The sequence below is a fragment of the Phaseolus vulgaris genome, chromosome 11 (genome assembly GCF_051622355.1).
Source record: "Phaseolus vulgaris cultivar YP4 chromosome 11, ASM5162235v1, whole genome shotgun sequence".
In the NCBI taxonomy this organism is placed as follows: domain Eukaryota; kingdom Viridiplantae; phylum Streptophyta; class Magnoliopsida; order Fabales; family Fabaceae; genus Phaseolus; species Phaseolus vulgaris.
In genome coordinates, this window is record NC_143508.1 from 44584222 (window position 1) to 44642283 (window position 58062).

The 58062-nt window shown below is 31.9% G+C and overlaps 2 protein-coding genes across 2 annotated transcripts; one reads left to right on the top strand and one right to left on the bottom strand.

The window, feature by feature from the left end:
- The first annotated feature begins 36786 nt into the window (after positions 1-36786).
- On the top strand, positions 36787-39572 carry LOC137807844 (transcription factor TCP3). Its single transcript, XM_068608707.2, has 2 exons — positions 36787-39083; positions 39176-39572. The coding sequence occupies exon 1, from the start codon at positions 37900-37902 to the stop codon at positions 39043-39045; it is 1146 nt and encodes a 381-aa protein (XP_068464808.1). The 5' UTR covers positions 36787-37899; the 3' UTR covers positions 39046-39083; positions 39176-39572.
- A 1955-nt stretch (positions 39573-41527) lies between these two features.
- Positions 41528-46381, bottom strand: LOC137807925 (protein IQ-DOMAIN 10). Its single transcript, XM_068608821.1, has 6 exons — positions 46346-46381; positions 44782-44867; positions 43776-43952; positions 43128-43397; positions 42392-42505; positions 41528-41942 (listed from the first exon to the last, which is right to left on the bottom strand). Exons 2-6 carry the CDS (start codon positions 44854-44856, stop codon positions 41682-41684), a joined length of 897 nt encoding a protein of 298 aa, XP_068464922.1. The 5' UTR covers positions 44857-44867; positions 46346-46381; the 3' UTR covers positions 41528-41681.
- Positions 46382-58062: the final 11681 nt, after the last annotated feature.

The following is a 58062-nucleotide window of genomic DNA, read 5'->3' on the forward strand; positions in this document are numbered from 1 at the left end:
GAAGGAAGAAATTAAGTGATAGTTTTTCTCAGGCCATTCAAGTCTTGGATAATCACTTTTTCTTTAACTAATTAATTTGCAGGTTGGAATACAGAGTCATCCTAAATTGAGGTTAAAATTTTGGTAGGGAAATTAGGTTTTAGTTATATTGGATTGAAATATGTTTGTATGTAATTAAAAATTAATGAATCATATTGAACTTGATATTGAGTCTTGAATGGTAAACTTGATTTGAAATGTTTTGAATATAAAATTGATGCAATAGGTGATTTTAATTGTGTATTATAAACTTGTGGAACAAAAAAAATGGTTATTTTTAGTCTTGAAATTGGTTTAAAAAAATTATGTAGAACTACTAGTCCTGAATAATTCACTTAGCAATAAGCATAATTTATTTATTTATTTTGCATGTACCTTCCTCAATATTTCTATGAATATTGATAAACTAAAAATTGATTTTATATTTTCATGTATTGTTTCTTTTATGGTGAGAGGTGAATTGAAAGTTGTATGATGTATGTAATGGGGCATGTATGACAACAATTTTATATCATAAATTTGACTAAATTAATGTATGTTGTCGGGATGGGATTGATGAAGTCACATACCTATGGAGGGCATGTTTACCTTGGTTACAATTGTAAGTATTAAGCAAAGGAACATACACTATAACTTATCTATTGGTCCACTAATGGTCTAAATCATGCAAATTACGACATCATGTGCTGAGAAGATGAGGGAGGGTTTCTAGCACGCTCGAGACACAATCGTAGGTGTATGGATATCAATGGCAATAAACATACCTAGAGCATTGATTTTGTGATCCACTTGTAGATCAAAGTCTTGAATTGATTCCAGTAAGACAACTTTAATACGAATCTTTCATAAGGCATCAATTGTTATTCCTTCTTGATTTTCCATTTGATACTTAGATTCATCTATCAATCTACAATTAATGGAATTATAATTTGATTTAAATTGTGGAACAAGTTTTGGCATTTTCCTTATTTCTTGAAAGTCTTGTTTGTCTATTGAAGTTGAATATCATGTTATGGATTTAACCACTCCTTAAATAGTTTGGTTGCATTGGTTTCTTTCTACCATGATTATTATTATTTTTTTAATCAACTCTCATATATTCTGATAGCTAAAGTGTTATTTTTCTCATAACTTTCTTCATGAGTGCCCAAAGCAAAGCATGTGCATATTAAAATTGTTTGAAATTTCATTTATCTCCATCTTCAACGTGGAGTCATACATTGTTTTTCATTTCTTTAACTATGCAAATTGTTGATTTATTTCCAAAACCTCACTTTATCAAGCATTTTAATTTTTTGACTAACAAATTATCCATACTATTTTAAACTAAAGCATCATGAGTTTAAGATTTTTTTTTAAATAATATTATATAATATATTTTAATTGACCCACAAGTTGTATAAATTTTTTAACATACAATCTAGAGTGAGGAAAAATTTAGGATGTTGGGATTCCTCATCATCATTTTGTCATCCTTGCTTCAATAGAGAGAGTGGCACATTCACAAACTTTCAGTTGTTGTAGTGAGAAAGTTTAGTTTGTTCATGGAAGTTCTATACAGCTGAAAGCATTAAAGATAGAAATATCACACACCAACTTGCTTGTTGGGAATATATGAGAGCATGTTGTGGTTCTTTAAATCATCAACCATTTGCTTCACTAGAAGTTTCTTGGTCTTAGGTTCCTTTGCTTTAGCTTTCTCTTGATACTAACATATACTTATTCCCCAAGTGACCAAATGTTACATCACTATTCTTTTTGGTTCCTTTTTCCACTCAACTAACATCATTCTTGGTGACTTTATATGTGTATTCGTGTTCAAGTGGATGCACGTTGTATCTTAATAAAATAATTATAATCCTCTTTTTATTTCTATTTTTATGTTACAATGAATATATGGACGTAAATTAATTCAAGATTAGATGAAAGATAGGGATGAATTAAAAAATAAGACATGAATATTGATATTTTTATTAAAAACGTGTGATAAACAAAACCGAACAAGTGTACATGTAAATATTTATTTGTGTACGAAGACAGAAAATGAAGTGGTCCATTTTCTGCATGGATAAGATCATCAACTTGAATAAGGTAGATTGCTGGGATTCAATCAGCAATGGAACCTAAAGTGTTTGTTTCTTTTTTCCCATTTGCAATTAATGTGAGGTTACATTAAGTTTATGTGTTTAATTGAAGTGGTCCTTTGTGTCTATGTGCACCACTGTACTTTCCGACCCTGAATAAGCATAGAGATCTTAATATTCATTAACAATGGATATTAACCAGATGCATTTGATAATTACTCTAAAACACTTATAACTGTAGTGATTATTAGTGTATATAATGACTTTCTGAGTTCTATAAATATAATTACAGGGAGTATTTTTCATTAATTCAATACTTATACTTATTATTATGCTTTTATCGATTTTAGTTGGAAAGTCTTGTGCAAGTGAACTTCTACTCGAAATTGGTGAAAAGTTCGACAATCCTTTAGGACGAAGTCGGTCATTACTAACAATTTGGATCGGACGACTCTACGCCAAACCCGGTAAGAACATTAAGAACAAAATCGTGATAAAGTCCATTGAGATAACATCAACAAGGTCAATCACCGTATCTGAGACATTATTCGCTTAGGAGCTCAGAGTTCCATCACGGTTTTATCCTTAAAAGACGCCTTAGTAGGTTAAGGAAGAAAGTTGTATCTAAAGTGTCGTTGGTCTCGACTCCTAAGAAACGTGAGATTATTGGACGTACTGAAATAAGTCCCAAGTTAAGAGCTTAGGGAATCACCAAATTCAATTATCAAGTTTCAACCACAAATTTAAATGATAGAACTGGGAGAAGATTAACTAATTAAATTGTTCATTATAAATATATTAATATAGCTTCAAATTTGAATGAAAAAACTATAATGAAGATGATTTATGCTTAATTTCTAATATTTGTTATATTATTAATTATACTATATGTATCGCTATATACATATTCTTTCTATCAAAATATAGTGTGGAAAAATCGGAAGCATTATGTTGCATCTTCTCTCTATGATAAATGGCATTTGTTAATGTTTGAAACAGACATGCATTGATTCAAAAGGATCCTTAATCACCCAATGCTATATTCGTTGTTAATAATGCTACAACTCGGTCCATCAAATACTTCTTTAGACACACTAGGTTATATCCATTGAATTTTTTTGACATTAATAAATATAAAAGTATTTAAATTAATCTTTGAACTGACTATAAACCTTCTGCCATTTTGTTTAGTAAGTTAGAATTGAATACATTAGAACCTTCAGAGTTCTTTTCATATGCTTTAATGTTTTATATTTAATATATATATATATATATATATATATATCACTACAAGAAAATCATTGAATAGAAACTAATTTTAAAAACAAAAAATAATTAGTTGTTATATTGACTAAATTAAAGACCATTTTAGAGACTAAAAAAAATTTTGGTTTCTAAATTAGTTTTTATTATTGATAAATAGTTTCTAAATTAGTATCTAATTAGCTACCAAAGTTTTTCTACCAAATTTAGAATCTAAATAATTGATAGTTAAAACCTTAGTTACCAATTTAAATTTTTTTTATCAATAGATAATTTTTTAGTCTCTAAAATGGTTTCTAATTTAGTCACCATAACAACTAATTATTTTTTATCTTTAAAATTGGTTTTATTTAGTGATTTTTTTAGTGTATATATATATATAATCTATCTTGAACATTGCAAACAACATTCAATTTATAATTTTTTATAAATATAAAATAAAAAGATTCTAACAATGTTTGAAAAGTCTTTCTAGAGAACTAATTGATCATAAAATAAATTAGGAGTACGAGTAACAAGAAATCATATAAAATCTAAGTAGTTTACATAACAAATATGTTTGTATTGCTTTTATATTTACACTAAGAATAAGGAAATGCAATCTTCCATACACTCATTAAAGAGCATAGAATATCAGTGATATTTTTGTTCAATATGTTTTATATCACATTATTAAGTACATTAAGATTTTAATCTAAATGTTACAAATTTTTTTTTCTGAACGTATATATAAAGATGAAGATGCTGGAAGATCAAATATGATACCAACATACATATTTGAAATATATTTTTTAGTGTTAAGCATTTTGTAATCAAGTTTTTTTTATGGGAGTGTGATAAACATTTGTATTCTTCATTTTTTTTTGAAGTTACCCATCTTTAAAATTACAGAATTGGCATGGAATGTGTCGTTTACAGTCATATTATAATTTGATCCATATTGCTTGTCCATGATCTTGAAAAAGTTTAGAAATGAATGAAATACTTAATATTCCTTGTCTGATGTGGTGCATCAAATGGAGCACACGTAATCGCACGTAATCGCAATGGAGAAAGGGAGGTTCTGATGAACCCTAATTGCAAATGAAAAAGAGATAATGACTTAAGCATAAAAGAGAGAAAAGGATAGCAAAGAAAATACAAAAGAAATTCTTATTTACTTGTATATTAGAGAGTAAATTACATGGTTTATATATAATAAAAAGACTAAGACCAAGTTGAAACAGAAAAGGAAAGTTCGGCCAAACAAACAAAGCCCAATAACTAAAAACAAGAAAAATTTAATATGTTAACAACAACTTTGATTTTGTTTGTTCTGAGGTTGAGCAAGAGGATGCTGATGAAAGACCGAGGGTAGTACAGTCGTTGTATTTACCGTTTTTATGGACAAAAAAAAACTGCTATAGCAAAAATGTATTTTTGATTGTTGAGCCTTCTTATGTTTTTGGTATCCATATAAAAATTATATACATTTTCCATTTCCCATTTCAATTTATTTAATGTTTGTTATGAAGGAGTTTTGGCAAATGTCATAAAGTGTAATCTATTGTGCGGGAGGATCTCATTGCTAAATTTAATCGTCCTGACCTTTGTAAGTTTGAAGAATGTTAAGTACATTGTATAATTTTTTTTCCTAAAACTGATTTTCACTCATGGTTGCTTTGGGTCTACAAAACATTTGTGGCATGAGAGAGAGGAGTCACAGATAGCATTCTACGGTGCATTGTTTTTCTAAGAATAAGGTTCTTCAACTTAACAACAACTGAATTTTCTAAGATTTCTCAACCTTATAAAGAATTTCGTTCAAATACAAATCTCATCACGGGATTTTGATTTTGTAACTTAACAGTTTGGTCATTTGAAAGACTAATTAAGACAAGTTTAATTTTAGTATAAGTAGTAAAAACGTTCAAATTGTGGCAAACATGATCTGTGGCACCAGAATCAATAATCCAAGATTCTTTTATAGCAGATAGTGAAGAAAGAAACTTACCTGTTGAAGAATGCTCAGTATTGGGGATTTCATTCGCAGAGAAGGTGCTGACTTGATTAATTTGAGTGTGAGGGGCAGGATACTCAAGGTTTTGTTGACGCAAAATGTTGATAAGGAATTGGCATTGTTGTGATGTAAGTTCAATCCCTTTTACATCATGTTCTTTAGGAAAAAGCTCAGAAAAAAGTGTCAGTAGTAATCATATTATTGGCTTGGAATGTGCAATTGGTGAATTTGTAGTCAGGAGGGAACCCATGCTTTTTATAACAGGTCTCGACACTGTGGCCAAGACGATTATAAAAGGTGCAAACTTTTCTAATAGAAGAAAACTTTGAGGTTTTAACATTACCAGAAGGAAAACCCACTTTGCGAAAACAAACAACCTTAGTATGACCGTATTTACCACATAAATTGCATGTAATACTGTGACTAGGATTTTCATTAAACATTGCCTAAGAGATTTTGAAAACCAATCAAGATTTAGAAAGAGAACAGAAAAGATAACTAAGGACAACAAAAGGGGAAATAAAGATCAGAGAGAAGTGTAGCAGAGCTCTTCATTCGAAGAACACTAATACCATATTACAGTAAATGAAGATGAATATTCCTTGTTTGATGTGGTGCATCAAATGGAGTGCACGTAATCACACGTAATTGCAATGGAGAAAGGAAGGTTCTGATGAACCCTAATTGCAAATGAAAAAGAGACAATGACTTAAGCATAAAAGAGAGAAAAACAGAGAAAAGAAAATACAAAAGAAATTCTAAACTAAATATGTTAACAACAACCTTGATTTTGTTTGTTCTCAGGTTGAGCAAGAGGATGCTAATGAAAGACCGAGGGTAGTATAGTAGTTGTATTTACCGTTTTTATGGACAGAAAAAAACTGCTATAGCAAAAACGCAATTTTAAATATTGAGTCTTCTAATGTTTTTTGTATCCATATAAAAATTATATACACTTTCCATTTCCCTTTTAAATTTATTTAATGTTTGTTCCGAAGGAGTTTTGGCAAATGCCATAAAGTGTAGTCTAGTGTGAGGGAGCATCTAATTCCTGCATTTAATCGACCTGACCTTTGTAAGTTTAAAGAAAGTTAAGCACATTGTATAATTTTTTTTCCTAAAATTGATTTTCAGTTGCGGTTGCTTTGGGTCGACAAAACCGTTTGTGGCATGAGGGAGAGGAGGCACAAAGAGCATTCTACGGTGCATTGTTTTTCTAAGATTAAGGTTCTTCACCTTATAAACAATTGAATTTTCTAAGATTTCTCCACCTTTTAAAACAAAAAAAACTAAATATGTTAACAACAACCTTGATTTTGTTTGTTCTCAGGTTGAGCAAGAGGATGTCGATGAAAGATCCAGGGTAGTACAATAGTTGTATTTACCGTTTTTATGGACAGAAAAAAACTGCTATAGCAAAAACACAATTTTGATTGTTGAGTCTTCTAATGTTTTTGGTATCCATATAAAACTTATATACACTTTCCATTTTCCTTTTCAATTTATTTAATGTTTTTTCTGAAGGAGTTTTGGCAAATGCCATAAAGTGTAGTCTAGTGTGAGGGAGCATCTCATCCCTACATTTAATCAACCTGACCTTTGTAAGTTTGAAGAAAGTTAAGCACATTGTATAATTGTTTTTCCTGAAATTGATTTTCACTTGCGGTTGCTTTGGGTCGACAAAACGTTTTCATCAAGTAAAGGAGGAGATTTCAAATGTGGATAAGAGATGGTTCTCGAAAAAAAATTTGCTGAAAAATGGTGAGCAAGCTACTAATTTTATTTTCTGAAAATGTTGTTAAGAATGTGAAAATGAGTAATCCATAAAGATTCACTCATAACATGTCAACTTTAAGAAAAAAAGAAGGAAATTTCCTTTTGTCTAAGAATTGCACGAATTCATTCTACATTTTTGAGAGAAATAGAAGAAGTGTGAAGAAAGAATGATGGAATGGAACAATGGGATAGATCAAGATTCTTTACCAAAAGTAAACGAGAACGATATTTCCAGCCAGAATCAAGAACAAATTTGCCTGAATGAAGGATATAATTACCACTTGTTGAATATGAAGAGTTTAAAGCATAAATTTAGAGAAGGTAATGGGAGAAATTGGTCACACCATTTCACTACTTTTATGAGGATATAGTTAGGTAATTTTATGCAAATGTCTACCCTATTAGATTCAATGAAACAACTAAGTATTCTTAGGTAAGAGGAGTGCACGCCTGCTATGATGTTCCAGCTATAAGAAGACACATTCATATTAATCTGTCAACTAAAGAATCAAGAAGGGAGCTTAATCGAGAAAGGAAGGATATACATTTGACTATAACAGTAGAGAGTCTTTGTAAGAGGAAGGACTGGCCATCCAAGAAAGATATATAGATCAAGCATGAGTACATTAGCACACATTTGGGCAAGCTTGATGTTTGCCAAAATCTCTCCTATGACTCATGTTTCATATATGGCATTGGATAAGGCTCAATTACTTTATTACATCATTCAAGGAATCACAATGGATGTACTTGAACTAATTTTAGATGAAATTCAATAATATGTGATATCACATATCACTGCTACAGTAACTGCAACACCTCTAGGTTTTCCAGTTTCATTTCTGAATTATTTAAAGAGTATGGAGTGCAAGTACCAAGTTACCATGTCTGCATAATTAGACCTCCCATGAATAGGTCCTATATCCTGACTCACTACACCAACCCAAATGATCAACATCATGTGCCATTGAGAAGGATAGACTCAACAATGAGATCAAAATCTACAACTAAATAGAACACACTAGAAACTATCAAACCTCAATGAAGACTACACGTTACATTGGCACACATACAACAAAAGTAGTTAAAATTATATGTGTCAAGGGCGTGGAGAGATGTGGTCCTGTCTAAATACTCAAATTATGTCAATAACAGAAACATGATGGAATTGGATCCTGAATTGGAGAAGGAATATTTTTGAATGGGAGAGAGAACAATTGGAACAACTCCACTATGATTTGAATAATGTTAAGCCAAAAAAAGACTCTAAAAAAAAGGTTATGTGGTTGGCCTAGGAGTATGGGATTTTCTTAGTCAAATCAACTTATGATGTCCTTCAAACAACCATTCCCTCAGTGAAAAGTATTGCTATGGAAAATTTATGGGGAATCTAAGTGGTACCTAATGCTCTAATGCTAGCTTGGAAGATCCTTAAAGGTAATGTACCGACTAGAGTGAGTCTATCTAGAAAAGGCTTATCCTTACCTTCATTAATGTGTCCTTTGTGTAATCAGGCCGATGAAACGATCTATCACCTTTTTGTGGAATGTAATATAGCTTATCTGGTGTGGTCGATGGTATCTAGATGGATGGGGTTACAGGGAACATATCATAATGACCTCAAACACCACCTAGTACAGTTCTACCTACCTTAGTTCAACTAGAAAAGGAACCGAGTTTGGAAAGGGGTTTTGATGGCTATTTTATGGAGCAGATGGAGCCAAAGGAATGGAGTAGTTTTTAAAGAGGGTAAGGTAGACATTGAAGAAATTTTTATCTTAGTACAATTGCAAGTGTGGTCTTGGCTGAAGAGGAAAATACCTAATTTTAATTTTTCATATTCTGATTGGATATTATATCCTTTGAATTGTTTACACTCTTTAAGTTAACTTAATTGGCCATACTAAAAATGATGTTATGTCTGTCAAAAGTTGTGTTCAAACGAAATAGGTGTTGCACAAGGGTATGGTTTCCTATGTATGCACGGGGATGTTAAGAAGAGGAATGAGTAAGACAGGAGGAAGGGGATATGAAGGGAGAAGGAGAGAAAATAGAGCAGGTAGCGTGAATGGAAAGAAACAAGGAAGCAGGGGCATAATAAGGCACCAGAAAATGCATTGTGACTAAAATCTAAAACAACATATTTTGCATTGCCAACAAGTTGTTAACAAACACTGTTTTAGCAGTGAATAAAGCTACAAAATATGTGGAAGGCAGCATGCTGAAGATAGGCTTTGGTGGCAACAATATGAAGGAATGTGACACAGTGAATTCATTGAGAAGGTATTATAAGCAAGCCATTGATGGGAACAACAAATACCTGTTAATAACAATGTCAAAACCCACATCACCACAGTCAGGAAATAAGGTAGGGTTTGTTGCATATTTTTGCAGGATGCCTAGGTCTTCAAACTTTGTTGCATAATTCTGCAGGAAGCTTAGGCATTCAAAAACATTGGTCTTGTTTGTTTTTTGTTAAAGATTGTAATGTTTATGGATTTGTAAGCAAGATGGTGAGGTTGTAGGATTTTGTATAAGGGTTGGGACACCTCTGAAGTGTTCTTTTTAATTCATTTATTCTTTGCTGATAAAAAGGAACAATGTACATGGAAATGTTAGAATACTTGGTGTACCTGAAAGAGGTTAGAATAATTGGTGAACCTGCCAATGTTAGAATACTTGGTGAACCTGTAAAGGTTTAGAATATTGTGTGATTATGAAGAGGTTGGGAATACTTGTGTGACCTAAAGAGGTGTAAGAATACTGTGTTAATGAAATGTTCTTGAGTCAGTTGCTCAAGGGGACTAGACGCAGTCCTTGCTGAGGGGAGAACCAATATGAATTTGGTGTCCACTTCTCTCTCTATCTTTATCTATTATGTGTTGAACTCTGTGTTTGTTTGTTTTCCAAGTTTGCAATTAGAGGTTGGGCTCCATTCAATCCCTCTTCTGGAGCCAACTGTACCTTCAATATCAAGTTTACGGGAGCCATCAAGTTAAGGGGTACCTACTCCTAGAAGACGAAGACGAAGAAACAAGTATTTTTCTTTTTCTTTTATTTTTGTTTTCTGTTTTTTTTTTCTAATTCTTGTAACATATTATTTTATAAAATTTGAATTCATTTATTCATTTTTTTTTATACTGTAATTTGTATTCATCTAATTAAAGATTACATATTCTTGATATAATTAAACACACTAAAAATTTTAGTGATAAAGTTTGAAATTCCATCAAACTTATGTTATATTCTAATTTTTTATGCACGAATGGGTTTCATGAAATTTTGTGTGAAAACTTAATCTAACCATGCTTCTTTTTGAAATATCCATGTTTGAAAATTTATTTTTGTGAGTTATGACTCACCTTTTCATTTTCTTGTTATAATTGGGAGGTTAATTGCCACAATCAATTGCAATCAATGGGAGGTTAATTGCCACAATCAATTGCAATCAATGAGAGGTTAATTGTCACCATCAATTGCAATCAATGGGAGGTTAATTGCCACAATCAATTGCAATCAAAGGGAGGTTACTTACCATTAATTGTTTTTATTATGGTTGTCTCCTAGAACCACTATATATAGTGACTTCCTTCAAGCAATGTAACACACAACAAACAACAACACACACTTGCTTCCTCTCTCTTTTTCCTATACTCTCTATTTCTGCTCTTGGGTGTAAGTGTTTAACCCATATAGAGAGAATTTGTTTTGGGGCTATTTATCATTAGCCTGAGAGGAATTCATTGTACTCCCAGTACCATTATAGTGGAAGTTTTGGCTCTTTCGGCGGTGGTTTTTTACCTCTATTTAAAGGGGTTTTCCACCTAAAAATTCTGGTATCATTCTCACTTTACTTTGTTACTTTAATTTCTCATAATCTTTGGTTGAAATTATCACGCTTCCGCACATGATATCCCTTCAAATTGGCATCAGAGCTTTTCGATAATTCAACCAATATCTATTGTTCAATAATGTCAAAATTGGATATTGAGAAATTTGATGGTAAAATCAGCTTTGCTATCTGGCGAGTCCAGATGCTAGCTGTTCTCACCCAGAATGGTTTAAAGAAAGTTCTGGCAGGTAAAATGATGAGACCAACCACTATGACGGAGGAGTAGTGGGATGAGATGGATGAAAAGGCATTGTCTGTAATCCAGTTATGCTTGTCCCGTGAGGTGTTGCGTGAGGTCATCAACGAGAAAAGTACAGCAGGCATATGGAGTAAATTGGAGTCTCTATACATGACCAAAAATCTTGCAAACAAACTCCGGTTAAAGGAGCGACTCTTTACACTCCGAATGTCCGAAGGTACTCCCATCCAATCTCACCTTGATGAATTTAATTCCATCATAATTGATTTGGAAAATTTGGATGTTAAAATAGATGATAAGGATAAAGTCGTTCTACTTATTGTTTCTCTACCACCCTCGCATCGGCAATTCAAAGAAATTATGTTATACGGAAATTATCTTACCTTAAGCTTTGATGATGTCAAGACTAATTTACTAGCCAAAGAAAAATTTGATACTCAATTTCATTGTGAAAGTTCTGGTGAAGGATTAGTAGTTAGAGGGAGAAACCAAGAGAAAGGTAGGAACACTAAACATAAATCTAGGTCAAAATCTAGAGGCAAGAATTCCAAATATTGTCGTTATTGCAAGAAAAAGGGACACGAGATCTATGAATGTTATAAATTGAAAAATAAGCAAGATAGAGAAGATAAAGGAAATGGTAAACAACCAGAAAAATTTGCCGAAGCTAGTATTGTTGAAACTGAATCTTATGGGGATTGTTTTGTAGCTTCCAACACGGAACAAAGGTCTAAAAATGAATGGATTATTGATTCTGGTTGTACTTTTCACATGTCTCACAATAGAGATTGGTTTACCACATATGAACCAGTTTATAATGGTCTTGTTTTGATTGGAAACGATGCTCAATGCAAAGTTCTTGGTGAAGGAACAATCAAAATCAAGACACATGATGGAATTGTTAGAACTTTAACAGGTGTCAGATATGTCCCTGAGTTGAAATGAAATCTCATTTCCTTAGGCACCCTTGAATCTCATGGGTGTAGATACTCAACTGAAGGTGGAGTTTTAAAAGTGTCTAAAGGAGCTCTTGTGTTACTAAAGGAATTCAATGTGATAGTTTGTATGTGCTGCAAGGTTCAACAGTTACAGGTTCTGCAGCTATTGGCTCACCCAACAAAGATAACACCAAGTTGTGGCATATGAGATTAGGTCACATGAGTGAGAAGGGAATTATAATCCTCAAGAAGAAGGGTCACCTTGGTAACCACTGTACTGGAAAGGTTGATTTTTGTGAACATTGCATTTTTGGTAAGCAGAAAAAGGTTAGTTTTTCTAAAGCCCTACATAGAACCAAAGGTACTTTGGATTATATTCATTCGGATCTTTGGGGTCCGTCAAAAGTTCCCTCCAAAGGAAAATGTCGTTATATGATGACAATTATTGATGATTTCTCACAAAAACTGTGGGTGTATTTTCTCAAACATAAGAATGAAGCATTTTCCACTTTTAAAGAGTGGAAATTATTGATTGAGAATCAGACTGGCAAGAAGATAAAGAGGCTAAGGACAGACAATGGCCTTGAGTTCTGTTCGAATGAATTAAATGACTTCTGCAAGAAAGAAGGCATTTCCAGACACCTCACCATCCCAGGGACTCCACAACAGAACGGGGTTGCAGAAAGAATGAATAGAACTATCCTGGAGAGAGTTCGTTGCATGCTCTCCCATTCTGGTTTGAGCAAATCTTTTTGGGCTGAAGCGGCTTCAACGGCATGTTATCTGATAAATCGCTCTCCTAACAGATCAATTGATTGCAACATTCCATAAGAAGTTTGGTCAGGTAACCCTGTTGATTATTCTAATCTTAAAATATTTGGTTGCCCTACTTATTCTCATGTAAACGAGGGAAAATTAGAACCTCGTGCTAAGAAGTGCATTTTCTTGGGTTATGGCTCAGGGGTTAAAGGCTATTGTTTATATGACCCAGAATCTCATAAAGTAATTCACAGTCGGAATGTGACCTTTAATGAAAATGCTATGCTTTCTTCTGTAAAAGATACTATCATTTCCTCAATTGATACAGGTGGCCAGGAAGATGCTCGAGAGAAGGTGGAGTTTGAGATTAAAACACTCGCTCATGAGGAAAACATTCCCAATTCCTCTAGTACTCAAGATGATCAAGTCACTGCTATTGATGGTACAAGTGAACATTTGAGTCCACATGAGCAATGTCCACCTAAAAGACGAGGGTTACCACAACCGTGGTCTGTGGCTCAAGAACTTCCACAACAGAGACCAAGAAAACCAACTCAAAGATTAATTGCAGAATCTACCAACATTGCTTATGCTTTAACTATTGCACAAGAGATGGGTGAAGAAAGTGAACCCAAGAATTACTCTAAAGCTATCTCTAATGATGACTCAACAAAGTGGATTGCTGCTATGCAAGAAGAAGTTGAGAGTCTTCTAAAAAATGAAACATGGGAATTGATGAAGTTACCAGAAGGAAAACGAGTCATTAGTTGCAAGTGGATCTTTAAGAGAAAAGAAGGGATCCCTGGTGTTGAGAGTACAAGGAATAAAGCAAGATTTTTTGTAAGAGGTTTTGATCAAGAGAAATGTATTGACTTTAATGAAGTATTTTCTCCTATTTTTCGTCATACTTCAATACGTATATTACTTGCTTTAGTTGCCTTGTATGATTTGGAGCTAAAACAGTTAGATGTGAAAATTGCTTTTTCTTCATGGTAATATTGAGGAAGAGATTTACATTCAGCAGCCTGAGGGGTTCATTGTTCCTGGAAAGGAGAACCATGTATGTCGTTTGAAGAAATCTCTCTATGGCTTGAAGCAATCACCAAGACAATGGTATAAGAGGTTTGATTCTTTCATGGTTGGGCATGGATACTCCAGAAGTAGCTATGATAATTGTGTCTATTTTCAAAATACATTTGATGGGTCATTTATATACTTGTTGTTATATGTTGATGACATGTTGATTGCTGCAAGAGATAAATTTTTAGTTAACAAGTTAAAGGCCCAGCTTAGTAGTGAATTTGATATGAAGGACTTAGGTCCCGCTAAGAAAATTTTAGGAATGGAGATCAACAGAGATCGTCAAGCTGGAAAACTTTTTCTATCACAAAAGAAGTATGTTCTTAAGATGCTTGACAAATTTGGAATGCGAGATTGCAAAGCTGTTAATACTCCAATTGCCACCCACTTCAAGTTGTCATCAGATCAGTGTCCAAAATCATACGAGAACAAAATGCGCATGTCACATGTCCCGTATTCAAATGCAATTGGAAGTCTCATGTATGCTATGGTATGTACTAGACCTGATTTAGCTTATACTGTTAGCAATTTTAGCAGGTTCATGCATAATCCAGGCAAGGCACATTGGGAAGCCGTTAAATGGATACTTCGTTATCTGAAAGGGTCTCCAGATCTTGGTTTGGTATTTGATCAACATAGAGCCGATCCCGGAGGAGCAGTTGGCTATGTTGATGCTGACTATGGTGGTGATTTAGATCGGAGAAGGTCACTTTCAACCTACATTTTTACCCTATGTGGATCTGTTATCAGTTGATATTCTTCACTTCAAGCCATTGCGGTTTTGTCCACCACTGAAGCAGAATATATCGTTGCTACAGAAGGTATGAAATAGGCTATATGGCTTCGAGGCTTGGTAAGTGAACTTGGTTTTCAACAAGATGTTCTTGTTATGTTTTGTGATAGTCAGAGTGCTGTCCACTTAACCAGGAACAACAAGTATCACTCAAGGACCAAGCACATTGAAATTAAGCACCATTTTATCCGAGACATTGTTGATACAGGAGATATATTTGTTGAAAAAATTCATACGGCCGAAAATCCTACAGACATGTTGACCAAGCCACTTCCATCGGCTAAGTTTGATCATTGCCTGAACTTAGCTGGTATTATCCATACTTAATCAAGGCTTCATGGCGAGAGAGTGTTCCAGTCAAAGGCAAGTCAAGGTGGAGATTTGTGGGTTATGACTCACCTTTCCGTTTTCTTGTCATAATTGGGAGGTTAATTGCCACAATCAATTGCAATCAATGGGAGTTTAATTGCCATAATCAATTGCAATCAATGGGAGGTTAATTGCCACAATCAATTGCAATCAATAGGAGGTTAATTGTCACAATCAATTGCAATCAAAGGGAGGTTACTTACCATTAATTGTTTTTATTATGGTTGTCTCCTATAACCACTATCTATAGTGACTTCCTTCAAGCAATGTAACACACAACAAACAAACAGCAACACACACTCACTTGCGCTCTTGGGTGTAAGTGTTTAACCCATATAGAGAGAATTTGTTTTGGGGCTATTTATCATTAGCCTGAGAGGAATTCATTGTACTCCCAGTACCATGGAAGTTTTGGCTCTTTCGCCGATGGTTTTTTTACCTCTATTTAAAGGGGTTTTCCACCTAAAAATTCTAGTATCATTCTCACTTTACTTTGTTACTTTAATTTCTCATAATCTTTGGTTGAAATTATCACGCTTCCGCACACAATATCCCTACAATTTTTTTAAGCAACATAAAAAGGGGGAGATTATTAGAAAAATTACAACAAACCCCAACTTGTTTCTATCAAGTGCTTAGAACAAAATATCTTTATAAGCATAAAATCTCGTCAAATGTTAGTGCGTCGCCTCTTCAACAAACACATAATCCTTATATATGTATAACTTTGTCTAATAAATTAAAATGTTTGGTCATATAAATATACGTAATTTTAAGCATTTATGATACATGTCAAATATTTTAAATGCTTATTCCAATGTTGGTTTCTTCAATTCTAACTAGAGGATTTCTCACGACTCTAAAAAGATTTGCAGCTGCTCTTTTCTTCTAATCTCTATATATACAATATATCTTGAAGAAGAAAAATTGATGACCATAATGTAATACATTCTTTCTAACCAATCAAAATGCTTAAACCCTAAATTTGTGATAAAAGAATAAACTTTCATTTATTTGTCTTATATTGTTAACTTGGTGAACTCTATCATATCTCTTTGCTCGATTAATAAAAATGAAAGAATATAAAAAAATTAAAAATAATATTAAAAATATACTTTTAAATTGTTTTTTTATATATATTACAAAACTAAAAAACTGTATTTTCTTTGTGATTAAAATATTAAAAAACATGATTTTTCGTTTTTAAATAAAAATATATAAAAAAATTGGGTCCAATCTATTTTGTTTCTAACCTAAAAAAACAACAACGAAAAAGATTACAAACATGGAGTGGGAGAGAGAGAGTAAAAACAAAACAATAAAATCAAAACAAAAAAGCATTGAAAGAGAAATGAGTAAGAGAAAAATCAAAATAGAAAATAAAAAAAAGTGAGTAAAACGTGGGAGCTACATATTCGAGGGCATAAAAAGTAAAAGAACAAAAAACAAAACAGTTAAAAAATTGAAACCATTTTCATTCATTTGATATTTACAAAAATTATTATATAATAAACAGTTGTGTAATATAATTATTTTTAAAGAGTGGTGTTAAAGGGAAATTTTCCCAAGAAAAACTAACAGAAAAAATTGTGTGGCAAATTATGTATCACATACACATTCGGATCCTAATACGATAAGGTCACATAAAAAAAAACATAGAAATTATGAATTATATAAATCGACAATAAATATTTATGTGTCCAAGTATGTTCTAGATTATTTTTTGGAGTAGTGAAAGATGTTTTTCATGACTGGTTCAAAATGACTTGTTTCTTATTTTTATAATCATAATAAAAATTTATACAATAAATTTTAATTTTAAAAAATTAATGTATTTTTTTATTTTAAAATTATGTTAAAACTATACTAAAATTGTCAAAAATTTAACAAATATTTTTTCATCGTATCCTACAAGTGTCGAGTTTTGCAACATCTGGGCTTATAGGAACTCGAGACATGTTCTCTTGGTTTAGAATGAATGTCTTCCACTTCAAGTCCTAGAGATAGCATCTAGGTTAATCACCGCATCTGAGGTGCATCTGAGGTATTGTGATGTTCCGTCACGATTTTGTTCTGAAAAAATGTCTTAGTAAATTATGGGAGGAGAGAGTATATAAACTCCCCTGCCTTGTGGGACTATATTACCATACCATAACGGTACAGGATGCAACATTATCAGCTAATGAATTCTTTGAAATTCCTCCAATAGTTACCAAGTTGGCATCTGAAAGGTGTTCCCTTTGCCTTTAAGGCATACCAACTCCTATGCAACAAAACTTGTGGTTGTTATTGGAGATGCAGCCCACACTGTCCATCCTCTTACTGCTCAAGGAGTTAATTTGAGGATTGCTCTGGGCACTGGTTGGAGAGTTAAATTTATTAAGAAGTATGAGAGAGAAAAAAAAAGGCAATGGGATCAACGTGATATAGTTTTTTTTTAGCAATTATAATTTGACATCTCTTGCTCCAAATTACACCTCTTCAAAAGACAAAAAAATATCCTTTTACATTTCATAACCTCTAGCATTTCAAAGGTGTCATTTGGAGCAATGCAAAAAGTGAGTGTAAAAATAATATTTTTCTAGTTTTTTTTGCATGTCTTGTGTCCAGTTTATTTTTAAAGGTATATGCTTGGGCCTGTTTTTTTTTTTAATAGCCTGAGGGTCTATTTTGGCATTTTCTTCATGTAACTCCATAGTTTCTTTCTGCACTTACATAATTCTTTTAATTTTAAAAATATCTTTTTGCAAATATTCTTAGGTTTACGGGTGTTGTTGGAGGTGAATCAGGTCAGTGGTGCAGTGGTTCTGGATAGGTATAGTGTTGATTTGCAGTGAAGGTTGTGGTGTTTGCTACTTCATTGAGAGTTGTAGTGGTGGTTTGCGGTGGATTGTGCTGGTTCGTGAGGAGGTAGTTGATTTTTTTTAATATAAGACGGTGGGTTAAATTTTTTGAATTATGAATTATATAATCTCTAAACATTTTGAATTATACAACTAAGAATATAATTCTATATTTTGAATTTTTCAATTCTATAAATTGGATTTTTTTTTTAAATAATATCTTTCGAATTGTACAATTTATAAGTTTTTTCTAAATTCACAAAAATCCTTTAGACTTGTAAAATTTGAAATACAAATTTGTATTCTGAATTCTAGAATTAGAAAGTCATGTTATGCATATTGTTAGACGAAGAAGGATGATACTGTTGCCAACACACATCCGCAGAGTGGCCATGCTTTTTGCAGATTTGACAACCAGGGCGAAGGGAGACCCAAGAGTCAGTATGAGAGGGTCTGTAGTTGGAAAAACGTCCTGGATTCAAAGGAGTATGCATGACGCCACGACCACCACGAGAGCCACCAGGCTTACGGTGAGATTTGCCATTGGTGGAACGCGTAGGAGTCCACGTAGCAACATCAGTTGTGGGCGGAACAGTGAGATGATCAACCTGAAGATGTTTAGCGAGACGCTCTTCTTGAGCTAATAAGAGAGCTTCGATTTCATTAATAGTGTACGCCTCTTTGCGGGACATGATGGATGCAACAAAAGGGTCAAAATCAGCAGAAAGACCATCTAGAATTGTTTCAACATGATCTTCAACAAAAACAGGGGCTCCTATGGCAGCAAGAAGATCAACGGTCTTCTTGATATCCAAGAGATAGGTGGAAACAGAGCGCTCATTCTTGGGGTTCTTGAGACGCAATATGAACTTCTTGATCTGTGCACGTGTGTTGGCAGCGAAAAAGGTGTGAAGAACATCCCAAATCTCAGCGGAGGAGTGAAGACCCACCATCTTGGTGAGGAACGGTGTGGTCATGGAAGCTAACATCCAAGCCACGAGCAAACTATCTTGCTGTTTGTACCGGGTAAAGGCAGGATTGACACACGGGGTGGAGCCCTCAGTGACAGGTGGAAGAACAGAGGAAGGGACACAAGAGCCATCAAGAAAGTGAGAGAGGAGTAACCCATCAATGGTTGCAAGGACCTGCTGCTTCCACAACAAAAAAATTTCTTCAGACAGTTTCAAAGAAATCGGTGTGGTAAAGAAGTGAGGGGAAGGAAAAGAAGAGGAAGAAGAAGAAGAAACTGTGGATGTAGCGGAAGACATGACAAAAAAGAAAAACAGGGAGCTCTTGATACCATATTAGGTCAAGTGAGCAGAAGAGAGAGAAAAGGCTTATATTTCATTATGTATATCAAAAAACCAAGTATTACATAAGGTGTAAGGGTATATATAGGAATACCCATGCAGTTACATAAAAGTCAATCTGTTATACACTTAACACGTATAGTACATGACGTTGGAATTGTAAAATTTGGAATGGAAAATTGTATTCTAAATTTTACAATTCGAAAATTATATTCTATTCACATAAAAACTTTATGAATTGTATAATTTGGAATACAAATTTATATTCAGAAGTCATGTTCTGAGTCGAGTACATCACTTTTGAATTGTACAATTCAGACAAAATAATATAGTTCAAACTGAATTGTAAAATTTGGAATAGAAAATTGTATTTCAAATTCTAAATTTAAAGCAAAATGTAAAATGTGAATATAAAATATATGAATGTAAAATGCATAAATGTAAATGGAAGAAATGATAAACAAAAATTGAAAAGAAATAAGAGAATTGAAGCATAGACTATCTAAAGAACTAAAAATGTAAAAATTGGAAACAGAGCATGACTAAAATTAAAATTGCAATTGAAATGTAAACATAGAAGTTTAAAGGAATTTCAGAAAAGAGAAAAATCCAAGAGTTGAATAGAAACGCAAAACATCAAATAGAAACCATGATCAAGTCATCTTCAAGAGTTGAATCTAATAAATCCAAATATGGATTACTTGTTTAATGAAGAAAACATAGAACCAATCAGTTTGTATATTCAAAGAAAACAATTCTTAATCGAGACCAAAATTTCTAAAACAATTCTAAAGAAGAAGACAACATAATATCGTCTAACATAGTTTTGTATTCGATCTTATCCATTTCTAGAATTCAATTATGTTCCAAATGTAAAATTACATAAGTGAAAGTGATAATGAAAAGTATAAGACAAGAAAATAGAAGAACTCGAATAAACAAAACTAAATTACATTAAACTATAAAAATAGAAAACTAACTAACTACCATCTACTCCTAAGTACGTTGTCTCAATATCTAAATGCCTAAGTAGGTGTTAATTGTGTTTGTAGTTTCCTATTTATAAAGTTTTGAAAATACAAAATGGATGGGCCTAATCAATTGCATCGAAGTGGGCCCAAGAAAAACTACATTACAAAGGATTTCTATACTATATTGTCTTCCAGCTCCTAGACCATCTAATACTTCCCCAGTTTAGTAGATTTTTGTGATTTGTTCTTTTAAGCTCAACACTTCCAATCTTCATGGTCCAATTATCTTCATTGAAGATCCATAAGTCAGAAATCTACTGCAACAAATATCATCTTGAAAGGTTATCATCATTGAATCAATTGATCAGACGGTCTATACAATTTTTTCAGCTAAAAACACAGTTTTTATACCATATTTATTACAACTCTAATTTGTTAAGTTAGTAGATGATCTAATACCCATAAGACGATCTCATGATATGAGTGTCTATATGTTTTGACGATAACAAACAGTATAAGGTGTATTGTGGTATAGAAAAACTCCTTTATGTGCAGTATAAGCTTAAAAAAACATTAGAGAAGATGAGCAAGGCTAATTGTCTTTAAACACATCAAACGATGCAATAGAAAAGACTGTTAGACGAACCAATGGCACACGCTCACATCAAAAGACTATCAGACGATCCAAGTGCTTAAAACTCATTAGAAGATCTCATCAGACGAACTCCTTGGATACACAAAGTAGACGATATCGAAGCACTTCTTTACAAGTCATTAGATGAATCTGAAGATTACACATATTAGACGATACAAGTATCTTCAACTCGTAAGACGAACTAGTACGTCATGGAAGTGTCCATGCTTAAATCTTTACACTCTTAAAATATTTTATGACATCGCATTTATGTTTTCAAATCTTATTTGACATTTCTAAATCTTAGAAACCATTATTTTCAAATAAGATTATTGGTTAAATGATTTTGGAATGTTTTTTTTTTATTTGAGAACGTAACATAGAGAACTTGAAAAATCTCAAATACCTTTGCTTAAATGTTTAGTGAATAAAAAGAATTTTCCATATTGGTTTTAAATGGTTTCAAATACAACTGGGCAAATAAAATTAAATTTAAGATTGTATTAGAATTTTTTTTATGAACAATATTCTAGTGTAAAGATTTTGAAAAAAACAGAGCATGAATATTTTCTATATCAAAGAATTTTTTGAAATATGCTTAGTTGAATAATATACAGGTTAAATGTAATTATGCTACAACTTTATGATTTAATTAACTTGAAAAGATTTTGAAAGTGCTTTAAAGATGAAAAAAATCTTGGAAAAAAAGTCTCAATAATTAGAAGATATTATAAAGATTCTTTTTAGTGATACCCATGTTTTATTATATTAATTATAATGTTCACTGATACTAATTTTGTTTTCAAATATTATCAAAGGGACTTAAAGATGCAAATAAAAATGAAAGACAAAGTTTCGTTTCTCAGTGTCTAATGGAAAGATGATAGAGCAAATGAACAAGATACACACAAATGATGAATGAAATAATTCAACGATTATTTAAATAGATATATACAACGGGCTAAATACTTCGAAGAGCAAACAAGAAGAAACGAAGGATTTAAGACGCGTATATGAAGTTTCCTATTTCATTGTCTAATACGAAGGAGAAGATGAACAATGCAAATATAGGAAGATCCAAGTTCAAGAGATGTTCAAGCTTCAACGAACAAAGTTCATACAAATGAAGAAAGTATTTGAAAATTAAATACATGACACAAACGCACAAAGATTCCATCAAAGCACATATTTACATGTGCAACGTCAACTACGTGGAAGATCATGAATAGTGCAGAAAAAGAAATTATTTGAGTCAGAACTAATTAAAGTTTCAACGTTCAAATCAAACAAAGTCAAGGAAACATTTTGAAATGTTTATAATGACTCAAGAACATGTAGATTGCATCATAGCAGAAGTTTCCATTTCAAGTGTCCAGGGCATTCAGCTAGAAAATCAATGTGTGAGATTTGAGTAGATATTCAAGTAAAGAGAATTCAAGTATAAACTATAATATTTGAAGTATCCAAAGAAAGAATTTAAAATTTCTCACATGCTCAAGGCACACAAAGATCAATTAGAGGAAGACTTACCATATTGAGTGTCTAACACATTGAAGAAGAAGATCAACATGCATTTTGACCAAGATATTGAAGTTAAGAAGATTAAAGCTACAACGTTCATATATGAGGAATGTGAGGAAAGAATTTGAAATTCCTCACACGTCAAAGATGCACAAAGATCAATTATAGCAAAATTTTCTATATTGAGTGTCTAACAACTATATCGAAGAATGAATAACGCAAAGCTTCAACAGTCACATTTCTTAAGACTATATGAAGACCTTGAGGATGAAGAGAACAATAGAGAAATGTACATAAAGAAAAACAAGCTTTCAAGAAGCGCAAAAATGTGATTCTAGTTGCGTGATTAGATTTGTGCTATAGAGTTTACATATGCTATTGTAGAGAGAATTATGAGATTAGATTGTGTGCTAAGACATTGTAAATCCTTCACACTATGAAGTATGCCCTTAGATCTTTCATTGTTCTATCAATAGAGTGGTTTCTTATTGTAAAGAGGTATTGATCTCAAGGGGAGATTATAACTGATTGCTTGGAGAGGTAGAGAATATTTGGTGACCTATAAAGGTGTAAAAATATTTGGTGACATGTAGAGGTGTAATAATACTGGATGACCTAAAGATGTGTAAGAATACTTGTGGACTTGAAGAGGTGTAAGAATATTTGTGGACCTAAAGAGGTGTAAGAATACTTGTGTACTTGGAGAGATGAAGAATAATTAGTGAAAGACTCTTGAGCGGGTTGCTTAAGGGGACTAAACGTAGTCCTTGCTATTGGGTGAACCGATATAAATATTTGTCTACTTAATTGGTGATACTTCGAGAATTGAGTTTAGGCTCCATTCAACCCCCTTCATTTTGGAGTCAATTGAACCTTCATAATTTTCTACAAAAAAAATGTAAATCTATGTTAAAAACATAAAATAAGAACATAAAAAAACCACTAGGATGTACATTTAGTCTAGAAAAATATGGAAAAAAAACAAGAGTTATCATCGCTATAACTACCATACACACTAGAATGTCAATAGTGTATAGAATGGTTACTCATTTTTTGTCAAAAAGATTTTCTCAAAGTTTGGAACGTTTTCAAAGAAATGGATGACTAAACTTTCCACAAAAGATTTTCAAATGTGTGTGTATATATGCATGTACTCCTAAGAAATAAAGGAAGGTCAGCTAAACATGGGTTAGAGGCTAATAATGAATACTTAAAATAAAAAGTTCAAAGTAAATTAGATGAACTTCTAAGGTGAAAGTCCAAATGACACTTGTCAACCCCTTATAACACTTCCACAAGTCTAAGCACTTCTATTACAATGTTTTAACTTGGGAGATGGGATTTTACCAAAGACATTTTGCCAAAAAGAAATAAAAAACATAAAAATAAGAATATTGCAACATAATTCCTTAACAAAACAAGTTACAACACAAATGCGAAATTTGCCATAAATTTAGTGATGAATTTAAGTGTTTGTGATGCAAATTTTCATCACTAATATGCTTTAATCCTTTGTTTGCTTTTCTTTATGCATTTCATTAAAAATCTCAATTGTGCTTTCTTCTCAAGTATTTCCACTTTTCAATATTTACTTCCTTTTCTCTTTAAGGTCATCACAAAAGTAGCTTCAATAAGTCTTGCACCAACACCTAAAATGCTACCTTAGGAAGAGGTGAGTTTCTCAAGATACAAAGAAAGAGTCTATTATTTTCAATTCCAATTAAGAGTAAGAAATTAAAATCAAGAAAAGATCAATTAGGAATTAAAAAATTTCAAATGAAAGAATATAGATGACAAAACTCAAAGAATTCAAAAGTAGTGACAAGCAAAAATTAAGACAAATTTAAGAGAAGACACACAAAAGAAACCTAATAAATAGGTTCAAAATATGAGTAATAAAACAAAAATAAAATACAAGTTAAATCAAGAACATATAAAACACATCCAACTATAGTTGGAATTAAGAATAAAATTTCACTCAAAGATGTTGTCATAAGACAAGTAGCAAAACAAGCAATTGCATATAAGAATATAAAATATAATGTGAGTTGTCTTATTATTTTGTTTTTTTGTTTGTATTTGGTTCTTCTCTTTTATTTTTCTTTTGTTCTAAGACTTTTCTCGCTTTTTTCATATCATAAGGTCATGCATTTCCTTTTTCTCCATTCAAATTTGCAAATAAATCATAACTAAGGCTCAAATTAAAGTACAAATCAATTAGCAAATGCATGTATGGTGTTCAAGCAAGAGATTCAACTTAAAAACCCATAGAAAGTGGATTAAAGTGTCTCAATGTACAACAGGTAATTAAAGGGAAAAAAATTAGAATTTTTCTTAAGAACTAAAAGCAAAGGAGAACTTAAATCAAGAAGAAAACAAGCCAAATCAATTAGGTTTCACGCTTTTTTACTTAGGAAAGTTGTGTAAAAAGTTTAGGACAACTTCTAATGAAATTATGAACAAGTAAATGAACTAAACAAGACTCTAAAGAACTTAAAAGCCAAGTAACACATGCTAGAAACAAATTCAAACTATGACAAAAGAAATTAACAAAACATGCAATAAAGATTCCTAGATCATGATATTGATTCAAGGCAATTAGAAGCAAAATTTGAATCAACTAAGAAGGAAACTAAACATGTATTAAAGAATTTAAAACTATCTTAAACACAAGGGATTTATGAACAAGACTCACCAAGAAAGAAAGGATGATTTATCTCTTGTAGACCTCTATTCCAACTCTTAATGCCAAAATGATGGAAGCACGACTTGAAAAACTTCTTAAAATTTCCAAGTCTCTTAAGAGACTTGGTTTGATCTCTTCCAAGAAAATTACTCCCGTGTTACAACTTCAAGAATAAGAAGATTACTAAAGCTCATCAATTTTGATTAAAAGGTGAGTCTTACATGCACCAAGGAGTATTATCACAAAAAAATGTGGAACTAATAAGGCTATGAAGAAGCAAAAATCGAAATCCCTTCTTACCTTGCTACAACGAACAAAATTGGCCTAAAAATGGTCTCTCTCAAGTGTTGCTTCCATGCTCTCTTCTTCATGTGTTGGCCAAATTTTCCATGCTTCTCTAGTGTTCCTGTCAAACTATTCAAGCCCAAATAAAGGCCACATATCTCTCTACAAAAATTTTAGGAAAAATACAAGAGAAGCTACACCTATACAATGTGCCCAAGACTAAGAAGAATGAAGAAAATTCCTTGTATTCTACTCTTCAAGTATAAAGTTTTCCTCCACAAGACTTCATCTTCTTTTGTCCTCTTAGTCAAAGATTTTATGGTCGAATGGTTTCTATAACATCCATAGTTACCTTACCTAATAATTATCATGAAATTTAATATAGATATATATATATATATAATCATATAATTTACATGCTAGTAATGTTGTATTACAAAATAATATCTCATTTTATAGGGATTTTCAAATAAATACATCATAAAACAAAAATATTTCCCTATTTTTTATATAAATTCCTTATCTCACTGTTGAGATTCATCACTTGTAACTCATGCTCGCATGTAACACACGATCATCACATATTTTAAAGACAAACATAAACAAGAAAGTAGGGTAAGCTAGTATTTTTAAAACTTTCAATATGATTCTATAATCGATTCATTCAAGACATTTTTTTATATCTCTTAATTTACATTACAACATATTACTTAACAATAAAGTGTCTATTTTCAATTCTCATATCACATTCACAATTCTTGTCAGAAATCCACTGACATATAGAAATTTGACTCTACTTCTGAAAGACTCATGCGTTGAAATTAGACTCAGAGATTTACACCTGTACTTACTATGTTGTCCTCACAACAAAGTCTCCACACCAAGAAATCCATCCTCATATGACATAGCTAAATTTCTTATGATCCACCTGATATCGTTCTCCTCACACCATATGATAGATCATAGAAACCCCTTTAACCTCTCAATCTTTGAACATCTTCATCTATGTGATTTCAATGTATCAAGAGAGTCCAAAATCATCATCTTCAACTCTTCATCAGTCGATACACATACTTTAGTTATGAAAATCAACACCCTATCTTTTATCATAATAAAATATTAACTTGATTTATACCCAACAAATCAACAATATGTTTAAGACTAGGATCCACGATTTTTTTTTCCTTGATCATCCTAAGGAAATCATTAGTTATAGTCAACTTACCACAACTAATATGGTAAACATGGAACTCTACTCCCAAGTTAAAATATCTAAACTCTCAATCAACTTCTTCTCTTCAATCATCATAACTAACACTTGAACTGACTTTCTACTTAGAGCATATGCGTCTAAACTTGCTTTCTTTGGATGATACATCAACTGGAAATCGTAGTCCTTTAAAAACTTCATCCCTCTTTTGTACCCCATGTCCAACTGCCTCTGATAAAATAGATATTTCAGTCTTTTATGATCACTGAACACCGGAAACTAAGCTTCATAAACACCGGAAACTGAGCTTCATATAAGTAATGTATCCATATTTTTAAAGCAATCATCATAGTTTCCAACTTTAAATCATGAGTAGGGTAATTTCTCTCATGAACTTTGAGTTACCTGGAAACATAGGCAACTATTTTTTTCTTCTGCATCATAACACACCACAATCCCTTATGTGAGGCGTCACAATAAACCTCAAAAAGTTTCCCTGTATCTGGAATTAGCAACATCGAAGCACTAGTCAACCTTTTCTTCACCTTTATAAAACTCTACTCACACGTGTTCGTCCAAGCAAAAGGTTGATCTTTGCGAGTTAGTTGTGTCAAAGGTGCCACTATCCTAGAAAATTATTCAATGAACCTCTGATAGTATCCAACCAAACCCATAAAACTCATAATCTCAATAACTGTCTTAGGGCATTCCCACTGAAGCACTATTTCCACCTAGGTTGGATCCATTGAGATCCCATGAGTTGATATCACATGCCCAAAAAGTTGATTTCCTTCAATTAGAACTCACATTTGGACAACTTGGCATACATCTATTTCTCCCTTAAAATCTCCAAAATTGTCTTAAGATGTTCCTCTTGAGTCCTTGAATATATAAGTATGTTGTCTATGAAGACTACAACAAACTTATTTAAGAAAGGACAAAAAATTCTATTCATGTAATCCATGAATAGATTTGGGGCATTTGTTACTCCAAATGACATCACTACACATTCATAGTGAAAATATTCACCTTTTACCAAAATTTGATGGTACCTAGATCTCGGATCTATCTTCGAAAATACAACTATCCCATGTAGTTGATTAATCAAATCATCAATTCTTGGTAGGGGATATTGTTCTTGATTTTCAACTTATTTATCTTTCTATAATCCATACACAACCAAGACCCTCTATCTTTCTTTTTAACCAACAACATTAGAGCCCCCATGGAGATACACTTGGGGTAATAAATTGTTTCTCTAACAACTCTTCAATTTGTTTCTTCAACTCAACCAACTTAGTTGGAGTCATTCTGTAAGGTGTCATTGATAATGGTCCAACTCCAGGCACCATATTAATGGAGAAATCTACCTCTCTCTTAGAAGGTAATCCATGTACTTCTTCTGGAAGCATATCCATGAACTCTCTCACTACTAGTATATCACCCATCTCATTTTCATTCTTAATTCCTATATGAGTTAAGATTACAAAACATTTTGCTTCATATTTCAAATCATTCCAAACTTGCTAAGCATATATCAACTTTAATTCCTTGAAATCTAAAAACACTACCTTTTGTTGACCACAATCTATGAGAATGTGGTTAGCAGATAACCAATTCATCCCTAAAATAACATCTAGCTCTTGAAGAGGTAAGCATATCAAATTGACTTTAAATATGCGTTCCTCCGCTACATTTGAGCACTCAGAAAAAACTACCAAGGTCAATATCTTCCCTGATGTGGGTGTAGAGACTAAAAATTCAAATGGTAACTCTTTAACTAGCAGATCCAACTTGTCCACACAAAAACTTGACATAAAAGAGTGTGTCGCTCAAAAATCATACAATACCTTCACACATATACCAACTATGAAACAAACACCTTGTACAAAGTTACTTAATTGGGAAGCCTTTGCTTTTGCCAAAGCAAAAACTCTTCCAGCTACCTAGGGCATACTACCCTCTCCTCTTCCTAGTTGAAAACCACCTATGGGAATTTTCCTTTTCTTGGTAGGACAATCTTTTGATAAATGTCCTCCCTTCTTACAAGTAAAAATCTTCCTTTTTAAAGAAAGTTGAGGATAGTCTCCCCTCCAATGTAGTCCACCATAGTGGAAACATATGATTCTTTTTAGATGTTGTTGGTGTGGCTGTGTAAAAGCATCTTCTTTGTGTTGTTGAGGCCTAGAGTAGGGTTTCTACTGATGTATCTTGGTTTTCTTACTAGAAGAATCTCCAACACGTGATCTGATTACCATGTTGTCATCTTTCTTTAATGTCTTTACCATCTTGGCCTTCTCTACTAAGGTAGGAAACTCCCTTATACGCATAACTTTTTCAATTCATGTCTCCAAGCCTCAAAGGTAGCTTAGGTGTAGAATTTGGCTAGGTATTTAAACCTAGTGGCATAAACATTCACAAACATCTCCCTTGTTCCAGCTTGAGGAACTTTGCCTCCTTTGTGAACTATGCACTATCTGGAAAATACTTTTCCAAAATCCTCACGTTGAAGCTTTCCCAATCTAATACCTCAGTCATGCCTTGCATTATCTGTTGAGTCCCCACCCATCAGAACTCTGCTTTAGCAGACAACATATAGATTACAAATACTAACTTTTTATCTTCAAGTCAAGAGGTTGCCTTGAAAATCTTCTCCATTTCTCTAATCCACTTATCAACTTAGTATAAAGTAGCATTATCAATGAACTTAAAAGGGTTGTGCCTCAAACTCATTCAGTCCCAACTGGTATTAGGCATGAATGACAAAAGGAGTGGTTGCAGTTGTTTTAGTAGTCTCCCAATGATTCAAGAATGCTTGATGGTTATGAGCCACCGTCATGTTTTGTTGTCGAATTGCACTAGCCATCATTTCTATGGCTCTAGGAATTTGGTTCATCTCAAAGGAAGGTCGAGGCGGGGTGGGAGGTCTAAGAGTCATTTTATAAGGCATGTAAGAAAGATTTAGGATCAATCTCAACAACTCTAAAACAAGTATCAAACTTGAGCAAGGTAGTATATATTGACCTTGCAATTTATATAAATTACAAATTAAAGTATTTATTTTGGGTGAAGAATGTAAATCAAGTTAACATTGTTACTTAAACTATTGATATTTTTGCTCAAACTACAAAATTTCGCTCAAGCAAAAATATAACAGAAAACTTACCCTACTTTAGGGTCTATTTTTACTCATGAGAACGAATTTTCGCCTAAGCAGAGCAACTTTTGCTCAATCACAAACTATTTTCGCTTAAATTCAAATAGTATTGGAATTAAACCCTTGTCTTGGGTCTATTTTTGCTCAAACAAAGGGATTTTCGCTTAAGAGGAGCAAGTTTCACACAAGTGCAAGCCATTGTTACTTAAGAGAAAATAGTACTAGAATTGAACCCTTGTCTCAAATCTATTTTTCGCTCAAGCGAAGGGATTTTTTCTTAACAATAGCAACTTTCGCTCAAGTGCAAACCATATAAAAAAACTTATTTTTCTATTTATATGAACTTTTCACTTTAATAATAAAATATTCAAGTAACATTTTAATTATATCATTTCTACTCTAAAATTATTTTTTATGTCCTTACAGTTTCCATTAGAAGGTGTTGGAAATTGAAATTTGAAAACCTAAATATAGATCAATGGCTAAGATAAGGTTCATGTTTCACATTCTAGTGTTACACTTATCATGCTTAGTTTTCTTCCTTTATTTTGACTTAGTTAGATTGAACTTTAATTAAGTTCCAAGTGGACTTGATTAACTTCAAAATGTTCTTTACGTCCTTATCTTTCAATGTCCATCTAGCTTTATTGTTTATTGTGGTTAATAGGCTCAAAAGATAATTTTTTATTATTATTTATACCTATTTTATTCTTGATAAAAAAAATAACACATATTTTATAAATAAAATAAAGAGTAATGAAAGAAAATTTTAATTCTAAAAAGTACAAAGTAATTTATATTATAAAATAAAAATTTATTTATTTATTTGAAACTAATAAAAATCTTCACCATCCATACACTCATAAATAATAACAACATTATATCTAATTTTATGATGATGTGACATCCAATTATATGTTTTATTTTAAAAATATAATATTTAAGAGTTTGTTTTAATTTTAGTGATAAGAAAGAAACTCATCCTTACAATTAATTATTTAAGAAAATTATATAACTTCATTTCATAAGCCATTAATCTTTTACGAAATGTAAGTCTTTTATGAATTATCATTGGATAATAATATGTTTTTTTAATTTGATTTTTTATCTAAGTATTTCAAAATAATAATTATCACTTCACACTTTATACATATAAAACTAAAAAAAGTTTTTAATGGATGTTATTTAACGAAGGTTAATATAATCCTAGCGATTGATTAAATTAATTGAGGTTATTTTAATCTTCATTAAGTTTCAAAGGTTATTCTAAAATATCAGCAAAATAACGGAGGTTTTTTAACCTTTGTTAAATTTCAAAAGTTTATTTTAAGAGCTCAGCTAAATAACGAATATAACACCCCGAAAATACTTCTAACTATTTAAATACATGTTCTACATATTTCTATACAAACTTAGAGTTTTTCAAAATATTTCTATTACAAGATTATGACTTATAGAAATACAAATATTTACATATACATAGCTCAAAATAAAACTCTGAAACCTTTAAGGCTCTCCTGCACCTGTATGGTCATCTGCTCGTGTACATAGTACAGTCATCGCAGTTCAAACACAACACGAAAAAACAAGGGTAAGCTAATGAAAAGAAATTTCATATCTTATCTAATTTTTGCAAAAAAAAACTAATCAAACAAATCATTTATAAACATTTCTTTAAATGTTGTCATATAAAATTTCAATATCAATGTCATCATTCATATATACCACACATGGATCTATTTTCAATCACAATCATTGGATTTCATTTCAATCTCACTTCATCTTTCGGAAGACTCATAAAGTATGCCCTACCAGAGACTAACACCTGACCCAAAGATTACCAGCGAATCCAATAGAAAAGATCAGGGTAAGTTCAAACATCCAAGATCGAGTGTCTACAGTGGGACCCAGTGTGTATGAACTCCCTCTCGGCTTCTCACCACCTGATATCTTAGTCTACATGACTTAGATCATCAGTGAAGCCAGAGGATCTTCGTTAAACATAGGCTTTTCATACTTAATGTACCATCAAATAACAACTCATACATTATCCCAAATGTGTGACATCAATTTCATACGATTTTCATCATACAATATCATTCAAAAAGTGATCCACAACAGTCAAAAGTCTATTTGACATAAAAAAATAACTCTTTAATAGTAAATCATCAAAACCTAATATTTCCACCAATTTAAATAATATGTAAACAAACAACCCAATATATAAACACACAACATCCCTGCAAGAGAAATTGAAATAGAGAACAAAGGATCTTTAGAGTAAAAATGAACTTACTCTGTTTGAAAATCTGATTGGGTAGAAATGTTCCTTAACTCGCCAACTACAACGTGGTCTGATCAGATTCTAAAATAGATGAAGATTGGGAGATAAAATTAAGAGAGAGGGAGAGAATAGAATATGGAGAGAGAGGGAGAGAGAGAAGTTTTGTGCGTGACGGGGGCTTTGGCTTCTGCTTCTTTACTTTTTTTATACTGTTACAACGAAGGTTTTTTTAACCTTCGTTAAATTTCAAAGGTTTATTCTAAAACCTTAGCAAAATAACAGAGGTTTTTTTAACCTTCATTAAATTTCAAAAGTTTATTCTATAATCTCAACAAAATAATGGAGGTTTTTTTTAACCTTTGTTAAGTTTCAAAAGGTTATTTTAAAATCTCAACAAAATAATGGAGGTTCTTTTAACCTTTGTTAAATTCCAAAAAATTATTGTAGAACCTCAATAAAACACTACAAATTTTCAAACTTCAATAAATAAATATAATTAAATCTATTTATAAATAAATAATTAAAAACTATATATTTTAATATATTTATATATTTTATAACTAAATTCTCTAAAATTTTGAAAGTGTAACTTTACATTACAAATAAGTTTTCTAAAGTTTCAAAAATTTATTTTAAAAACTCAGCAAAATAATCTTGGATAATAAGTATTTCAACAACTAATCTTGTATAATAAGTATTTCAACAATATTTGCATATTTCTTATGATTGATGGTAGTTGGTTTATATAATTCCTAGTTTTGTTTCTTACGAGCTCATACTTCAAAAAATATGACTTATTTTGTTTTCCCTTTTGATGTACGTATATTTTATGTGCAATTTTAGTTTCAGTTATAATTGTTAATATTTAATTCTCATAATTTGAAACATTTTAAATTAAGGTTTTTATTTTAAAATGCATCCAATAATTATTCACTGTGAAAGTGAGAAGTGATAAAGTTAATTTCTCCTCACAATATGTTCTTGCAATCTTTGAAGCCCTCATAGCCAATAACACACATGGTTTTGAAGCTCACATCTAACTGATAATGCAACTATTTAGGATATATATAAAGAAGTGATAAACACTAGTTGTTGTTGAGCTAGGTAACAGTGACTTGTGACACGAGTTGGGGTAGTAAGGTGATGGAAGAAACAATATTGGTGTAAGAAGAATATAGTGTCTTATTTAGTGTTGTGTCTCCTTAGATATAATAGACATAAGTATGGTTGAATTGCGATTCCTTGCTAGGACTGCCGTCGACGACCATTGAGGCTGTGTCAGAGAGCAGTGTGTCTACGGTGGAAGAAAGAAATCAAGAGGATTGTTAGAGATGATGGAAAATGGGGTTGAAGGTTATTTCAGATGACAAGTAATTTTATGTAAATTTTGAAAGTCGTGGTATGTTACGGAGGTTTTGAAACCTATGGTATTTTACAGAGGTTCTTAAACCCGTGGTATTTAACAGGGGTTCTGAAAGACTTTTCCTAAGGTTTAAAAAAACCCCGGGAAACACGTTCCCCATGGATGATTTAGCGGGGGAAACTGCAACCCTAGGTAAATGACTTAATAGAGGTTTTAACCCTGGATAATGTAAAAATAAACCCCATTAAAACTATTTTTTCTTGTAGTGTAAGATTAATATGTTATTTTAGTTAAGTGAAATTTTTATACTCATTTTATTTCATTCTAGTAAATAATTTTAAGAGTATTTAATATTATTTAGTGTCACATTAATCCCACACATTCATGAAATATTTTCACTAAGTTAGTTAGTAAAATGCTTGAAAATTTAAAATATTAATCTTAAAGAAATAGATTATAAGTCTAACTCAACCTTACAAAATTAATTTGTAAGGTGAGGTTTACAACCACTTATATACTACAAATTGATTTTATTTTTAGTCGATGTAAGATCTGCAATACACATTCTCTAGAATATGAATCTTTGATAAAACCAAACCCTGTGAAGAAAGCTTGGTGTTGTGCTGCTTTGATTGAAACTTAGTTCTAGGATGTTTAGAATTATTGTAAAGATCATTCTTAATCTATGCACAAGCTGAATCAATCTGTTTTGAAAAAGAAAAATGTTTTTCAAAGCCAACTTAAAAACAATTAGTTGATTTCAAGGTTTAGTTGGTTGTTTTACACCTAGCTTGTTTGAGGGTTTTTCAAACTGATTTTGACTTGGTTGACTAACTTTCTAAACCAATTCAACCGGTTAAAACGACATTTCAACCGGTTGATTGTCATATTTCTTAATAGCTTTACAAAAACCTGTTAAACGTTTTCAATTGATTTGAATTTGTTTTGGCTCATTATTAACTGCCTAAAACGACTAGATTTAAGAGCTATAAATCTGATTAACCTCCATATTAAAAAACACATAGAAAGTGAGATTGAAAATGTTTTTTAAAAGAGATTTGATTCAAAGTTTTGCAAGATTGCCTATAGGTTGTGCATTGGTTCAAGAACTGATCTTAGGAGCTCTGTGATTTCCTGAAATACCAGGTGTAATCTATTCCTTTTGATTCTTGTAATTGTTTTCCTTTCTATACTTGTAAGTTTGTATATCTGTAAGGTCAGAGGTTGTTCTGAATGTGGTTGTGTGAAAAACAAAGAGGGTAAGTATTCTTGTGTGGTCAAGATCACCTTTTTGTGGTGTTGAGTGTTTGTAATTTGTGATTGATTGCTAGTGGAATACCCAGTGGTTTACTGTGGACTGGATGTAGCTCAGGTGTTGAGTGAACCAATATAAATTGATTGTGTAATCTCTCTTACTCATTACAAACTGTTTGATTTTATTTTTGTCTCTGCTGCTATAAACAACCGGTTAAAACGAAATTTCAACCGATTGTTTTTTTGCAAACAGTTTTGATTGCTTTGATTGTTTGGCTTCCATGATTGCTCTTTCTGTGATTGTTGATAAATTTTCATTCTTGGCCAATCTTTGCGAAAATCTTTTAACAAACAATTCAACCCCCCCCCCCTTCCCTCTTGTTTAGCCCATTAATTCTAACACATTCCTCACGTCGAGACTCGTCAACTTGTGCATGACACTATATATTCATGGGTGGTCTCATAACAAGTGTCACGATAAGTTCGACAAACTCTCGCTAAGACATATACTATGAATTGATCTTATCTCTAGTCGATGAGAGATATCTACCGCTAAAAAATAGACTTTATTAAACCTAATTTAATCTTACAAAACTAATTATAAAAGTAAAATTTACACATTATGAATTGACTTATCTCTAATCAGTTTAAGATCTTCAACAATTAATAATAAACATAGCTAAAAACTAAATTTAAAAAATAATAACATTTGAATGGTAAAGATAAATATGTGCTTGGTAAAGCATGTATAATTAAATTTGAATAACTAATGGGCAAATATATATCAAAAACTATTTATGATCGATGAGTTAAAATAATTTTTGAAAACTGTGAAATTATTTGACTTTATAAGGAAAAAGACAACATACAAAAAAACGTAGGCACGCAGTGTAGTTCTAGAAAAGAAAGAGAACCGAAAAAAAAATGAAAAGATGCTTTCTCCCAACTCATTTGTTTTTATTGATATATATATATATGTATATATGAAAAAAAATTATAAAAAGGCAGCCTATATTTTCATGTATATATGTGAAGAAATACATTACAAACTACATAATTAATACAATTAATACATAACTAATTTTATATATAAATATTTTAATAAATTAAATATTTATGTTACATATATGTTTGCAATATAATGAATTATAACGTAAATATTTATTTAATATTCATGATTTTAATTGTTATAATAATGAATAATTAAAAAGATACTTAAATAATAAATAAATAAAAATATTAACAATAAAAAATATATTTATTTTAAATATTTTTTTCTCCTTATGTTTTTTACTTTCTAATTTTTCATCCTTTAATCCATAAAAATGATATGAGAGAGTGTGGTAGTTTTGGTAGAAGTAAATCTAAGCATCCATGTTATGGTTATGTTGCTTTTAAGCGAAACAATAAAGATAGAAAGAGAAACCATAAAAGCTGTTTCGAGGGTGTCCCTTTCGAAAGGTGTGGTGGAGGCATGTAAGGGATCTATCCCTCAAAGAGCATCTAGACAAACACACTCCCCTTTTATTTTTATTTTATACATATAAAAGTAAAATTCTCAAAATTCATGGACAAAGTTTAAAGTTACTTCTTTTTTATGTTTTGACTTGAATTTTCCCCATAATAACCAAACTCAAGTAATATTCCAACAATTTCCGTTCAATATATTATTAATTAACTGACAATTTATACTAATTCTTTACTTTTTTTTTTTTTTTTTTGATATTTGATTACTTCTTTATAAATTTATCTTTCAAACCATGCTTAAGAGTAGACAAAAAGAAGTTATATTAGTATATAGAGAAATGATTTTTGGACATCCACTTTTCCTTTGTTCTATATTACACATAGAAGTAATTTGGTGTCAAATAATCAGTACTCTAGTATATATTAATATAAATATGTAAGCCGTTTTCCAATATTTCCTAGTTAATTTTTTTTTCAGAAATGAAGTTGGAATTAAGCTCCTAACTAAATGTTTAAATGACCTTATATCATGGTAGAATTTATGATAAAAAGAGTAAATATATTTAAGGTTTGTTCATGTAAAAAAAAAAAAGGAAATGAAGAAAGTGAAAGTTTGAGTGAATTGGTGAAAGTGGAAAGAGGGAATGAAAATTGGGTGTTGGTTGTGATGTGTATTATGTGGTGTGTTGTGTGTTGTGTAGTGTGTAGTGTGTAGTGTAGTGTGTTGTGTAGCGTGGTATAAGAACAACATCTGAAAGAGGGGCAGTGATGCAGTCACGGATATTTAACACCTCCATTCCGACCAAACACTGTCACCTTTACCACTGCAATCAAGAAGGCCTCCCATAGGGCCAGAATGAATTCCTCTTCCCTATAACTGTTATCTCCTGTCTGCCTATGTGCTCTTATATGGAGGAAAATCTGTTCAAAACTTTGCAACACGACACCACTTAAGGTGGTTTGCCCAAGACCAAGAGGGTATTAACCAACCCAACCGTATTCTGCTTCCACTTTCGTTACTACATTACATAAGTGTAAAAAAGGAGCTCAATTAGCAAAAAGGCAAAAACTGCTGTGTGGAGAGAGATAAAAAAAAAAAAACACACACACTGAGAGAAAAGATGGGTTAGGCTGAAAAGGGTGTTGCTATAACATTCTTGGTTTGGTTATGTTTAGTTTAGTTTGCTTGGCAGAGAGTGATGGAAGTGGGAAAATTGAATGGCATGAACTTTTGGAAGAAGCAGAACCAAGTTTCAGAGTTGTGGCAGTTGCACAAGCAACAAGAAGGTGAGAGTGGAAACAAACAAAGCTGGGAGTGTAAGGAATCATTAACCCATTAGGAATAAGTGCAAGGCTTCATCAAAAGCTGGAAGAGGAAAATCTCAACACCAACAAGGCTCTGACTCTGGATCCTCACAGGAATCACCATCATCATCATCATCATCATCACCTTCATCTTCAGCATCAATCTCACCATCAAAATCTGGTCTTCAACACAATACATGTAACAACCCAGGAGGAAGAAGAAGGAGAAAAGCAACATGACCAACACCAATCTCATACCCACCAATTTCAACACCTCCATCATCAACAACGACAACATGAACAACAATCTTACAACACGGAGCTCTTAAACCCACTTCAGCTACCAAAGAAACGCTCTTTCCTCCCTCCTCTTCCACCACCGCCTTCCGCGCTTACTTCAACCGAACATGCGAGAAAGATGGGAGAATCACAGAACCACCTTCTCCTTCACCAAACAGCAACACCGTCGAGATCGACGATGAGAGGCGGCGGCGTCGGCGAGATCGTGGAGGTGCAAGGCGGCCACATTGTCCGCTCCACCGGGCGGAAGGACCGCCACAGCAAGGTCTGCACTGCAAAAGGCCCCAGAGACCGCCGTGTGCGCCTGGCGGCGCACACCGCCATCCAATTCTACGACGTCCAGGACCGCCTCGGCTATGACCGCCCCAGCAAGGCGGTGGACTGGCTCATAAAAAAAGCTAAGGCGGCCATCGACGAGCTCGCAGAGCTCCCACCGTGGAACCCGACGGCCACGTCAATGCAACCGCCTCAGCAACAGGAAATCGTCCTCCGCGACAACAAGTCTCTCTCTATAGAAGACCCAATAGCCTTTGGCAGCCGTGGCGAGAGCAACGTTGTCTCCGGCGCTACCAGAGTTCAAGAACAATTTTCTCACCAACAGTTGGAGAGTGAAAATGCTAACATGAGCAACAGCAAGTACAACAGTGGTCCGGGTTTTCTGCCACCGTCTTTGGACACTGATAACATTGCTGAGACAATCAAGACTTTCTTTCCCGTCGAAGCTACCACGACGTCATTTCAGAGTTACCCTCCGCCGGCACCGGATTTGAGGCAGCAAGATCTTCGTTTGTCGTTGCAGTCCTTTCAGGACCCTATCATGCTTCAGCAAGAGCCTCAGAGCCACCACGAGCCTGTGCTGTTCGCCGGAGCGACGCTCGGCTTCGACGGCGGTTCCGGCTGGTCGGAGCACCAGCACCACCACTCGGAGGAGCATAGGTTTCTCTTTGGTGGCAACAGTGGCCATGGCGGTGGGTTTGTGTTCAACACGCCGGCGCCGGCGTTTGGCCAATTTTTTTCTCAGAGGGGACCCCTTCAGTCCAGTAACACCCCTTCAGTTCGTGCTTGGATAGACCCTTCGGTCGATCACCACCACCACAACCATCACTACCTCTCGTCGCTGATCCACCAGGGCTCCGTCGCTGGCGGCTTCTCCGCCGGTGGTGGATTCTCTGGCTTCCGCATTCCAGCACGAATTCAGGGTGAAGAGGAACACGACGGCGTATCCGACAAGCCGTCCTCTGCTTCCTCTGATTCTCGCCATTGATTAATACACATAAAAACCCCAACTTTGTTCTTCCTGAGGTTCTCTCTCACGACCCAATTCTTGAAATCTCAGCAGGGTTCCCTCCTTGTTCATTTCTGTTACTCAGTAATTTTTGTTCATGTTATTTTAGGGTTTGTGGGTTGCATTGAAGATGATCCAGTTGATGAAGAGAACCTGCTTTTGGAGTATTAGGGTGAATGAATTTTCAAGCTGTAATGGGAATTGAAGAGAGTTGGGTTTGGATTTCTTGATGTGTTGATTTCAATGGCCTATGCCGTGGGAATGAAGAAAATCTGAGGCGGATATTCAGGTCTTCGCATCCCTCGGTATTTTATGTTTTATGTGTTTTGCGTGCTTAATAACTAGAACATGCAGTACTTTGTTTATTTGGTTTCATCTGTATTTGATTTCTCTTGCTATGTTTCCCTTTGTTAGTGACTTTGTCATCTCTGTATTTCTTCCGTTTCTACTCTATTGTAGTGATTTGAGAAACATTCTCGCTGAATAAAAGAACTAGTTTGCTCTTAGTTGTTGTATATTTCCTAGTTAGTGCAGACCCAGATGCAGAATAATGGGTTCTCTCCATGACAAAACAGGGTAAAACAAAATAAGCCGACACGAGAATCTTGCTTCGATTTGTTGGCTTGGTAAGTAAGAATGTTGTTCTGCTGTTTCAAATGAGAGAAAACTGATGGTCTTTTATTGGAAGTAATCGTATTCTCATAACACTTTTTTTAGATTTATTTTTTCTTTCTATTTGTCTATTGCATCACTTCTTTCTTCTCATCTGATGTTGTAGAAAGTGTGGTGAAAAAGAAACGTAGTAGCATGATTACTGTTTTATTGATTCCTAAGTCATATCAAGGAAACGAAAGAGGGTTCTCTTTGCATTAGAATGATTGTTGTTTTGTTCCTTTTTTTACTACTTTCTCGTGCAACCTTCCACCCGTCACTAGACACTAGCTTCCTCATCTTCAAAAACAATTGGAAAGAAATCTACAGCTTCATTACACCTTTCTCTTTCTTGCTTCGAATTTGGGAGCATTTGACTGAGAAGTCATTGTCGATGAACAGTAGAAAACTGTTGACAAAGGAGAAATGGTTGCGTTGCGTGAAGTTGATTTTGATTTCGATTCCGAGCTTGGTAAAAAGGCAAACATCCTAAATTCAGTATGGTTTGCTGCTTTTCCTTTCACATGTCATAATTGTTGTTCTTCAGCTAGTTTAGTATGCTATGACAGCGACTGAAAGCTTGATTAGGAATATAAAACTTAACGTGATAAAGGAAAACATCCACAACTCATCTTTGATGACCCACTTAGTTAATGCAGAGAGTGAGTCTAGTTTGAAATGAAAGCTTTAAATTGCAGTGTAGGATGAATGGTTTTCTACCATATAATTTTGAACCACAAATATCTTGGCTTCTAGAAAAATATCAGGTGTTTTTTCTTTTGGTTTTCAGCCTTACAGCAGTAACATGAAGTAACTGTTTGGGGGGATGGGGCTATCATTATGCCAGAAGTCCATCATGACTCATGATTTGAGTAGTAGATAAATCCTAATAGGTAAGAACAAGTGGGAAAAGTAAAAAACAACATCTGCAGGGGGAGCCATGAAAAGGAGAGGGTGATTATTGATGAGCACAACCAAGCTCAATTATGAAAGAGTTCACTCTCATGGGTACCACTAAAGTGTGATACTTGTATACCTGTCTGTGGTCCCCTACCTTGCAAATCTCAAAACCTCAAAGATGTTTCCTAATGTTAACATGGAAATGCTCTTCTTCTGGGGGATAATCGAATTAAAAAACAACAAAACTTTGTTCTCTCAAGATCTTGGCAATTGTTTTTCGGTTCTTAGTGCAGCTGCAAGTTTGTTGATAAGTAGATTACATCAAAAACAAAATTCTAGTGGGTCATCAACCCATCCTACATCACACAACTCAGGTTACTATGTGTGGAAAGTGGCAAGTACTTAATGAATATCAATCACACCACACACCTTCACCGTCCTATTTCTATTAAACTACCGGAAATCATCATCCAATCATATTTATTAAATGCATCAGAGACCTAATTATGCTACTCCAAACCAGAGAAACAACAGAAGGTATCTGACATGGGATCAAAAATCATACTTTTGTTCTGTGTTCTGGTCTAATAAATATTTTCAATGATGGTCATTGAAAAATGTCAATTGGGTATTTTATCTTCTAAGAAAAATTATTTCTCATCTCGTATATTAGTACAATGACCATAGAACTTGTTCTGGCCAACATTCAAACCTCTGTTACCTTGAAAAATGGTCCCAAAATGTAATTTTACCCAAAGGTCAAGGTTTTCAAAGTGTCATCAGCAATGCGGCTGCAACTATATAGCTGTAACGGTTATATTATCTCGCTATGACACGTACAATGTATAAGATTACTTCGACAATGTATATGATAACTTCGAGAAGTGTAATCTTCAAAATAATAAGATACGACAATGGAAATTGATAATTAAAATTTAAGTATGATCTTAATCCTTTTTAAAAACACATTTAAAATAGAAGAAGGATAGATAAAATGAAGGAGAAAAATAGAATGATAAAAGGTGATTAATGAGCAGCAGAGATGAGAGAGAAGGCAGCGTGATTTATTTGGCTAGATTGGTCTTAGACAGATCTGGAATGTTGTTTTCTTTCCCTTTCAGAATTTGCCTTGTATTTGACAACTCAGAATTAGACAATGGCACTTTGCTATCACTGCTTTTCTTTGTCATGGGGTCAGCTGCAAAACCAACCCTGATTTCCCATGGACGGGCTGCTACCCACCTCTCCTTCCAGCTCCAACCCCACCCTTCTTTCCCAAGGCTGTAGATAGCCTGGCCCAAATACTGCCTGCAGTTGGGCCTCCACTGGCCCAATCACACCACTGGGGTCAGTTTTTCATAAAGGAAAACAAAAATGTTTCACCCTAATATAAACAGAATAAACAAAATGGATGAAAAACATCTAACATATAAAGGTCTTAGCAAGAGTTTCAAATTTATAAAGGTGGATATAAAATAAATTTTTCTAATTCAGAATTAATTCTATGTTCAAAATGAAATGGGAAAGTTTCAATACAAATGATTTATGTATGGGAAAGACTTGTTCTTTTCTTGCCTTTTCTTCTGTCATGAATACTTATGCAGACATTTGTTGATAAAAATTTAAAGTTGATTAAAGTCATACTAAAGATGTAATTGGTTGGTAACAAAAAACCTTCTGTACTAATAATGCATATGTTTCAAACATAAAGTTTTATCAATAAACCAAGACTAGTGACAATCCTAAGAGAAGAAAAAATGTTGAAGTTTTGTACCTGATGAGAGAAGGCATATGCCATGGCTCGCTCTCGTTTGAATGCTGCTTCTTCTCGCTGATGTATCCTGGAAACTATCTCTTCCATTGTGTCAGAACCTCCACACCACTCCTCCTGGCATATACATTTACCACAAAAACATATTTTCTTCATAAAGAGAATGATTTGGACAATGGTCTGTTTGGTACTTTTAGTTAATAAAAGTTGAAAGCAAGAAAGGTTTTTTCACAAAAGTAGTCTAATTTCTTTTCACAAATTACGATTTTAGATATTTGTTTTATTAAAATGGATAAACAAATTACGATTTTGGATATTTGTTTTATTAAAATGGATAAATAGTAGATGTGAATGATTTTAAAATGAAAGTTATACTTGATTTGATTATTACGATCTTATAAAATAATATAATTAAAGTTGTAGAGTTGTTTTACACTTAACTAAATTCGTACGACTCTTACATACAACTTCACTTAAAAAGTTAATTTCAAAAAATTGTCAAAATATCATACAACTTCAGTTTAATAAAATTAGAAAAGTCGTAGTAGTATACACGACTTTCACGTTTCTGACCTAAAGTCATATTTATTGGGATATGACTTGCATTTTAAGTCGTTCACATGGTGTATCCATTTTCCTAAAAGAAATTTTTTCTTACCCAAAATCATAATTTGTAAAAAAAATTGCAATACTTTCGTGCAAAAACCAAGAAACATGATGAAGGTGAGAGTAGGAATACCTGGAGCTCATGAATCTTAGCCGCAAGTTTTAACTGGTTTTCTAGTTTCTTTTGCTTAATCCTGGCTTCTGATAGCATATGGAGTCTGCGAGCTTTAATCTGCTCTTGCATTCTGCTCCAAAGATGTATGTAGTTTAGTGCAGTTACTGTCTGTTCTTTGGCCATGTGATCCTGAATCGTAGCCTCAAGTTTCACTGCTCCCTTTGATGGTGCAATGATTATTGTGTAGTCCAGTGCAGTATCCCTTAGATGGTGCAATGTTCTTCTTGCCTTCATACACAAAGAAGAGTGCTTCATAAAATTTAGGCTAAAAGGCTTTATGAAGAACAAATGAATCTAAAAACCAGATGGGAGAAAGAAAGTGCTCATAAGATGGTGCCAAACGTTGATTTTTCATTGCTTTACCCTAATGGAACACGGTTGGAGCAGTACTGTGCAGATTTGATTCTTTTCAACAGTCACCATGGGCATGTTTATCATACCCTTAAGTTAAAATTAAGAATTTAGATATATATATGATAGAACTTTAACAATTCTGAAAAGTAATTATGGAGAAAATTATTTAAAAATATCCTTATCTATTTAGTCCACTATTATTGCAGCACTGCATTCAGAAGGTAAAATAAAATTGAGCTGCAGATTATGTACCAGAAGTGCACGAAATGCATTTTGAATCCGAGTAGCAGCAATATCTTGTATGAACCTGGTGGGAAGTGCCCTTTCTTGTAGCACCAAACCTTCACTGGGAATGCTATTAGACTCTTCATGAGTTTCTTCTTGTTTCTCCTCCGAGGACTCGTTTGATTTTTCAGGGGTGGATTGCACCTACTCAAAAGTGTGGCAGAGAGAATTCAGAATGCTACAGATGTGTCAAGAATGGTAATACTATACATTTCAAGAACAACTACTTTAATAATTTTGTGGGATATGACTCGCCTTTGCCGTTTTCTTGACATAATTAGGAGGTTAGTTACCGTTTTCTTAGAACCATTATATATAGTGGTTTCCTTCAAACAATGTAATCCAACAAACAACCATATACACTTGTTTCCTCTTTCCTTTTATGCTCTTTATTTCTTCTCTTGGGTGTAAGTGTTTAACCCATATAGAGAAAATTTGTTTTTGAGCTATTTATCTATTAGTCTGAGAAGAATTCATTGTACTCCCAGTGTCATTATAGTGGAAATTTAGACTCTCTCGTCGCTGATTTTTTTTTACCTCTATTTAAAGGGATTTTCCACCTAAAAAAATTTGATATCATTCTCATTTTTCATGTTACTTTAATTTCTCATAATCTTTTATTAAAATTATCACGATTCCACACACGATATCATTTAGTTCAACAAATTCACTTACAATTTCTATCACACAAACAAAAATATAAGAGAATCAACACTTTCTGCGGTTATATGCGGCTATAGAAGATAAACATTGAAGTATTAATGAATTTCAATTCGGACCGTCTATAAACATTGAAGAGAAACCATACTATATTTTAAAATAAATTCGGACCGTCTAAAAACTTTAACACAGTTTTAATTGACCATTTCTTACGTATTGATATACTAAAATTCCCCTCTTCACCTAAGTAACAGACCCTTATAGAATACCCAATATCATAATATCATATTGTATAGACAAAAAAAGAAATAACCTTAGCTTGTTCCGATTTATCTTCCTTCCGTTTCTTCAACCTAAGAATCGTCCTAAACCATTTCTTTGGACTCATAATTTCTGCACCTGCAAAGAAAATTCTATTAATTGGTTGGTGATCCTCTTGCATAAACTCATCAGATTTTAATCGATTTATTCCAACATTATTTTTATGCACAGTTCACTCATATTTCCCTGAAGAATATAATAATTCATAATCCTGTTATAGAAATTGATAAACTACAACCAGTGTGAAACTAATGGACATGACTAAGTTGGGACGGGAATGGCTTTATAGTGAACACTAACTTCTACCAATCATTGATATTGTAATATTATACATAGAGATATAAAACAATGAAATTATAAAATCTAAACTTGATGAAAAATTACCCTTTAACGTGTACGACATATATGTATAGCACCAAACTGCTGAGAATCCATGTATTCCCATTGTAAAACAATGATTATATTAAAAAATAAAGATAATATTACGTTTTAAAAAACATACATATATTATAGTTTATATTTATTTATTTATATTTTAAATACTTATATCTAAAATTAAAATTTAATAATACAACTTAAATTTTAAATTATTTATTTATTTTTATTTAAATTTTTAATTTTTTATTATCTTCTTAATTTTCTTAAATGGGTTAAGATGATGGTCAATTTAACACAAGTTAGAATAGGAGAAAAAAAATGTTTGTAACTTTGGAGGGACTAGGAATACCCTTCTGAATATGATTTCTTTTGTGTATAAGGATTGAAATATTCTTAAAATACTCTTTAATTTTATTTTATTCTTTTATAAAAAAATGCATTTATTTAGATAATGGATAAAGACGGCTTGATAAATTTATTTAAGTTGTTCATTATTAATGACGAATCATTAGAAGATATTTTAAAAGTGTCAAGATATTTTGATTGGTATACGGAAATTTTAGGATTATAAAATATAATAAAATTAAAAAACAATATTTACTACAAGAAAAACATGAAATAGAAACTAATTATTAGATACCAAAAATAATTAGTTGTTATATTAACTAAATTAGAGACCATTTTAGAAACTACAAAAAGATGGTTTCTAAATTAGTTTTTATTATTATTAAATGGTTTCTAAGTATCTAATTAGCAACCAAGGTTTTAACAACCAATTATTTAGTTTTTAAATTTGGTAGCAAAAATCTTGGTTGCTAATTAGATACCAATTTAGAAACCATTTAACAATAATAGAAACTAATTTAGAAACCAAAAAAAATTTAGTCTATAAAATCATCTCTAATCTTATCACTATAACAACTAATTATTTTTTGTTTCTAAAAATTGGTTTCTATTTCATGAGTGATTTTTATTTATATACTAATTCATATATATGTAAAAGAAATTGGGAGGATAACACATCTAAGCTCATACTAATTTATAATAGTTTGAAGTAGATTGAATTTCCTCCTTTGACAATTCTAAATTAGAAGCATTATCCAACAATGCAAATCTACAAGAACATGCACAACTCAATAGAAAGATGCAAAACAATGGAAATGGTAAAGGGAACATACCAATAAGAGAAGTAAAGGCACAAAAAAAAGAAGAGGTTGCTTAGAGAGGATGAAAAGTGGACAAGCACTTTATATAACACTTGGTTCATCAAAGACAAACCCATAAAAAGTTCATGGCAAAGTGACAAACCAACCACACTGAAGAAGATGTTTAATCTCTTGGAAGATCAGTAGTCTCCAGAAAGGTAATGAAAGCTAGTCACCTATATCCCAATGTATTTTCTGAAAATGAAATCACAATCATATCTAAGTAACAATTCATTATACATTGATATTTTTGTGTGTGCAATTGTATGTTTACTATTTGGGGAACAATAAAAAACAGAAGGTAATGAGGTAAAATTGGTATCCCCACCACTTTTTTATTTATTGTATTTCTTTGAAACTTTTTACTTTTATTTATTAATTATTTTAAGGTTTAAGATAAAATTGATATTTTTTTTCAATTGTATTCCTATTCTTTACTTAATCTTTAACTAATTTATATTATGTGTTTATTTTGGTGCAGAAAGTAAAAAGAATGAAGCAAAAATTTATGACTATTTTATTAAAATCAAGAAAATTTATTATTTTCTATATAGAAAATTTTAAAAGACAAATAAAAAGAAGTGAAAAAGTACTAATTTTTATTTTCTCTATTATTTTAAAAACTTTATGGCCGTGAATTTAATTTTAAGAAAAATGAGATGACTCACCTTATTTAAGATAGTTGAATTCTGCTAAAACAATTATAATATATGCCATTTTATTGAGATGGATACCACATTTGGTAACTTTCTTTGTTATTATCTTTTAATAAACAAAACATAATTTATTTATTTAATATAATAAATAATTAAATATTTTTTTATTTGAAATAATTAAATAACTTTCTCCTTTTAAAAATAATGGTTATATAGTTTTTTAATACTATTTTTACAAAATTATATACATATACATATTAATTTTTTTATTATCTTTCAATTAACTATTCATAAAAATACTAAAACTATAAAAATTACAAAATTATATATATATATATATATATATATATTAGTGTAATAGAAATATGAATACTCATATACGGAAGCACGTCTTAATATAATAAAGATTTACAATAATATATAGATTTTTTATTTATTTTTTGTGTACACGTTTTATACTTTTGTCTATTTTTCATTAAATTTTAAAAATTACATAATTTTGAATTATGTAATTATTACGGATCTATCAAAACAATAAAAAAATAGGGATGTTAATGCGGTGGGTCATGCGGAATGGACTGTCTAATTCAATTTGTTGACCCATTTAGGTTCATCCTACATAACTTGCGGTCTGTTTGGGCTTAGTGCGAAATAGGACAGACGGACCCACATATCTTAAAAATCTATAAATTTTTTTTGCAGTCCTATAATTTCTTCCTGCTGCCTCATATTCTAAAAAATTCTAAAATTATTCATTCCAAATTATATAATATGAAGTACAATTTGTATTTTGGTTTGTGTAATCTAGAATATTGTACAATCTAAAACACAAATATCAACTTTCAGATTCTATAACTCGGGAAGTCTCTAAATTACACATTCTAAAATTAAAGAAAAAGAATTAAATAAAAAATATTAAAGGATAATTTGAGTATTGTTTGAAGTATAGGATGCAAGAAGAAAGGTATGGAAGTACAGGAAACAAACTCTTCTCAATCCATAATTCATAATATCTTTACGAAATTCGATAATGGTTTTTAATATTTAATAGTTTTTTTTTTTTGTCTTTTGAAATGCATAGATTATAATATTTTTCAAATTAGAATAGTAATCATGTATCTACATGTATTACCTTAAAAATGTATATCTTTAATGAAATATTTTATTAGTCAATTTATTATTACGATTAAAATTCAAATTTCATTCAAAATCATAACATCATAATAAGTTTTCTTACCCGCGCATGTGTCGTGAGAAATACTGTGAGATCATTTATCTAATTCATCTAAATAAGAAAAATAATTAATTAATAAACAAAAAACAAAGTTATTCAAAATTTTATTTTTTATTAATTAAACAAAACATTTCTTATGCAAGTTGGCCCGCGAGTCAGCAATTATACGGGATAGGCCAATAAAATCAACTTGCATTTTCTACACAAGACGGGCCAATGTAGGGCAATTGTCATCCCAAAAAAATAGTAAATTATACCTCCACTAAAAATAACTACATGAGTTTCAACTACTTCATAATACAATTATGCTCTTTTTTTTTCTCTTGTACACGAATTCATGATCTATATTACTCCTTGATCGATATCATTTCAATCAAATAAAAGTGTTCAAGTAGTAGACCATCAAATTGATTTTTTACTACAAAAGAGATGAACAAAACTTAAGAATGGTCGGTCAATCATCTCCTAATGAATTCAATTTTAATCTTAGTAAGACAGATTTCATATATTGTCTACAACAAGTGTAGTTAATAAGAACAATTAATTAAAATAAGGTTGTGTAGTTGTTTTAACAGAAAATAAAAGATAAGAGTAAGAAGACAAAAAATAAATTGAGTCTCAAGTTCATTCAACAATGAATTCCCCATCATTTGACATGTACATTATTCATTCCATCTTGAATTAGGATCAAATTGACCAAACATGCATCAATCAATTCAATAGAATCTAATTAACGAAACATGCATCCACTAATTCATTAAGTATCTTACTCGTCTTTATGTGTCTTTCGTAAGATTTTTTAGTTTTTTACCTCTTGAATTAATCAAACAAGAGATTGTTCATGCAAACTAAACAAGAATTCCAATTAAAGAACTGAATTGAATCATGAACATGCGTTCAAAAAAAATTCCAATAACAAAAATTAGAACTCAAAAAGACCATATCATCTAGCGCAACTAGTTACACTAAAGAATAAAACTTTAATTGTACAAAATATCATAATTCATTGCGAAATCACAAGAGAATCAATCTAGAAGAGTTTAATCTTCCATGTGAAGACAAAATGAAAGAATTACAAATAAGAAAATAAGAAAACATAAATGCTTTGTTCTATGAGCATCTCCCAAAGTCGAATTCGATAATTTCTCCTCAAAGCTTCTATCTATTTAAAAGTTACTTTTCTTCTTGGATTTTGAATTATATTTTGTTTGAGATATTGTTTGTTTTATTTCTAAGTTTTCAATTTTTTAAAATTTTCATATTTGTTTCCTATTTTGTTACATATTCTATTTCTTTGTTTTTTCTATATGATTTGCTTTCAATTCTGTTTATGATATATTATAGATTTTATTCTCTAATTCTTTTACTCATAATTTGTTTTCCTTTTTGATTTAGAGAAGTAACTTGGACTTTCATTGATGAGGCCCACCCACATTAGTAAATGTTTCTATGAGACATGTGCATCAATGCAACAAATGCTTCTATCAAGTTGTATAGTCTAAGACATTCACATCAAATTATTCATTCACCTTCATTTTTATTGAACTTTATGTTGTTGAGGTGTTTTCTTTAGTTATGCCTTAGCATATGAGTCGCCAAACTGTATACTCCTATATAACCACTAGATCGTCTATTATAAGATGAATTAAACATCTATTGTGACTAAAAATTCCAGATTAACAGTAATAACTTCTTAGGTCCAAATAAACCTAATTAGATTAATCTTATTTAAAACCAAAAATTTATTCATAATAGCATTCAAAGAAAACTATGATTAAAAGTTAAGTGAGAGTAAAATTATGTTAATCATTCCCCAACATTATTTTCATTCAAATTATAAATCATACATATTAAATGTAGAAAATAATAGAACAAATATTGTTTTTAAATACATTTATTAAATTTAAAAATTAATATAAATACTAAACTCAACTCATTAAAATAAGATAGCATAATAAAAAAATGTGAATACAATTTTTTTATAACACGTGTATTTTCACTAGTATTAATTATTGAAGTACATTATCAAATATGTTAGAGTTCTGATTTCAATTTATGTTCTGTTTTCTTGTGTAAATGGTTGAAACAATACTGAAGGCTGCTTCGTATATACTGTTTTCTTGTAAATACATATTGTTTGCTCAATCTTCTCCGTATATAAATCGCAAATGATGTGATGTGCTTGTTTATGCTGTTGCACATTCTCTAAGTCTTCTTTATTTTACTACTGATTGAGTTAGTTCAATTCATGGCAGTTTAACCGTTTTATATTGAAAGTCTTTTTCTGGTGTTCGAAACAATTTTTCCATTTTCATATATTTATGCAGTCCGGCATTTTATATGATAATTTCGAAAAGTTAGGAAAAAAATATTTTTTTAAATTGTCATTAGTATCGATTTCTAAGCGATCCGAGATAGACGAGAGACATTATTGGACGTACTAGAAAAAGTCTATTATTAGTCGAGTTCTAAGGAAATTAAGATTTGTTTTTGAAACCATTTTTCCATTTTTTTAGAGAATGAAGATTTGTCTTTGAAACATTTTTTGATTCCCATAAACGACATCAATGTTCTGACTTAAGTACATTGAGATAATATCGTTAGAGTTAATAACGCTTTTCAAGGTATTGTTCGTTTATAACTCAACTCTATCACAATTTTTTCCTTAAAAAAATCTCAGATTGTTGGGAATCCCTCCTTATTCTAATGGGGACCATGACCAATGAATCTTGATAACTGATCCATTGAATAAATTCAATGATGGTCATTCCAAAAGTCTTGGAATTATAACTCTCTCTTGAAAATGTGATGAGATTTAATTACCCACTATCTCTTTATGTGATAAGCCTTCATCTCATTCTCTATATAAAGGGAACTTGTGAGGAAGATAAAAGCAAGCAAGTGAGGAGAGCAACATAGAGAGTAAAAGAGAGAGTTGATATCCACCATAGTGTGAGATTAGAAATCCTACTGAAAGGCTAGAGAGACGTTGTATTCCATCCTTGTTAGGCGAGATTGAGTGTTATCCTCACAGAGTGAGAGAAACAAATATTGTAATCCTATTTTCATAGTGGAGACATCTTTTGGACTAGGTCCCATGAGTTTTTATTTCTCAAGTTGAGGAAATTTTCCCACGTTAAAAATTCTCAATGTCATTATTCTATTTGCTCTATTTTCTATTATTTGCTTATTGCTTTTGCAAGTACCCATTTTGTATCTACACCAAAGAGGGAGAATTAATTCTGATTTTCCCAACAATGGTATTAGATTTTGGTTCTGATACAAGATGGAAGGAGCCATTTATGATGGAGACATGTTCAAGTTAACAACAAACAACTATTTCTATTGGAAGCCCATGATGGAGGATCACTTATATTGTAAGGATATGCATGAGCCCATTTCTTTCATAGACAAGCCAGAAGGTAAGAGTCATAAAGATTGAGAACTTTTGAATCGAAAAAATGTTGCAATGATTCGAAAGTATATTGATAGAATTTTGTTTGAGCATGTTTCCACATACACAAATGCTTATGAGTTATGGTCAAAACTTGAATCTTGATTCAAAAGAAAACTCCAAGAAATAAAGCATCTCTTGTTTGAAGACTGGTAAAACTTGACTACACGGATGGTCAAAGTATGATGAAGCACTTAATTTCATTTAAGGGTCTTGTCAATCAATTGACAAAGATAGATATGAAGATTAAGGATGAGTTGCAAGCAGTTTTGCTACTCAGTTCGTTGCCTAAGAGTTGGGACACACTAGTAGTCATGCTCAGTAACTCAATCCCTGATGGGAAGATCTCAATGAACACTATTTCAGACAATTTGTTGAATGAAGAATCTAGAACGAAAGAAAGAGGTACAAATTTTTAACATGAAACAAATGTTATTGAGAAGCGAGGAAGAGGTGAAACCCGTGGGAAAAATGAATCTCGTGGAAGAAACAAAAGCAAAGCCAAAGGTCATTCTCAATATCACACAAGAACAATATGCTATTATTGTAGCAAAGAAGGTCATAAGAGATTTGAATGCAGATCTCTGAAGAGATATCATAAAGTCAGAATTGTCCATCCAAACTTAGTTGATCCAAAGAAGAAGGATTGTTCTCCAACCACAGTCGTCGTCGTTGACGATGATCTTTTTCTTATTGGAGAAGACAATTACCTAAATTTTGCATATGGTGATTGCTCTTGGATTGTTGATTCTGGTGCCTCTTTTCAAGTAAGTCCACATGAAGATTTCTTTTCAAATTACAAGAAAGATGACTATGGTACTGTGAAAATCGGAAACCATGTTACAAGCAAGATTGTAGGTATTGGTGATATCGTGTTACTAACATACACAAGAAACAAGCTTGAATTGAAGGAAGTGAGGCATGTTCCAGAAATACGTCTCAACCTTATCTCAACGGGTAAGTTGGATGATGCTAGTTTTATAAGCCACTTTGGTACTAGAAATTAAAATACTGATCCCTAGGTCATGCAACATATGATCCAAATTGTTTTGGGATCATCAAACCTGGTTTCACCACAAAACACACAACTTAAACAAAAACTAACAAAACACATAAAAACATAACATAATAATTAAAATACTAGGTTGCCTCCCAACAAGCACTTGTTTAACGTCATATACCTTGATGCTTGTTTCTTTATAGCTCCTTAACCAAAATCACCGTGATGATCCTTTCCATTTCACCACCTAAATAAGGCTTCAGTCTTTCACCATTGACTACCCAACTTTTGTGTGACACTGGGTACTCCAACTCCACTGCTCCATAGGATTTAACAAGTATTCTTGTAGGTGGTGGTTGTCCTTCCTCAACTATGTTACTTCTTCTTGAATTATCTCAATGTGAAAGGTAGACGTAGTTCAAGATTCTTTTCTAACTTCTCCTTGCTTTTCTTTTCTTTTCTTACTTAGATTCTTCCAAATTGTCTTCTTAATTTCTAAATCTAATTCCAATTGATCTCTAGGAACATGTTATCTTAATATCATATATCATAAGACAATTATAATAAGGATTATGATAGCAAACAAATAATAAAAAGTATTTTCTAAAAAATAAAAGGAAAACCAAATATCTAAAATAGGAAGAAAAATATAACTAATTTTTTTATTTTTATTCAAAAAATAAAAGAAAACAAAAAAAATAAAATAAAGAAAAAATAACTAAGTTTTAAAAATAAAAAAATATAAACAAAAACAGAAATTTTAAAATAAAGAAAAGAAAAACAAAACAATAAGGGTATTAAAAAAATATAAAAAAAATTACTTCAAATAAAAACTAAAAGTAAGAAAATAATAAAACTAAAGAAATATAACAAAATAAGAAAAAATAAGAAATAAGAAAAATATTAAAAAAAACTAAAAATAGAAAATAAAAATAGAAACTTACTTAAAATAAAAAATAAATACATACTAAGAATAAAATAAAATAAAAAATAAAAATAAAACGAAAAAAAATAAAACAACAACTTATAATTATAAAGAACTAACTAAAATAAATTAAAAATAACTATATAAACTAAAAAATAAAATAAAATATAATAAAATCAACAAAAGAAAACAAAAACTAAATAAAATAAATACACACTAAAAAACTAAATAAAATAAATAGACTATAAAAAAATAATAAATATAGTAAAACTAAATAAAATAAAATAATAAATACAGTAAAACTAAATATAATACAATATTAAATACACTAACAAAAACTAAATAAAATAAAATAATAAATAAAGTAAAACTAATTAAAAATAAATACACAAAAAAAAAATAAGTACACTAATCAAAATAATAATAATTAAAAAATATTTGCATCTAAAAAAAAAAACTTTAAAAAATATTTACATATAAAAAAATTAAAAAAATAAAACTAAGTATAATAATATATACAATAATTTAATTTTAAAAAAATATATTTACATAAGTTTACTTGAAAATGAAATGAAAATAAAATAAACGAGTAAAAGATTTCAATTAAATAATTGGGAATGGGATTAATACATCTCACTCGTTTGTAGTTTTGAACATATTATTCCATCTTGATTGACATTGATGTACATATAAAAATCGTTCATATCGATTCTCCGGGTACAAAATTATTAAGAGAGTCTCCTGAATATCGATTCCTCGCATATTTATAAAAATTCTTTATCATTACGCACAGATGTTGTAAAACAATTAACATTTCAAATTTATTCTTAGCATTGAAATATGTTAAACATTATCATTTAGGTCATATGCTTAGAAGTACTTTCCAGTTAGATCTCATGATCAAAATTAGGGGTGGCAAAGCGGGTCAGCCCGCCCCGCGCTTGGCCCGCAAAAATGCAGGGCGGGCCAACCCGCCCCGCAAAGTTATTGCGGGTTAGACTTCTTGACCCGCCCCGCATAAGAGCTGGGCCGCGGGTTTGCGGGCCAGCCCGCGTTCTTTTTAAAAAAAAATTAAATATATATATATATTTTTTTACATTTTGTTCTTAAAAAATTGTCAAATTAAACCTATATATTTGTTACTATCAAACCTAAATGTTTTTTTCTTCCTTTTCAAACATAGTGAAACATCAAAACATTAAGATAAATATCAAATATCATTATTCTCCTACTTCCAAAACATTAAAAATACCTAATTCCAAAACATTAAACATAAACATTAATTCAAAAATATTAAACATAAACAATATTGTCGCGATTGTATTGAGTTTCTTTCTTTGAAATTTTGTGAAAACCTAATTGCGTTGCCCAGCTGCTACTAAGTGTCAATTTTTTTTTTCCTGCGGGTTAGCGGGCCAACCCGCCCCGCCCCGCTGCTGGCCCGCGCGGGCTGCAGGCTAATGCGGGGCGGGCTAATGCGGGTTGAAAAGGTTAGTCCGCCCCGTGTTTTTTACCAGCGGGCCGCAGGCCGGCCCGCACGGCCCGCCCCGCTTTGCCATCCCTAATCAAAATCATGGATGGTTTCAAACTTTGAGAATAAAATGATAATACCAATCATCAATCAAGAACTCAATATTATAGATAAATATCACCGCAATACATAAGAGTTTGAATATATTACTCTAAATCCTAAAGGAAATAATTAGCCATTCATTGTGGCTATTACAAGTACGGACAACAAGAAAAGAAGATCCAGAATGTTTTACTTGATGGTTGTCTCCTTTAAGGTTTCACCTAATTAGGCTTGAGTAATGTGACATATTTATTCATAATATATTGTTTTGCTTTATCTCTCCTTAAATTCCTAAAAATAACATAAAATTGAGAATAAATTATTTATATATATCTATCTTTTTATATGAAATATTACTAGATTATAACATTTTATAACCCATTTATAAGTGGATATTGTAAACGTTCAGGCTTAATTTCTGAAAAAGAAACCATGACAAATTTCAAATTTATAAGTAGCGAGCGTTTTTCTTTTGGATTTTACACATCACATGATTTGATTGGACATGTGAAATCACCACTACTGCTTGCTTATTGTCTCTATTTGTCAATAAGAACAGCTTGTCATGCATGCACTTGCTGGCAATTTTTTTCTTTTCCGGCTCGTGCGTGGTCCCTTCATGTCTTCATGTCTTAAAGTTATCAAATTATGTTATATATAATATTTTAATGTAAATCGGATTAAGTGAGTCAATGATTAACTTTTGATTACATTCATTTCATATAATTAATCAATAATTTTATTTGAATAACAAACATAACAAAAATAGAAATATTAACACATTTTATGGCTTTTTTTTATTGGACATGAGTGCTCGGAACCTCGCTGTAGGTATTTAGGGGAGGTCAGCTTGGTGTTTGGGCCCGAGAGGTGGGTCGTGAGCTCGACCCAGATGTTGGTCAGTCCAGAAAAAGTAGTTAAGATAAAAGATAAAGAGATATTTGATCTCTTATCATATTATTTTGAAGATGAAAAATATAATTGTTATTGTTTAAATTTGTTATCATATTATTATGAAGATAAATAGATATTTGATCTCTTGTGATAATATCCAAGTCAGTTATATATTAATTAATACATGTTAGTTACATATTAATTAATAGTTGTTGAGAATAAAAAAGGAGCACCGAGAATAATGGTGCACATGTTAAACAGAATGTTTTACTACCATGAGATAAGTGGTGTCCGTTAGCAGGTGGTTTTTCTGTTACGTATGCTTTTGGTTGATATTAGATTCTCCTGAGTGAAAGCTGTTAGAAGAGTAGCTATAAAAGGGGTATGAGACCCAGAGGTATGTTATTTCTGAATACTAGATTGAAACTGAATACTTCTCTTGTTTTGTATGCTATCATCGGAGTGTGATCAACAAGTAGAACCTGTTCGAGTGCAAAAAGAAGGTGTAGAACAAATTCTAGAGGATAGTCCATAGTATGAATTAAAAAAAAAATTGATATTAGAATAATGTTCTGAACAATAATAACAATCATATAGTGAAATATGTATTATTCAAAAGAGTTGTGAAAAGTCATTAATTTGATGTTACACGTCGTCAATTCTTTCATGGACCATGTCAAAACGTGTGTTGATATTGAGGTTCATAGTCATGCTTCATCATTAGGTTCAATGTGTTCATTCAACAAAGTTGTACAAAAACAATTATTAGGGGTTACCACTTGCATAAACATGAGTCAACATTTAATATCAACATGGACCCATCATCGATTATCAACCAAGGATGATTGATTATACTCTAGAAAACACCTCTATAATCGATTATAGCACAGGGATAACCAATTACCCTTAAAAAATACAACGTGTTCATTCCAAAAGGTTATACAAAAACACTTACTAATTAGGTAAACATGGGTTACCATTTAATATCAACATGGACCCATAATCGATTATGGCACAGAGATAATTGATTAACCTTTAAAAAAAAATTCATAATTGATTATGACATATAGATAATCGATTATGTTTTGAAAAATAACACGTAATCGATTATGACATAAGGATAATCGATTATCCTTTCAAAAATAACTTATAATCGATTATTGATCATCTGAATGCCTTCCATAATCGATTATGGGTGTCTTTTCTCTCACGTAATCGGTTTGTGGGCAAAGGATAATCAATTAACAAATCTTTATTCACCATGCTCCATCAAAGGTTACCTGAAAACACCATAAAACAATACTCTTAGCTCATCACGAGGCCTTGGCATGTAAAAGTTAAGGGTAATATGGTATTTTTTTAGAGATCCATGTGGCTTTCGGTGCACTTCTTCCTTCACATGCAATGAGAGGGTTATCTCATTTCCACATCTGTCCTCGCTCGCATTTTCTGCGGTGATCACTGGATGCAAACACAGTACTCGCATATCCATATGCATGTATAGTATATTAGCAGAAACAAACACAATTTTAGAGAAGCAATGAAGAGAGATAATTAAAGTTTGTTACGTGGTGAGTGAGTAGAATTGGAAAGAAGGAAAGTGGTTTTGAAATGGACGAGTGAAGACCCACACACACTTAATGGGTGGTTGGTTACATAGTAAATAAATAACATAACAAGCTTATTGTCCGAGAAACATTGACCAAAGCCACATTTCTCTACCAACCTCATTGTAGTTGAAAAAAATACTCATTACTTTTATACTAGAAAAATATGTATACAATAAGTATATAAAATAAGCACTCAATTGATGAAATGACTTAAAGTCTTGAGTGAATTTTTGGATTGCATGTTGCCTTCAATATGCTTTACTTTAGTGTTTCTGATGTCTCTCACAATATGTTAATGCAGTAACTTGTGACTTATCAAGCATTTCAGTTTCTATACTAACATA

Bases quoted from the DNA above. Each gene is read 5' to 3' on its own strand.
- LOC137807925 (XM_068608821.1), bottom strand. From the start codon at position 44,856: ATGAGTCCAAAGAAATGGTTTAGGACGATTCTTAGGTTGAAGAAACGG. The intron at 43,953-44,781 runs GTTATTTCTTTT...ACTTTTGAGTAG, and splicing joins ATAAATCGGAACAAGCTAAG to GTGCAATCCACCCCTGAAAA. The intron at 41,943-42,391 runs GTACAAAACTTC...TGATTGGGCCAG, and splicing joins CATATGCCTTCTCTCATCAG to TGGAGGCCCAACTGCAGGCA.
- LOC137807844 (XM_068608707.2), top strand. From the start codon at position 37,900: ATGGGAGAATCACAGAACCACCTTCTCCTTCACCAAACAGCAACACCG.